General features: G+C 40.9%; 1 protein-coding gene across 1 annotated transcript; it reads left to right on the top strand.

Annotated features, from left to right (window-relative positions):
- The first annotated feature begins 13,167 nt into the window (after window positions 1–13,167).
- Window positions 13,168–31,223, top strand: hint2 (histidine triad nucleotide binding protein 2). Its single transcript, XM_036527264.1, has 5 exons — window positions 13,168–13,326; window positions 13,743–13,892; window positions 14,388–14,492; window positions 21,389–21,461; window positions 30,307–31,223. The coding sequence occupies exons 1-5, from the start codon at window positions 13,225–13,227 to the stop codon at window positions 30,396–30,398; spliced, it is 522 nt and encodes a 173-aa protein (XP_036383157.1). The 5' UTR covers window positions 13,168–13,224; the 3' UTR covers window positions 30,399–31,223.
- The last annotated feature ends 21,833 nt before the right edge of the window (window positions 31,224–53,056 follow it).

Genomic DNA, 53,056 nt, shown 5'->3' with positions numbered 1-53,056 from the left:
TGTTCAGGGTAAATATGCTAACTGATTTAATAATGAAACCAATACATGCTTAATAATTCTTACATTCTCTGAAGGTTTAAAAACTGTTCTGTGTGACTTCCATCATGAATAGGCCTGGGGAGAGTAACTCTTCAGAAGTTGGCTCTGTTAGGTTCTACTTTGTGGAGCAGACAGTGTGATGGATGACAGTTGTTGATTGGGTTTAGACAGAGGAAGTGGACTGCAGGCATTGATGTGTTAATGATGCTTTGTTCTAATACAGTTCCCGTAAACAATTTGGCGTTATCTGTCCCAATATGGTGGTGACACATTGCCAGTTCCCGCAGACGATCTGGTGTCACCTGCCTTGGTATGGTAGTGACATTTTGCCCTGTGGTGACACTTTGCCCTGGGACAGTTCCTGTGTATAATTAGATGAATACAATATAGATCCTAACAGCTCTGATAATTGGTTGTCAGATGCAATCATAAGGATTGCTTTTAAGATTTTACTGTGTTCCTAATTTGATTACACTTGTGAAAAACAACCCCAAAATTGTGCCCTGCAGTTACTTGTTCAGTTGTTTCAGATGCATTGACCAATAGAGATTTAAATGCATCTGCAGTAGGTTTCCCTGAGAGGGACATTATTTTGACCCTACCTCAATAATAATGAATTAACCCTGATACAATCTTAAATTGTGTGGGTTGAGGTTTTGGTTTTGATTAAATTTTAAATTGCATAAAATTGGGGTGAGGGTCAGGGTTAAACTGTCTTAGTAGAAATGCACAATTGTTATTAGTATGTTTTGTTGTGTTTTTTTTTTACAATTTTAAAATTCAGAAAAAGAAATCATCATGTGGTGATGTTAATTTGATGCTCTTGTGGACAATGGACTGCATTGTGATACACTGCCCATCAGCGGTTTACACACCGTTTGCATTTTCATACATTTTGTCATGTTAAGTCTAAAATGTAATTTGATTGGGTTTTTTTGTCAATGAGCACAGTCACCATGAACTACATTTAACCCCACTTTACCTCCCATAACAGGTGACTGTGAACCATAGACCACCTCATGTGTGACAATATGGACATTATATGCAATGTAAGCTACCTTATGTGCATTGTAATGTGCAATAATATAGACATCATGTGCACTGCATTTTAATGCAATGCAATTTAATGTAATAATATGGGCATGTGTAATATCTCGGATGTGTGCAAGAGAGAGCTCCACATCATCCCAGCCAGCCCATCCATTCAGCATAACATCACCATTCAGCTTGTCTCAACAACACTAACTCTGTCTAGGTCTGCAAGGAACCTGGGGGTAGTGTTTGATGACCAGTTCAACTTTAAGGACCACATTGCAATGACAGCCAGATCATGCTAGATCTGTGCTCTACAACATCAGGAAAATCAGGCAGTACCTAACTAGAGTATGCTGCACAACTCCTTGTCCAGGGTTGTGTCATCTCAAGACTGGACTACTGCAATGCTCTCTTGGCTGCACCCTCCATTAAGCCTCTGCAGTTGATACAAAATGCAGCTGTCGATCTGGTTTTCAACCAACCTAAGAGGGCCATGTTACACTTCTCTTTTTCTCACTCCACTGGCTTCTGTAGCTGCCCACATCAAGTTAAAGGCCTATGTCGCTTGCATTCAGAACAACCAACAAAACTGCACCTACCTATCTGAACGCTCTGCTACAAGCATATGTTCCCTCCCAACCGCTGCGCTCTGCTACCTAATGGCGTCTGGTAGTCCTGACACATTGCGGCACAAAATCACTATCCAGAACTTTCTCTGCTGTTGTCCCCCGATGGTGGAATGACCTTCCACACGTTATCTGTTCTGCCATGGTGCTCACTAATTTTAAGAAACATCTGAAGATGCAGCTCTTCCATTTTCACCTGATCACCTGAATCACCACCAAATAAAGCAGTTTCTTATGTCCTAAATTCTGGTATCCTTAAAAAAAAAATTTAATAGTTCAGTGCACTTGTGTCTCTCCCAGCTAGCTTGTACTTTGTCTGTCCAACTATTGAATCTTGGTCATTCAGCACTCCTATTATTGTGACTCCTTGTGTCGCTTTTGCTTGTATTGTACTCTGCCTCACTTGTGAGTCGCTTTGGATAAAAGTGTCTGCCAAATGAATGAGAGCAAATGTATGCAACAGAGATTTTTGGGTAATAGTTGTGGAGTAATGTATTATATTCCCACATACTCTGGCTGGTTCCTGTCTTTTTTATGAACACTACATGGACATTCCCCTTTTTATACACTCCTCATATTTTATACATTTACATGCTATGCATTTTGTACATATTCTTGTTGATTTTAAGTCTAGATGTTAATTCAATTTCAGATGTGTAATCTAAATTCTCATTACTCATGTTGCATGTTGTCCTGGCACTGACCTGAGGTAGCAACTGTAATTTCATTGTCCTAGACAATGACAATAAAGCTCTCTTATCTTTTCCTATCTTATCTCATGGTATGTACAGCATTGTACTTTGGCAGGCCTTTTCCGGCTACAGCTAAGCTAGTTTTACAAACACTGTAGATGGTAATGCATACAGATGACAGTCAGTTGCTAATTTTTACAGATTAAGACAGATACACAAATCCGTACCACAATCCTTTCTTGCCGGCATGATGTCATTGTAGATTGTCTGACATGCTTGTGTAGTACCAGTGTTTTAAGTCCTGGCATGGCTTCAGCCCGTGACATCTATTTTTCTAAAAGAATGGTTCACATTCTGTGGCGAAGCTGTGACATCAAACCAGTATGCCACCATCTTAACGCAGGTTTCTTATTAGACTCATAAGTAAACATACTGTGTGATGTGCACCCCCCAAAAATTTAGGTGGGTGGTTCTACTGTATTTGTCAGGGCACAGGCAAGGACTCAGGCGTGGACCACGAGAACTCCAGAATCCAGGCGTTTATTAACAGAATCGCAGAACATGCAGGCAGTCCAAAACAGGCAGGGTCAAAATACCAGGAAGGCAGTCCAAACACAGTCAGGACTCAAAGCCGGGGACAGGCAGGGTCAAACCAGGTAGTCAGGAAGATCAGGTGAACAAGGCAGGACAGCAGGCAGGAGCAAGGTCGAAGAGCAGGCAGGGTTGATTCGGGGAACAGCGATCAGGCAGAAAACACACTGCGACAAACTGGCAACAAGACAGAGACAAGCAGGGTAGATATAGGGCTGGGCTGACGAGGAGATGGGAAGCAGGTGTGTAAGCAGGCAGGAGGGGATGATCGGGTGGGCGGAGACAGGGCGGAGAGTAGGGCAGTGCTAGAACACAAGGAAAACAAAAGCACATGGACAGGGAAAAACAAAACACAATAGCTAGGGGGCGGAAGCACTGACAGTATTAGGCTATACCATCTCCCTGTCCTGTTTTGTACAGTATGTAAGATTAGCCTACATGGCAACAATGTACAACTGACTTTGTTTTTTACACCAGTTGTTATTTATAGGAGTTTTGCCCTCATCTCTGCTGTTTGAAGTAGGAAACTGTTGTTGGGAAACCTGCGGAGGTGAATGATGGCAGCCTGGTGCTTGTAGGGGCCTCCTATACTCTCTGCTGGACAGCTGGATATCTTCAAGTCCGAGTCCATGTCCACACTGTAGACCACACTGGGTGAGCTGGTGCTTTCCAGAGTAAAATGTGTGTCACCAATCTGCAACAATGTGAACACAAAGGGAAAAATAAATAAAAGCGAAGAAGGCAGAAATGGTGCAAAATCTCTCAATGAGTGAGGTATTACTTGTGTGAAATTGTGTAATGGTGTTCATGAAAGTGTTCATTTCTAACCTGCCGTGTGTCATCTGGCCTCACACTACTGTCTTTCACCAGGAATCTAGACATTTGAAATCTCTTCCACTGACCTACAGTAACATCAGTGCTCTTTGCATCATAATATGCTGTCAGTCAGGTAGCAAGGAAGTAGAGCAACTGTGGCATCTTGTAGTCTTTAATTTGGTGGAAAATCTTGTCCTTCCATATCCTTATTACAGATTCATTGCAGAGAATTCCTGAAAGGCAGGGCCCAATGCTCCCCCCGACTGTAGTCTCTAAGTACATTCTGAAGTTCTGGACCCTCATTTATCAATGTTGTGTTGAATGTGTTGAAAAAGTTCTAAATTGTCTTATGAATGAAACCAGAAAATTGGGATTTATCAAACACACATTTTGTACACACACCAGAAAGTATTCAATGTTTGTTGTTCTTTAACCTCAATGCATGTGTATGGTCCTGTTATTTGCATATAGAAACACCCCCAATTAACCATATATGGCAAATAAACACCCCTTCAAAGGTCACATGGAAACATGCTATAACACCAAAATGTGAGAATAGCTCAAACAATTTTAAGGGAAAATTTTCAGTAACAGAAATACAAGGTGTAAGTTACTGAGGTTACTGAAGTTCTGATCTCTCTGTGGAGTACCTAATGTTGACAATCTTTATAGGTAGCAGGGCCCTCATTTAACATAGGCAGTGAGTTAAATTCAGTCAGCTTCAGGTAATTTGAACAGTTAAGTACTTCCACACATTAAGAAACAATTCTAGTTTGCAAATTTTAGATGCATGATCAAATGGATGTCTTTCACAAGTACCAGAATAGTCTGTCTGACATGACTAAGATATTCTCCCTGCTCCACAACCACATAGCCTACAGGAAATGGAATCCACAGAGGAGGAATATGGCTCACTCTGCTGTACTGTCATCAATAGAAAGACATGAGAACCTTTTTTGCCTTGACCTTAAAATGCCTCCTCATTCAGCAAGAACTTGAGAAGCTCCTGGAAAAATCACTCTCCTGCTCTTACTGGGTGATGATGATACCCAAAGGAGGAACACATGCATAGCTGTGTGTCAGCATCAAGAAAACACAGCAGTAATGGTGAGCCACATTTGTGTTGAAGAAGCATATTTCCTCACTGTGCTTGTGAGCAGCATGCACCCCCTTCATGAGTGGTGAGCAGATGGCCACGAGGTTCTTGCCATCACCTGTGGTTGACATTTTGTCTCCATGCTCTAGCTGAAGGCCACTTTTCAGAGCATCAAGTGCTAAAGTTGGGCAGCCTCAAATAATTTTATCAGTGTCAGGTTTTCGGGTAGAAGGACCCAGGTGCAGACCAGGATGTCAAACCAAGGAGTTTGAGGAAAATTCAAAAATCAGTAGTAACAAACAAGTCAAAACCGGAAAATCCACATGCAGTAAATCCAAATCCAAAAAAACAGGCAGGAAGTCTAAACCAGAGCAAGCACAAAAAAAACAGGCAGGAACAAAACAGACTAATACACTGTGACAAACTGGCAGAGAAACAGAGCAGATAGAGGGGTATATATACGCAGACTGATGATGAGAAAACAGGGAATAGGCGTGCATACAAGCAGGACATCACACGGAAGTACTGACAGTCAGCTTCTCAATGGCCTCCTTTCCCACATCCCTATGCTACATGGCATCAGCAACATTCAAAATGCAGGTTGGTTCAAAATGCAGCTGCTCGTATTCTAACCAGAACAAAGCGCTCTGAGCACATCACCCCAGTATTAGCCTCTCTCCATTGGCTACCTATCGAATACCGCATTGATTTCAAAATACTTCTCCTTACATTTAAAGCTTTAAATGGGCTTACCCTTCCCTACCTTAAGGACCTTCTTCGCCAATATACTCCAAAACGAACTCTTCCCAAAGCGCGGGACTTCTCATTGTTCCAAGAGTGGGTAAAAGTACTATAGGCGGTAGAGCCTTTTCGTACCGAGCCCCTCTTTTGTGGAACAATTTACCCACCGAAGTTCGGGGAGCATACTCTCTCCCCGCCTTTAAGTCTAGGCTAAAAACTTATCTTTGTTTCAAATCCTTTAGTTGAGGGACAAGGCGCGGTGCTGACATTGATCGTAGAGTATCTGGTGGAATAAGTGGTCATTGCTGTCACTACATCATGGCCTGGGTACTCTGTGTTCAGCTGATCCGGCTGCGGTCTGGTGTTGACTACCTTAGGCTGGCCCCTTGCCTCTCATCCCCTAGGTATGCTGCCATAGTGCTTATGTGCCGGGATTTTGCCTTATTACACACATGCATCCCTCTTCCCCCTCTGTTTCCCCCTTTGCCTTTATGTTTCCATTCCTGCACTTAACATCCACTAATCGCTGTTTTCTATTTGTTTCCTATCCCTGCTCCGGGCTCCTGCCTGAAGCTGTAGCCCAAGCGTCACATCCCGACTTCCAGTCCTGCTACCTCACTGCCCTGCCCATCAAGCCAACTGCGTGCCCAGAACCGGACATTCTAGGATAGATTTTATAATTACTATGTCGTTAATTATTGCTGTCTATCAAACTCAAATGTCTTAAAGTACATTGTACAACTTTAAGACTCTCTCTAATTCTATCTGCCCAGTGCCGGCCAGAAGCAGATGGACTCCCCCTCTGAGCTGGGCTCTGCTCAAGGTTTCCTTGTCATTGTTGCCTTAGGCTTGCTCTCAGGGGGTCTCAGGCCTGGGAACAATGTAAAGCTGCTTTGTGACAACTTGTGTTGTAAAAAGCGCTATACAAATAATATTGAAGTGAATTGAATTGAATTGATTGTGCATGTTGGAAATGCACAATGGTGGGGAAATTTGGCACATGAGGATCCTCCTGAAAACTGTAACAAGTAAGGATTTTGACTGTCACCCAGTGAACAGGAGTAAGACCTCAACGATCACACTCTAATAATCTATAACTGTCTTGATGACAGTTTTACATGCTCTGATGTCTGTGGTAGACTTCTGTATGCACAAAGGTGATGCTCATTTTTGTGGTCCTACCAGCAATAAACGTATTCCATTTGCCTGCTGTTGTGCTAGCAGCTGTAATCTACCTATAAGTGTGAAGGTGTTAAATACAGAGAGAGAGAGAGAGAGGAGAGAGAGTGAGAGAGCGAGAGAGAGAGACAGAGAGAGAGAGAAAATATGCAGCACATTATTTTCTCTAAATATATGTTTAGAGACAACTTAAAGAACTAATACACCTTTATAGGTCTTTGCCACTCTGACTATGCAGCTTGTTTCCACTCCAAAAAATTGACGAGAACAAGCTCATTCAACCATCATCCACTCACAGCACTTAACAGTGGAAAGTGGCTATTGCTGGCTGTGACGGGACGGCAAGCGGCAAACAGGTGACGACAACAGAGATTGGGGTGAACGAAGACAAGACATTTAATTGTGCTATACAATAAACAAAAGATATAACTATTTACAATAATAAACAAACAACACTGGGCAATTATTCCCAGGTGCCTCCTTCCTTCACTGGCTCACAGAGTTTATACTCTCCTACAGCCTTCTCTCCCAAATGACAGAACTTGGGTGCTTAAATAGCCTGAGCCCCGCCCTGTACTAACCCATTACCTGGGTCAAAATATTAAAATCAATTTACAGGAATAAAACAACAAAGTTATAACAACAATTCATCCCACAATGAAATACACACGTTCCATTGACAAACCCACATGTTTTGTTCCAAATAAACAGATTGCTGCATAAAATTTACATTGGCAGCACAATCTCCCCCTTCCACGTTTCAACACATGGGAACTACGCTACCCATAATACTATATAATTCCCCTGATCCGTGTACGCACACCTTTTGCCTGTTCCCGGTAGCAGCTCTAACCCACAGATGAGTCATTTCAAACTTAATTGCAATTATCACATTTGTTTCAAAGTAACAATTATAATTGCTGTCTGTTAAATTAGCAAACCCGATCGCTTGTTTTCGTGTGCACCTGAAACAAACGCTTGTGTTCGCTACCTTAAAGTTTTAACAAATCCAAACAACAAACAAACAATCCAAACATATATGGCTGTAGCAATCCTATACATAGTGGTAACAGTCTTCTTTCCTCTTGCAGGACTGAACACATCACACTAGCTGAAGAAATAAACCGAAGCCATTTAAACCGAGTCTGTTCATATTTAAACATTGCACAAAACACATGTATTGTCGCACCTCGCCACCCCAACCCGGCTCCTCATAGCGAGGCGGACGCGCCCGTTTGTGCGGAGAATTCTTTCTCCGTCACACTGGCCCCACACTAGAGGATAATTGGCCCGATTTTGGGTCCGATTCGCCCCTCCCGACGATAAAGGGGGGGGGGGGGGCGTTCCCGAGTAGGAGCTGGTCGGAACCAATTGTCTGCCCTAATGATCCTGTAGTGTGAGGGGTTTACAGACTTAATCTTAACATGTTTGATATTTACGATTTGAAATCCTGTAGTGTGAAAGGAACAGTGATGGAACCTTGAGCAGAAACCTGCAATAGCTAATGACAGCAAGCTGACCGGGAGGCATCACCGTCCCTTCCTTTTTTCTCTAATGTGGAAATTTGAGTTGTGTTGTTAACACATGCCTGGATAGCCAAATTTATGCAACGCATGTGAGGTTCACTCTTACGGTCCACCTGAAACGTTGTGGAATCCTTCCTCTATAATGAGACAAGGTCAGACTTGCTTACTCCTGCAGCAGCTGACACATCTTTGTCACTGTCGACATGTTATCGCTACTTTCTCATAAATAATGTCACTTTCTGGACTACGTTACCATGATAAATTGCTCCCACAAACCCATGTATCCCATGGCAACATGCAAACTATGTTCTTACATCAACATGGCAAGCAGTGACAGAAGTAACGCCACCCATTACAATTATTTACATGACTTTTACAAATTGGTCACCACAGATCCCAACTTGTGTCCACCAGCACTAAAAAAACAAATGAGAACGTCAGCCTCTTCAACTTCGAATTTGAAAAGACACGTGGAGCTAAAACATCCAGCCAGTGTTGGAAAGTACCAACAAGTTATTGACTATCAAAAACAGACAGGCAAAGGCAAGACCAGCCAACCACCTCAAAATGTAACCATCCAATCCAAACTACCTGCAGCATTTAAAGGAATGGTTTCCCAACAAGTAGATAGACTTGTAATGGACTACATTGTAGGAGACCTGCAGCCTTTAAGCAAGGTTGAAAAGCCATCTTTCATCAGGCTGGTAACTGGTTTGCAGCCAAGTGGGCGTGTGCCTTCAAGACGGCAGGTACAGACACTGCTGAATAAAGAATTCAGTGAAGTACTTAGTAATCTAAAGGCTGAACTTGCGGGTGTCGATGTTGTTTGCACTACAGCAGATTGCTGGTCAGTGGTCAACAAAGCTTTTATGGGCATAACAATTCATAACAATTGGATAGACAAACATGATATTTCTAACAGAAGATCTGCAGTTCTTGCTTGCCAACGCATAAAGGGAGCACACACACATGATCAGCTGGCAAAAATACTGATCGATGTGTATAAAGAATTTAAAATCCAAAACAAGATTGTGTGCACTGTGACTGACAATGCTGTAAATTTTGTTAAAGCATTCAACTGTTTTGGGGAAGGTGTTGCTATTGATAATACAGAACCAGCTCTTAGCACTGACGAAGCAACTGAAGAAAATAATGAATCAGGATCTGCCTCAATGCTTACCGCTGAAAATGAGAGAGCTCTGGTGAAGATGAGGGAATGGAACCTGCACCTGTCTCAGATTTGGAGGATCCTTGTCTTCCCCCTCACAGAAGGTGTGTGGCTCACACCTTAATTCTAGTTGCCAAAGACACAGAGAAGGTAACCGATAGACAATACAAAACACTATCAAGGCCTGTTTTTTCCAAGGCATCTGCTCTGTGGAACCGGGTAAAACGAAGTCCAAAAGCATCAGATTTCGTGGAGGAAAAGCTTGGGATTGGCTTTGTAACACCAAATGACACACGATGGAACTCTATGTTCCTCTCCATGAAGAGACTATCACATAGCAACCTTAACTCCCAAGGCCAGTAAGGCTATGGACCATGCCATTCCTGCATATGACAGACTTATACTGCACACTGTGGTGTGATGAGTTTGGCTTTCGTCGATTCTCTCCTGAGGAAATTGACTTCATACACAAATTTGTGGATGTGATGAGCCCCTTAGCATCTGCATTGAACATCCTCCAGGGGAAGAAAAACACCTTCCTTGGGTACTTGGCTCCTACCATTGTCCAACTGAAAAGTGATTTGAATGGCCTGTTAGATGAGTGTACAAAGCCTGCTGCTACACAAGGTCTGATTGCATGCCGTCCCCTCATACAGAGCATGTTAAGACTGGACACAATAAGACTGGAAGGCATGCTTGACAAGAAGGAACACATATTGGCTGCTATACTACTGCCAGCATTCAAGCTGGACTGGGTGGAAGATGAGGTGAAACGCCTGCAATACAGAGCAATGTTAAAACAGGAGTTTCAAGCTGTTGACTTTGCTGATGAGTCTGATCAGTCCCAGTCCTGTGGTGACCGTGACAAGAAAAGCAGTGCAACATCATTTTTTAAATTCAACCAAATCCCATCAAACTCCAGAAAATCTGAAGTGGACACCTATTTGGATGCACAAACCTCTGATGAGTTTACTGAGTACATGCTGCTACCCCAGCTCGAGAAGCTGTTCATCAAATACAACACTGCGCTCCCCTCAAGTGCTCCAGTGGAGAGGCTTTTCAGCATCAGTGGTCAAATATTTAGGCCCAGGAGGAACCGGCTTGGAGATGCCAACTTTGAGAAGCAACTGCTTTTGAATGCTAATAAAAAGGTTTAAATGTCTGTTAAATCAGACTTTTTTAGTGGAATGGACTGGCTGTACAATGTATCACTGTGATTTTTTTGTGGGACTTAGATTTCCGTTGACAGTTGTGGTACAACATTAGTGTATGGGTGAACATAGCTATGGCAGAATAATAGCAGAGAATGGTTTTGTTTTGTATTTGTTTACTGAGAGTTTACTTTAAATGGAAAATAGTGTTCACAGCCCCATGTTCTACATAATGGAACCCAGTTCTACAGGGGTGATGCTGATACAGAGCAAAAAAAAACATGTTGGAGACTCTTCTCAAGAGGTTTCATGTATCAACCTATAGGGGTTGATTTCGGTTGTTAAGCATTTACATACAATGTGAGAGCAATTTATTTGTTAAAAGCTGTATAGGCAGCATTTCAGCGCCTGAGACAGCAATGCTTTTTTTTTGTTTTCCTTGAAGATGTGAACCTCCCATTTCAACATTTAAAAAGAAGTCAAGAGGTCATCTGTAATGTTAATAATACCTCTGGTTGTTAATGTTTAAGCAAAAAAGGGCACTTATTACACTAAAAGAATTTCTTATGGTTTCATGATAAGGTTCAGAAATAAAGCCCTTTTCTAGAGGAGCAGCACTGGAGCAACAGAACAATAAAAGAAAAATAAAACAATTTCAGTCTCATTTGTGCCCTCTGTCCACATAGGATATCTTTTCCATATATGGTGCAAACTATTTTCTTGAATAGTCTCATTTCCATTTCATATGAATTAATTGCTGTAGTATAATTTATTCCATTGCAAGGCAGAATATGTGTAATTAGTTGTTGCTTTTGTTTGAAGGGAATTATGCATTTTTGGTTGGTGAGTCGTAGCTTACTTGAGCTGATGGTCATATTTATGCATATAAGAACAAAGAAAATGGCGAAGAAAATGACTTCTTTTACACTTACACTACATATGGATAACTGTACATATATATAAGATCGGAGTCACTCATTCTCAGGATCATTTTTTTCTCACTCTTTGGAAAAATATTAAATGAACTGACCGTGAACTATTGAAATGGTGAACTATGAACGTGAATTTATTCATTTTAATTCGTGTGAACTGAACTTTGAGCTAGTTCTTGTGAAGTGCGAACTTGCACAACACTGTACATATCTAATGGTCACAGGTTTCACTCTCCCCTCCCCCTGCGTACAAATAACAAATAGCTTGTAGCAGTAGCTTGCACAAGCCCAGTTTGAGACTAACAATAAAACTTTATTTCCAACTCAACTCCAGCTCGCGCTGCAAAATGTGTAGCCGTGCTGGTTCCGTCTTCTCAGCCATGACTTCATCCACAGTTTTTTTCTCCTATTTTTTTTTCGGTGCAAAACATACCACACACAAGCGCAAGAAGCTGAAGACGACAGTCTGCCTCCGTGTTGGTTCTGCTCTGAAGTCACGTTTGATCGCGAGTTTCTGTGAGATCCCAAGTCCCTTATAACCACTCTAAAATCGTTTAGTGTGGTCCTGCGTCTTGACTGAATCGTCTGGTGTTTGCGCTCTTACGATTAAAATATTAAAAATCGGTCAAATCTGTCGTTATGTCTGTGGGCTCCCACGTTTTGAAAATTTGAAAATCGTCTAGTGTGCACCAGGCCTAAGGGTGTAGAGCAGTGGTAGAGAGGGTAAAGCAAAAGAAGATGCAGTGCTAGCAATGTTTTGCTAGTAGCAGAGGTCATTCTAAATAAATCACGTGAGTCTGAACCAAAAGCTCTGAAGAGTCAAAATCCAAAATAAATTAAAACAAAAATATTCAGGACAAATCAGGTGTGATAATTGTAAGGGCTATTAGCACTGCAATTGGAAGTTCCATTAAAAATGTCACAGTCCTCAATTGGCTTTTAATTCTTGCATTCCAGAGGTAAAGCACCACTTAATGATATTGCGATTATACAAGAGCAGAAGAGTTGTGGAATGAGCATCCGGTATGGTACTAGAACATGTTAGTTTCACTGCTAATTAGTGTTAACAAGGTATTGCTGGTGTTATTATTTGAGCTATTTTAGGCGGCTGCTGGCAGTGCTTAACGGTAACGTTTTAATGTCATTTTACCACCAAAATTAAAACCAATTACTAGTATTCAGAGCAAATCTCCGTGGTCCGTGATTGCCTGTTACTCTGGTTGTTGTTAGAGTGCTTTCCTTGAAGTCATCCAGTATATCATTAAAAAATACAATGATCTCCATAGCAAATGAAGCGCAACCAGGTGGCAGGTCACACAAGTGAATAACAGCCTCCTTGGCGCCACGTAATGCAAACCTCGTCTATTTCACTGTTATTGTCAGTACTCTTCCTGAGTACATTTAACCCCCCTTCATTAACATACTTTCTTTTTTGGCTATAACTCAGTGTGTTCCAATAAGTCATATAGAATTTTATAAATATATATATTTGAAGCATTTATTATCGTGTAAGTGATGACTTGTTCACGTTCAGTAGTCCTAAAATTGTAACCCGGAAGTGCTACTTACTGGTTTAGCCTGGTACAGCCCATTTCTGCGTCCAACTTCACAAGTGGAGCAGGGAAGACAAAAATGAACGCGTTTTCGTTTCGAAGTCTGCGTTCGCGGTGTAGTGAAAGTTCTTTTCATTTCACCACCTTGCTCCTTACAAATAGAGCTCACTGTTGTGCAGTGGTAAGATATTACTCTTCAACAATCTAGTTCGTTAGCCAGTTAGGAAAGCACTAGTACTGGACATGTGACTAAGTGATATATTATGACACATTTAGATTTACATTTACATTTATTCATTTAGCAGACGCTTTTATCCAAAGCGACGTACAAAAGTGCATACAGTAAGTATAGCCATAGTACGGGGACAGGATGTGTACAGTTCCACGATGAGACAGTAGTTCTCAGCTGACAGCAAGGTCTGTTTGAGGACACAGTACTGTATCTACTGTACACAATCTGATTTGTACAATTACAGCGCATAGGGCAACTAATACGATACACCTTCAAACATCAACACATGATGCAGCAATGGTGTATCAACGGTAGTTATCTGCAGTTACTTAGACTTGTTACCACTTTGCATGTGTTTGTTACAGAGAGGATTTTGCACGGGAAGAAACGATGAGGTGATAAAATCACGTCTGGTTCACGAAGCCAGGAAGAAATACGGGAACCCTGCTCCAACTGTCTTTTCGAAAATAATAGACAAAACCACACCTGCAGATATAATCTATGAGGACGACAAGGTAACACGGTAACATCGTTCATAATTTCATAATTTCCCAACAGCTATGTAAGGTCCCATATTATAGCTGTTGTCTACCTTAGCAGCGTTTTACACAACGTTTTACACATCACTGCGGAGCCAGGTTAGCAATAAAGTTTATGTGAATGTATGCCACGACACTGCCTGTTACAAGTTAATCAGCTTGCTAACCAGTCTCTTAATATAATGTACGAAGGAAGTAGAATACATGTTGCCTGATGTGATGAACGTTATAGTTGGAGCAGGCAGGTACATGCATGCACACAATGCGTGATGGTATTAAGTTTCACCTGGAAGGGAAAAAAAAACAATCAATGTTAGAACTGTTCACTTTCACAGTTTCAGTACAAATGAATTGTATCTGGGTATATTATTTGAAATGTAATTTGAGTCATTTACATTATGAAAAATGTTTTCTTCCTTGCACGGAATGTTCATAACATGGACATAATGTCTGTGTTTTTACATTGGTCAGTGCATGGCATTTCGTGATGTCAATCCTCAAGCTCCAGTGCACTTCCTTGTTATTCCTAGAAGACCTATCCCAAGAATCAGTGAGGTCAAGGATGATGACACACAGGTACTGTATGTTTTTTGAGAGAGATATATTTTGTTGGTAATATGAGTGAGCATAATCTCTCTGTCAGTCAAAATCTGATTATTTAATTAAAATTACTTGGAGGATCTTTGCAATTGTAGCAATCAATCGAGAGTTTCCATGTAATAACTACAAAGACATATACTGTAGAAAAACGAAATTGTATGAACAGGGCTCCAGACTAACTTTTCCACTGGTAGCACTGGTGCTACCAACTTTCTCAGTTGGTCGCACCAGCACATGATTTGGCCACACCCTTTTTTTGTACAGCACGGTATTAATCAATGACCTTGCATGCTGATGAATAGTTGTCTTAATTTGCATACCATACTTTTGCATTGATGTAAAGATTGACAGTGACTCAAGACTTGATATTTGCAAAATATTTTAATCTGAACATTAAGTTTCCCTCGGACCACAACCACGGGTACTACGTTAGCCATTGTGGTTGAAAGTAGTAGGCTACTTTTTCTTCTTCATTGGCTCAGTCTCTCCCTGCCTGCACCTGCACTCTCATCATCAGTTGTGTCTGAGTCGGGACCTCTCGTTGGCTCTCCCTCTCCACCAGCCTCCTCCTCTCTCTAATTTTGTTTTTTATCCCTTTTGCGCATACGGTCACACCGGTGTGATTAGCCGTTTAGCACATAGGCGATGCTAAAACCAGTGCGATTAGAACACTTTCAGGTGGCCCACATACTGCAAAGAATTACGGTCCTTTAGTGGGCTACCTCCGGTAGCCACTATGTGACCCACATGTGGCCCACGACTGGGCCATATCATCTGACCAGAGCTTGCCCACTAGTGGGCCACATCCGGTAGCCACCATAGCCGCAAACCCACTGTCGAGCCAGGCTGAGCCAGTGCTTAAGCCGAGCTTTCATGTGCTAAATGGCCCGCGCTTCAAATCCTGGGCCGAAAATAAGTTTGTGTTCCCATTGGCTGATTAGCCCAATCTGTGTTGCCCCTCAGACCCACCCATAACATTTTGCAGCGGGAAAAACATCACACGTCTGACTACAGTGGGCCAATGGCAGGCCACACACATTTTATAACTGGTTCTAGATTTCAGCCTAGACTAGCCTCATCCAAGCAATACCATTCCCTTGATGAAAAATGTCTCAACAACCTCATTATCTACAATAGTTTATTCAATTCCAATTAGCAAACAATTTTTTTTTAACCTCGAACTGTCAGTCCGGTTCAAGACACATTAAGACAATCAACTGTCAGTCAACCAACCAACTTCACTTGAACAGTAATTCCAGGCAACAAAACAATCAACAATCAGGAGAGACAACAAAAACAATCAACAACCACAGTCCATGTATTCAGAACAATCAACCAACGTCTTCCTGTGTATCATACTGAACAGTAACATCAGGCAGGACACACAAATACAATCAAAAGTCAGGTTTTATACAACCAACCAGTTAGCTTCTTGACTTAACATCAGGCAGGACACACAAATGCAATGAAAAGTCAGCTTTTAAAACAACCAACCAATTAGCTTCTTCACTTGTGTCATACTGAACCATCATTTCAGGCAAGACAAGAACAAACAACAAAGAACACACACACACACACAGACTTCACTGTTTTAGTCTATTAATTTCCAGTAGATTCCTTCCTCCTCATTCGGTTTTTCCGGCCACCGTCCCAATCTGGGGTCAGATGTAGCCATCTTCTTACAATTGCTTCTATTTCTTGGTCTGTGGCCCCAGAAGTAAGGCTGTTACGTCTCACAGCAGCTACAACATACAAGGACAAAGGTTTTTCAAATTTTATGGTTTTTATTCTGCAGTCTTGGAGATTAACCAGAAATCACATTTCAGTATTAATTTTAAACTGCTTAAACTGTTTATAACTTTCACGTGACATAATTTTGCACTGGGTTTCATATGAATGACTCTACTGGCATCAAGGTCAACTTACCAATCACAACATCTCTTATCTGTAGGCGTGGAAACTGATTTTCCCATTTATTCCCCTTATGTTAATTTTCTTAGCCAAGGAGTTTGTGATCATTGTGTGCATAATCCTCCAAACACTTTCACGAATGTCCATCCCACCTTTGAGAGACAGTGTGTTCACCTGAAATTATATCTTTGCATTAGTTTTTTGTCAGGATTAATTTAGTTTTTTTCACAATTGTTAGCAAGCATCAACCTATACTAAAATACATTTTCCAAACTCTTAATACAGCAGCACACTTACATCACACAATTGGCAAAATAGTTAATTTGTGAAATGTTAGTGTTTTGAGAGCTAATGTGACGTGATGTGTGATGACTGTATGTTTCTCTTGTATGGAAAACGTGCTAGTTTTGAAACACTTATGTGATTTTGAATCACTTTTACCAAGCTTTGGTAATGTTAGTGCTTTTTGAGAGTGTTTGTTTTGAAATGTATGTTTCATATTTATTTAACAATATGTGTTTTTGAGCAGAAAATTAACTATTTGACCAATTGTGTGATGTAGGTGTGCTGCTGAGTTTTGAAAATGTATTTTAAGTATAGGTAGACGCTTGCTAACAATTGTAAAAAACTAATGGTATGGTCCACAAAAGCTTGTTAACATTGAAAAAATTATAATAAATAACTATATAATAAATAACTTAGAAACTGAAAGGACTGATTTAACATGGTTTCTGCAGGTTACACCAAATCAAATTCAAGACCTTAACTTAAGACCTCTTTAAGACTATTATTAATGAAATTTAAGAGCTATATCACGACATTTGAAAAAAAGCTGAAGAAACCTAAAGAGACTCACGCCAATAACGAAAGCTGATTGACTGCAATATAAGTAGCATGTTGGGCTGGTGATTGTAGACATAATACAGTGAATTATAATTGGACTAGCAAAAGAACTATAACACGGAATCCAAAAAAAATTCTGAAACGCTATGGGAGCATTTCAACGAGCATTTGAGGTAGCGTTACATTGACATAGGAAAATTAAGACCTGTTTAAAATTATGTATATTAAAATTAAGACCTAGAACACAATATTTCAGCAAATTTAAGACATTTTAAGGCCTAAAATTTGAAAATCAAATCAAAATTTTAGACTTTTTTAGACTTTTTAAGACCCCGTGGAAACTCCTTAAAAAAAAGAGCTGTTTACGTGGGGAATCATCAGAGAAAACATGTTGAGTAAACATCTTCACAATATGGTATTCCAACTTACCAACTGTTTCTGGAGGTCAGGGTTGCTTTTCAGTTGTTTCTCCAAGTTGGTAAGAGAGCTCGGATCCTTCAGTGGCAACAAATTTGGATTGAGGCCAATCTCCACCTCATCAGCCGCTTTCATTCCCTGCAAGGTCTTGTAGATGATTCTGAGCTGCTCCATCATCATTTCCTGCCTGTTAATATATTGTGCAGGAGGGCTGAGAAGAAAAAAAACACCTCAATTAGAAATGGAACAAAAACTAATTAAGCCAACTTCAAATGTAATGTTACAACCTGAACTATCATATATAAGGTATATGTATATGACCATTTGAGGTTCTGCTAGTGGTTTGGTACAGCCACAACTAGTATTTGTTATTACTACAATTTCCATACAACCACCTTCTAAGAGGGTTGCAGGAGCAGAAAACTCATTTTCAATCAATTCCCTGACTTTCTTTAATGCCTAAATGTGTGCATTGCACTCATTTCAGCATAGTGACACTAAATTGACACTGCATCTCTAAGCTGTGACAAATGTTTCCTGTTTGGTACATAAAAAAGATAACCTAACTACTTGAAAGGCTGCCCTAGTTGACCTGTGGTAAGCAATGTAGCCTAGTTTGCCCATAGACAGTAGAAGAAGTTCGCCCAGTAGCTCGGTGTCGTTGGCTGTAGCCAACATTGCGCGCCAAATTGCTCAGAATGTTGCCCTGTAACGGTCGCCTCATAAAGGATGCATTGCATTATGCATTTTGCGGGAGGCATTACACGACAAATGCCTATATCTTACTTTTATGGTCGAATTTACCTGCCATTACAAGGATAGAAGCTGTGAAATGTTTTCCCCCACGCTACCTGACATTTATACCATTGCACATGTTATGCTAGCATTAATTAATGTTGATACCCACAAATGGCTACCAGTCATTAAAAAAAAAAGTCAGTCTAGATAATCTGTGTCAACACGTGTGACTTGTTTCAAATGACTAATGTGCACTTGTGCTGTTCATATGAACAAAAATCTACTTAGCGAGTATTAAGATATTTTAATAATACATATGAGGAACCTTTTTCAGCAATGCATCCAGTCAAGCCTGCCCTAAACTGTCTCAAGTTGCCCGTAGCCAGAAAGAGTGCCAATTTTACACGAAAATGCCTGCTGTAACAGTCGCCTTTTTCATGAATTAAGGATACAGCACATTATTTAAAAGTTAGTCTAGCTTGTCTGTCAAGGCGTGCGACTTTAAAATGATTAATGCTTGCTGGTGCCCTTCATATTTAACAAAAAAAATTAGCTTAACGTGCTTACAATAAGATTGCTAGCTTGCTGCTGTTAGCCAACTACCTCAGGTTGTGAAAAATAACATGGAGTCCCACAACTGATTCAATAATTCCCGACTAAAAGGTAACAATTACCAATAGTGTCTAAAAAGAGTAAAAGTGTTCCTGACATTAATTTATTTCAGTTACCCCTGGTTTGCTGCTACCTCATCCAGAGTGCATTAGCGTGTCACACAGTGCAGCAGTAGCTTCTGGAAGATTCAGCAGTGTAGTGTTCGAGGGCCCTCGTCCTCCCTCTGGTGACACACAGCAGCATTTACGCGGACTGATGTAGACAGTTTACTGCGAAGCCACGAGAAGATATAGAGTCTATTTAAAATTAACGTGTTGTAGTAATTTTGGCTGTAAATTTCAAATCACTGCTATTGTGTTGATTGCTAATTATGTTAATGTACAATGTCGCTATTTCACTATTCGGCGCAGGCCTATGGCAGATTGGGGAGGCTGAATTCCATGAAAAGAGTGGCGTGGAAGGAACTGGAACAGATTAATGATGTTATTGTTAAACAACAGTATGAAAATGATGGCATTCACCCAAAATAATACCTGAAATAACACTGTGAATGTGGGGTGACACTGGCAATACACCTGTGGCCCGGAGGTCTGTTTTGACATTTGGGCCAAATACGTTGGTCAGTAACTGGTCCACATGCTGTTTGCCACATTAAGACCAGTGCCACCTCTGCCACATCTGGCCCATGTTAGGCTCACATGCCGTATGCCAGTGCCGAACGAGTGCCACTTGTGCCAGGTTTGTGGGGTGTTTTCTGAAATTACACATTTACGCCTATTTGCTCTCTTGGTTATGACTCGCATACGATAATCTTCCTCAACATTTCCCATCTGGCAACGCTGGTGAGAGACCGACTGAGCCAGTGAAGAAGAAAAAGTACTTTCAATCACAATGGCAGTACCCATGCCGGAGGGGCACCAAAACAGCCTAGGCCTAATGATCATCATGCAGTCGCACGAATGCCACCACGTGAAATTTTAACTCGCACACTCTCAAAATGGTCGCAGTTTGGAGCCCTGTGAATCACACTGGTGCCCTAGTTATAAGATTTAGTCGCACTGTCTCCAAAAATGATCACAAAATGCGACTAATGGTCGCAGTCTGGAGCCCTGATAAATGATGTCAATGGCTATAAATTAACTTAAACATTTTCAGGATAAAGAATAACCTACCCTATCAATAATATAGCACACGTACAACACCTGCAGTGTCATCCTTAAAAACACATTTCATTAATATGTATATCAGACATCCCACCTCTCCCGGAAGTTCCGGGAGTCTCCCGCATATTGATAGCGGCTCCGTGACACCCGAATATTAAATACAGTATTCCGGAAATCGATTTTTTTGAGAGCGAGAGGGCGAGAGAGAGAGTGTGACAGACGTAGCGAGAGAGTGACAGAGAGAGCATGCTGATAGGTCTACTTAGCACAAAGAGTCCAATCTCCAATCTCTCCAATTCTCTGTGGGAGGGCTTTACAGTCGGCCTCTCTTTCATTGTCCATCAGTTCAGTTTAGTGTCCTGCAGTGCCATGGCAGAGTGTTCCAAAAAAAGAAAATATAAAACGCACTTCACCCCAGACTACAGTGTAAAGTGTACCCCTGCCTAATAGGGGTCAAAAATAATGACAGTGTTTTTCGCTGCACTGTTTGCAACAGTGACTTTTCTATTGCCCATGGTGGGTTAAATGACCGTAAAAGACATGTTGAGGTGAGTTTAAGTGGTGTCATTTGTTCATTGGCATAGGTAACGTTATTTAAACTAGTTGGCTAGCTGCTAAGGAGCTACTCTATTGATGTCCTGCGTGATGAGGCCAAACTCCCTGTAGACTTGCTTAAAGTTGTAATAGAATAAAAAAAAATGACTCCATGAGTTGAATAATATGATATAATATAATATAATATAACTGCAAATTTTAATGTCACATTTTATGCATATACCCAACTTGGTTTACAGATTAGACAAAATCACTAAAATACAAATATAAAATATATAAATAAAATATAAAAATACACCCTTGGAGGTTGACCTAGGGGAGATGGGGTTGCAGGGGGCTGGGGTGGTGGTGCTACCTCCCTGAAATGAGTTTTTGCAGGGTGGGATGTCTAGTATATTGTTAAGGGCCGTAAGCAGAAGTTACATTAGTCATGTATACCTAAAGCAACAGGAACCTTGCCAGTATGAAATTAAAGGTAATCATGAGAATGCAGAATTTTTTTCCACACACAAAAATAAGTGTCTGTTCCTTTATAAGCATTTTTGGGTTATGTATTTTCAACAAAACAATAAGTATATATTGTTAATTCTGTGGTATTGTTTACACTTTTGTCCTGTATCCCTTTTTACACAGCTGTTAGGCCATCTCTTGGTGGTGGCAAAAGTTGTGGCAAAGCAGGAGGGGCTGGAAGAAGGTTACAGAGTGGGTAAGTGATTACACAATGTGTGTATGTTATGAGTTGCATGTAATACTTCAGAATATAGGGGTTATAATATATATTACATTTTTCAGGTTTCATTTTTGTCTCTTATCATTTTCTTTTTGGTCCTTTTTATTGTGTACTAATCAGGGGTCCAAGTGTTACGCAGATGGAGTGTGAGATGACTCCACAGGTGGCATATTTTTAATAGGTGGATTCTGAAAGAATGAATGAACAAATATTTGTGGGTCGGCTGATTTTTTACTTCAGTTCATGTCAACTGCCAGCTTAAATACCCACAGGTGGTCTCGTGCGTTCTACACTCAAACAGAACAGTTAAAATACAGTACAGGAAAAAAATGAAATGGGGTGGTGTCTATAGACATTCAAGATGACCTGTATAATCCTGCAGGACCACACATGTATGGCTTATGTTTATTAAACATATTAAATATTACATGACATGAAATATCCTGTATCTCCCCCCACTTTTTTTCAAAATGTCTCCTGACATTTGACACACCAAGAGGTGCAGAAATCAATAAATATACACAAAAAGGAAGCATACGCATAGTAGCAGGCACATAAAACAGTAGCGTCCATAAACTACCAAGGTCTCCAAGGCAGTGAGAAAGCTGGGCTGTTGTGCGAGTGGGGCATAATGTTTATGTCCACCACATTAATATCCCCATAAGCAGGCATACCTGGTGCAGCATAAGTCAGTCTCTGAGGTTGGCTCCTGTTCCTTTGTGGGTACAGGTGGGGCAGGGCTGGTATGGCACTGTGTTCAACTTCAGCGGAAGTCAAGTGGTGTTGGACCTGTGCCTCCCCTGTACACCCCTCCAACCCCACACCGTCCACACCAGTGTAGTGTGGCACAGGGATGTTATTCTCAGGAACATGGCAGACAGTGGAGACTGGGTGTGGGGTGTTAGGGACAGGTGAGTGAGTCAGGGGTCCAGGGGCAGGGGGCTCAGATGAACCCCATGTCACCCCATGAGTCTGTGTCACTGTGCTCCGCCGGCCTTGTTGTGAGGGGAGAATATGTTTGTCTCTCCCTGTTTGGTTGTCCCTTTTTAGGGCGTGTTTTGGGGACTACAGACTCAACTGGTTCCTCCACAGGCAAGTGGTCACAGGGTAAGAGGAGGTTACGATGGAGCACTCTCATGCCACCTCTCCCATCCTCAGCCACCACCTCATAGACAGGGCCATCAGGAGTCTTTCTCTGGGTTACTACATGCGCCTTGTCTTCCCAGTAGGACCTGAGCTTTCCAGTTCCTCCACACTCAGACAAGTTCCTGACCAGGACTCTGTCTCCAGGTTGCAATTCATGACCGTAGGTTTTTTGTCATAGTGCACTTTCCCTCGAGCCACCTCCTTTGTTGCTGTGTGACTGGCAATGGAGTAGGCCTCTCTCATTCTTTCTAGCCAGTTTGCTACATAGTCCTTATGCCCACTATGTTTCTCATCGACCTCAAGGTTGAACAGTAGGTCAATGGGGAGTCTGGGTGATCTGCTGAACAGGAGAAAATAGGGAGAATAGCCAGTCGCCTCTGAGCGTGTGCAGTTGTAGCCATGGACAATTTTGGGCACAGAGGCCTTCTCTTCCTCTGTCAGGGTCCTCAACATGCCCAGCAAGGTCCTGTTAAACCTTTCTACTTGGCCATTCCCTTCTAGATGATATGGGCTGGTATGAGATCCCAGGATACCACTCAGCTCCTTCAACCTCTTGAGGAGTTGGTTGTCAAACTCCTTTCCCAGGTCATGGTGGATTTTACACGGGAAGCCAAATCGGAGGATGAAGTCATTGAACAGTTTGTCTGCAACAGTCTTGGCCTCTTTGTTCTTAGTGGGGTAGGCTTGTGCGAATTGGGTGAAGTGGTCCATCACCACCAGGATGTACTGAAATCCATGTTTACAGGTGTCCAGGCAGAGGAAATCAATGGACACCATTTCAAACGGGCAGGTGGTCTTAATGGGTTCAAGTGGGGCTCTTGTGTGTCTTATTGGCTTTTTCTTCCTGAGGCACTCACATTTCTTGGTGACAAACTCTTCAACATCGACATGCATCCTCGGCCAGAAAAATCTGTCTCTGACGAGGCTCAGTGTTCTTTCCTCTCCCAGGTGTCCCATTTTCTGATGTAGCTCATGAAATACGAGGGGATGGAAAACTCGGGGCAGGACAAGCTGATCTCTCTCCAATGTCCTCCTGTGCAATACTCCCTCACCACTGACATAGAGCTTCGGCCACTGCTTTAACAGGATGCGGACCTCAGGGTCTCCACCCTTTAGCTCATGTCTCGCAGCCTCTGATTGCAGCGGAGGTACAAAAGGGCTCTGCCTGTGGGGTCTTGTTCCTGGGCTTCCCTGAGCTCCTTGGGGGTGAGAGGAGGACCAAGGCATGGGAGGTGGCCTCATGGGCAAGAGTCAGTGCCCGAATGCACACACTCGCTCAGGTAGGTTCCTCTCTCCCCAGAGTGACTCCAGTCATGGTGGCGCTGATAGTTTCAGGGTGAATCTCCTCTGTGCATTGGCCCATGAAGCTGTCAATATCCAAAGGCATGCGTGACAGACCATCTGCATCTGCATTGGACTTGCCAGGCCGGTACTTGATGGTGAAGTTGAAGTCAGCCAGCTCTGCTACCCAGCGATGACCAGTAGCATTAAGCTTTGCAGAGGTGAGAATGTAGGTGAGGGGATTGTTGTCTGTGTACACAACAAAGGATGGGGCATGATACAGATAATCTCTGAATCTCTCACAGATAGCCCACTTCAAGGCCAGGAACTCTAGCTTGCCTGAGTGCATATGGTAGTTTTTCTCAGGAGGTGTAAGAGTCCTGGAGCCATAGGCGATGACAGCCATTTTACCACCTTGTCTCTGATAGAGGACAGCTCCGAGACCATCTTGTGAGGCATCATAATGCAGGACAAACGGCTGTGTCATGTCTGGGTAACCTAGAACTGGAGGGGACAGCAGACAGTCTATCAGCTGGTTCAAGATGGACTAGTGGAGTGGGGTCCAGTTGATAGGGGTGTGAGAGGGCTTCTGGCTGGAGTTCTTTGCTGGTCTCTTTCCCCTTTCCTGTGTGGCTGCTGATGGGTTGGGTGTATCTGGGCCCAATGTGTCTGCGGAGATGAGTGCATACAAGGGCTTTGCATTCTTTGAGAAGCCCTTTATGTATGGCCTGTAGTATGAGACAAAACTGAGGATCTGTCTCAGCTCTCCTACAGTAGCTGGCCTCCTCTCCTTGAGTGCCTGAACAGGGGCTATGTCCTTTGGGTACATGGTGTAACCCTCGCCACTGACCATTCTCTCCAGAAACCTGACATTTCTCTTGAAAAGCTCACATTTGCAGGCGGTGAGCTTAACACCATGCTGCTTGTACCTCTGCATCATCATCTTCACGTGCCCCAGGTGGTCTTCAAATGTGGGGCTATGTACAAGGTTGTCATCAAGGTACGGCTGGCATATGGTATCTCTGAGACCCAACAAGCACTCCTCCATGCTCCTCTGGAACTCAGCAGGGGCGGAACTAAGGTCAAACGGGATTCTTGTCCACTCATAGAGGCCCCACGGGGTGATGAAGGCAGTCAGCGGGCGACTCTCAGGATCCAGGAACCCCTGATGATAGGCTTTTCCCTGATCCAGAACAGAGAACCAGGAACTGCCACTCAGGGAGTCCAGCATGTCCTGTATATGTGGAATGGGGTGGCGGTCTGGCACTGATTTGCTGTGCAACTCCCTGTAGTCACAACACAGGTGTAGACTTCCATCCTTCTTTCTCACACACACCACAAGAGAGGAGTTTGGGGACCAAGAGGGGGTAATCCACCCTTTGTTCAGCAGGTCCTGGATATACTCCTTCACCTCTGCATGGAGTGGCTTAGGGATGGACATGTATGTCTTCTGTACAGGAGTAGGATCACGGAGTGTGATGTGCATGTTCAGTGTTGGTATACAACCAATGTCATTCTCATCATAGGAGAATGCCTCACACTCCTCATACAATATTGCCCGCACTGCTTCCCTCTGCTGCTCCAACAGGTGTTCCAGGTCAACAGGAGGGTGCCACTTAGGTCTATGTGTTTTGCCAGGGCTGATGTTTTCTCCCTCTCTACATGTTCCTGTGCTCACAGGGTTCATGCTGACTGCAGAACAAATGATGTTTTGGTTGGCAGTTGAGGCTGAGTTTACCTGACTGAATTACTAAAAGGCGTGGCAAACGCAGATGTGCTGAACGGCAAATTTTGTTTATTATTTATTATTATTAACTCATCAATCCATGTCTTTATAGTCCTTGCTTTGTGCACTGGGGCACAGTCATGTTGGAATAGAAAAGGGCCTTCCCCAAATTGTTGCCACAAAGTTGGAAGCATAGCATTGTCCAAAATGTCTTGGTATGCTGAAGCATTAAGATTGCCCTTCCCTGGAGATAAGTGGCCTAGCCCAAACCCTGAAAAACAGGTGTGGCCAAATACTTTTGTCCATATAGTGTAGCTAAAGTACAAACATTTATAAATCAAAAAGATGCTGAAAATCTGATTCATGCAAGAAGTTACACGCACCGAGTGCTTCACATCGAATGAACATAGAAACAGGGATAGAATGCCGTAATTAATGTAAGGTAAGATGGAAAATAAAAATAGTAACAAAAAGATAAATAAAAGTGAAAGTAGAATACATAGTTGCATAATAAAATAAAAATAAAGTTAAAAGAATACATAGAATGCATAAAGTCAATTAAATTACATCATTTTAAAAGAAGTACAGTATTGCATAAAAAAATTTTCAGGCCTGTATCAGGAAAGTCATAGCTAGAATTTCAGGCCTGTATTAGGGAAGTCATCACTAGTTAAAGGCTAAAGTGAAGAGATAAGTTTTTAGCTTCCTTTTAAAAATATTTAGCGAGCTGGCTTCCCTGATATCTATAGGTAGTGTGTTCCATAGCTTTGGGGTGTAATTGACAAAGTCTGCATCCCAGATTTTCTGTTGGCTGTTGCTGAAAACTTTCAGTAAACAAGCAGCAGATGATCGCAGCATTCTTGATGGCAAATAGTTGACAAGGGAGTTAGCAGTGTAGCTTGGTCCTAGCCCATTAAAGGCTTTGTATATAAGGAGGAGGTCCTTGAAATCAATCCTAAATGTTACAGGAAGCCAGTGCAGAGCAGCTAGAGCTGGACTAATGTGCTCTCTCCTCTTGGTTCTGGTTAATAGTCGAGCTGGAGTTTTGAATGAGCTGAAGTCTCTCAGTGGTTTCTTTTGGGAGGCCGGTAAAAAGTGCATTTCAGTAATCGAGTCATCTTGAAATAAAAGCATGAATCAGTTTTTCAGCGTCTTTATGATTTATAAATGGTCATACTTTAGCTATGTTCCTAAGGTGGAAAAATGATGCTTTCATCACCTTGTTAATGTGGGATTTGAATCTTAGATCAGAATCTAAAATAACACCAAGACTTGTAACCTCAGATTTAATCCAGGGAGTTAATTTCCACAGATTATTAAACAGAATTTCCCTTTTTGTTTTCGGGCCGACTAGTAGGATTTCAGTTTTGTCCTCGTTTTAACATTAAGAAATTATTGCTCATCCATTTATTTATTGCCAAAAGACAGGCAGTAATGGAGTTTATAGCTGCAGCATCATTTGGTTCAGCGGAGATGTACAGTTGTGTGTCATCCGCATAACTGTGGAAACATATATTGTGCTCTCTAATGATGTCACCACGTGGCAGCATGTATAGTGAGAATAATAATGGACCAAGGCAGCTCCCTTGTGCAACCCCAAAACAGATGTCATGTTCCTCAGACGCATGATCTCCAAGACTGACATAAAACTTTCTCCCTTTGATGTATTTTTTAACCAGTTTAACACACGGTCAGAAAGACCAACCAACTTTTCAAGACGATTGATTAGGATATCGTGATTAATCGTGTCAAATGCTGTGCTTAGGTCTAAGAGGACAAGAATTGAGACCTTATTTTCATCAGAGTTTAGTCTGAGATTGCTGATTATTTTAGTGAGAGCAGTTTCAGTGCTCTGGTATGTTGTAAATCCTGATTGAAATTCCTCCAGGATATTGTTTTCCTTAAGAAAGGAGTTTATTTGCACTGAAACGATCTTTTCAAGTATCTTACTAATGAATGGAAGGTTGGATATCGGCCTATAGCTGGTCAGTGCATTACTGTCTAGGTTTGGTTTCTTTAGTAAGGGTTTTACAACAGTTGTTCTGAAGGCATCTGGGAAGAGACCTGTTTGAAGAGATGTTTTTATAATCTTCAGGACATGACATGAAACACTTAAAAAATGCTGCAGGTACAGGGTCAATACATGAGTTGGAGGAGTTACACTCAGTGACAGTCTTACAAAACTCAGTTAATGTAATACAGGTAAATTTTTCCATGGTTACATCTTTTTTTAAAGGGTTTGCTGAGGTCATCTGTGTTTGCATTAGCAGCAATACTGGCTCTCATTGAAGTTATCTTGTCATTGAAGAACAAATCAAGTTCTTCACATTTTGATGCAGAGAACTGCAGATGGGTGGGGGCAGTGTTAAGTAGCTGGTCAATAGTGGAAAACAATACTCTAGAGTTTCCAGCATTCTCTGTAATAATCTTGGAGAAGTAATCCTTTCTTGCCAGACATATTGCTTTGTTATAGGCAGTCATGGCTTCTTTGTATATATTATAGTGAACTGTGAGTCTAGTTTTCCTCCATTTTCTTTCAATTGCCTGACAGATTCTCTTAATTTCATTAACACTGTTATTGTTTAACCATGGGGAGCTTCTGTCAGTCGACCTCTTTTTAACCTTTAGTGGAGCAGCAGTGTTTAGAGCAGACGACAAGGCATTGTTGAAATTTTCAACCATGTTATTTAAAGAGCAGTCGTAACTGTATGGCTCAAATGATCTCATAAAATTAGAGAACTGACATGATTGCATCACGCGATTTCTGCAGAATGGTCAGCTGCACATTCATGCTGCGAATCTCCCGTTCTACCACATCCCAAAGGTGTTCTATTGGATTCAGATCCAGTGACTGGGAAGGCCACTGAAGAACATTGAACTCATTGTCATGTTCATGAAACCAGTTTGAGATGACTTTTGCTTTGTGACATGGTGCATTATCATGCTGGAAGTAGCCATTAGAAGATGGGTAAATTGTGGCCATGAAGGGATGCACATGGTCAGCAACAATACTCAAAAAGGCTGTGGCATTCAAGTGATGATTGATTGGTATTAACGGGCTCAAAGTGTTCCAAGAAAACATTCCCCACACCATTACACCACCGCCACCAGCCTGGACTGTTGACACAAGGCAGGTTGGGTCCATGGATTCCTGCTGCTGGCGCCAAATTCTGTCCCTACCATCTGTGTGCCTCAGCAGAAGTTGAGATTCATCAGACCAGGCAAGGTTTTCCAGTCTTCAACTGTCCAGTTTTGGTGAGCCTGTGCCCACTGCAGCCTCAGCTTTCTGTTCTTGGCTGACAGAAGTGGAACCCGACATGGTCTTCTGCTGTTGTAGCCCATCCGCCTCAAGGTTCAACATGTTGTGCATTCTGAGATGTTTTTCTGCTCACCACAATTGTACAGAGTAGTCATCTGAGTTACTGTAGCCTTTCTGTCAGCTCAAACCAGTCTGGCCATTTTCCATTGACCTCTCTCATCAACAAGGTGTCTCCGTCTGCAAAACTGCCGCTCACTGGATGTTTTTTGTTTTTGGCACCATTCTGAGTAAACTCTAAAGACTGTTGTACGTGAAAATCCCAGGAGATCAGCAGTTACAGAAATACTCAAACCAGCCCGTCTGGCACCAACAATCATGCCACGGTTCAAATCACTGAGATCACATTTTTTCCCCCATTCTGATGGTTGATGTTAACATTAACTGAAGGTCCTGACCCGTATCTGCATGATTTCATGCATTGCATTGCTGCCACATGATTGGCTGATTAGATAATTGCATGAATAAGTAGGTGTACAGGTGTTCCTCAGTGAGTGTATATTTACAAATGAAATGAAGTTGACCAGACAAAACATGAAATATCTTGTGTACATAGTAAAGTTCAAAGTAAATTTAGAAATCACTGCTTTCTTTATTTATTTGCATTCTCCATACCAACTTTTTCCGAGTTGGTTTTGTATAAAAACACATTTAAATTTGTTAAAACACTTTTTTGATTATTGAAACTCATTCTGATACCACAATATCTGATTTTTTCCAGTGATCAGTCTGACTCAATACCACTTTTTATTTGTATGGCAGTGTATCATTTGTTTAGGTAAAGTACAAACATATTTCTGGTTGAAAAGCAAAGGTTATATATCTGCTGTTTTTTATTAGATGTTGTAGTCAGTGTGCATCAGAAGTGGAAGATTTATCTAAGATAGTGTAATGGAGTGCATTTTTGTATGTGAAGTGAATTTGTACTTTGAAACAACTCCATCATCATTTTCCTCCTTACTTTGCAGATCATTTTGTTATAAAGCAATAAGCAATAAGGAGACACTTTCTTTACTCTACCATAATCAATATTTTGATATTATTCAGCTAATAACAGCAGCTGTTGTCTTTATTAGTTAGATTTTTGTGAAAACAGTGCCTGAGTAGTGGTACATTCAGCTGCAGTTAGCTATGGAATATAACTTGAGCTCATCAATGAACTGAAGATTTTTCACTTCAGCAGTACACTACCTGCAGTACTATTTATGGGCAGAAAACCAAAATATATGTACAATATTTCGGTATAATGCACATACAGAAATGATGTCTGCATAGAGCCTTACCGTCTTGTGTATTTTGAGTAGTTGCATATGGTATTTTACTGTATGCACTTATGTGCTTATGTATTGCAGTGATTAATGATGGAAAACATGGAGCACAGTCAGTCTATCACCTTCATATCCACATTCTGGGAGGAAGACAGATGAAATGGCCCCCTGGCTAGAAGAGGATCTTCCTGGAATCAACTAGCAATTGTGGCCCAGTCTTGTCATTAACAGATGTGTATAAAGTATGAAGAAGTATGAAGAGCTATGGAAGCATGTCTTTATTCAGAATAACATTAATTATAATATCCTCATTTCTTTAGCACTTATATAGTACTCAAGCATACAGTACAAAATGCTTCACAATAACAGGGATAGTTAAAAGAAGGAATGTAGAAAATCCTTTTTTCAGCATACATCTAGGCATTAGTGTAAGCAAACCTGTAAAAGTGCATCTTGAGACAGTATTTAAAAGAGGACTTGAAGCCAGACCAAGGTTGTATTGATTAAAACAACCAGACCTGTTGCCTGTATGACAATGAAATCAGAACACTGTGTTTGAGTAAGTCAGGATACCATTTGTTTGAGATGGTTCTCAATTGCCAACTCCTGGTCCCATTCTATAATTGATTGCCGTCGCGCTTGACCCAATTGTAATGGCGTTGGCAGAGGTGTGGACCATCCTGTCAGTGTCTCTATGATAATCTAGCCATTTGGGGTGACGTGGCTATTCAAATTAGATCATGTCTGGTGGAATACACATTCTGGGGCAGAATGTTGTAATTTCTTAAAGCTCCGATCTTGGGTTTTAGTTTTTCCTATTTTAAATGCCCAAAAAGCCGACATGTTTGTCATGAAATTGACAAACAATTTTGTCTGCACATGAGCAAAGCAGTGTAGTATGATCACATGTTATGACCACCAGCTTGGAAATTGTTTGTAATTTACGAATATGTCTTTAAAAATCCCTAGTAAGTATCAGAGGTAAGAATCTGTTGGCATGATTTTTAGTCACATTTTTGTTGGACTTGACATCTTATATCCTTTCATAGACCATTAGACCTATTGAAAAGAGGCTTTGAATATATCCTTTGGTCTTCATTTTGTGAAAGAAAATTTCAACATGAAACAATATGCTGCAACAAGCCAAACAAATGGAAGCTTTTCTCAATTTCCTGTCCTTGCCTTTCATAAAATGCCGAAAAACCTTGACATTGTTAAAAGTCCTCAAATTTGGAGAGATTTCAGATACCCATAGGATAACGTGTATCTTTGGGAAAATTAGTGTTCGTGTGGTATGGGCACCTTATTGGATTTCAGATGATATTTGGAAAGTTACAAGAGGTTAATTACTCACAAATGGTACAAATATTGCAATATTGGTTTGTATGAGGAGTAATTTTTATAATTACACAAGTACATTAGCATCAGTCAAAAAATCAAAATTAGTCCCAGAGTTTTTATTTATTTTATTTATTTATGTTTTTATAACATGGAAATTTGTTTCAGTCAGATAGAAAGTATGTGGGAGTAGACTTGACCTAACAGAGATGAAACCAAAAGGTGCACAGTTATATGTAATTCACACCATGACTGAAAGATGCTCAGTTAATTCTATGCAGGTCTGAATCCTAACCCTGTTCTTTGGGGGAATATGGGGTTTAGGGTCTGCTTTTGCTGTTCATCAGATGGAGAGTGAATGCCTTGTTTCATAGCTATATTGTGGAAGACACAGCAGGCCAACCTCATCTTGCACACCTTCTCTGCATGGTGTCTGCTGTGTCTAAACACATCCGTCGGTCTTTTAGCTCACCAATAGTGCTTTCCATCACAGAGTGAGTACATGTATGTGGTTGCATGCAGCCCCCAGCTGTGGTGTCTGTGGGTTGATCAGCAGTGTCATCAGCCAGGGGTTCAGCAACTATGTACCACTGATGAAGGTCGTTTGACCTAAACATTTGCTAATTTACACTTAAACCTCTGCATTTGGACACCTGATCTGCATTTACCTAGTTTCAAAATCAGATGAGACCAAGACAGAACTTTTTGCCAAACCTAACACTGCCCATGCCTCAAGAAAGACCATTCCAACAGTGTAGTATGGGAGTGGCAGCATCATGATATGGGGATGCTTTTCATCATTAGGGAGTGGGCTTCCTGTTAATATTTAAGGAAGAATGGATGGAGCAAAATACAGGGAAATACTGCAAGAGAGTTCACCTTTCAACAGGACAGTGATCTGAAGCACAAGGTCAAAGCAACATCGGAGTGGCTCAACAACAAAAAGGTGAATGTCCCACAGTGACCCAGTCCAGATCTCAATTCCATTGAGAATCTGTGGCCCTGTTTGAAAATTGCATTCCACAAGTGTCATACACCCAACCTGAAGAACCTGGAGCAAATCTGATGAGAAGAATGGAAAACATCACTCCCAAACTGTGCAAAGCTAGCAGCTACTTGCCCCAAAGACTTAAGGCAGTTATTGCAGTAAAAGGTGGCTCTACCAAATGTTAATGTGTGGGGGTTGAGTACTTATGCAAAGATCCTCTTTCATTTTTCTTTTATATTTTATTTATATTTTCTGCATTTTCTGTTTATATTCCATTTATTCTATAATGAATGTTGAGTTTCACAATGATCATACAGAATGAACACGCAACATCAAAGTAAAAAGAAAAGGCAACGTTTCTGAATATTAGTTTAAAATAGAAAAATTGAAAGTTATGTTGAAACTTGGTGAATAAGAATAAGAATAAGAAATACTTTATTAATCCCGAAGGAAATTTGAGTGTCACAACTGCACAGTCCGGCACACATCAAAACAACATAAGAATAAATTGAATAAAATAAATAAAGAGGTATAAAATACAACAAAATTGCTTCAATCTTGATATATTTGCAAACTAACCAATAAAACTTAACACAAAGAACTTTAGTCTGGACCTCGGTTGAAGGAGAGAGAAAAGAGTTTATTTATGGTCTTTCGATGCAGCAAGGCTTCACAGGCAATGGTCAGCTCAGCAGAGTTTCAGATGTTACACTCACAAAGTCTTGTGCTTACAGTATCACACCTTACACACTCCTCAACCCTCTTGTGGTACCATTTCTGTCTCGTCTCCCTCTGCACACGAGGGCAACCCAACAGCAACCTAAATAGAATTGTTTACATAAGCCTTGTAGGATATTTAATTTTGCTCGACCTTGCATGGCCTGTGGCACCTAATGGAAAAACATTGCTCCAGAAGGTGTCCTTGGATTGATAGTGAGCACACACTGACCCGGCTCCTCTCTGTCACAAACCTTGACAGGGGAGGCAGAGTGGGAGAGTAGGTTATGGGGTACAACTGAATGGTACCACTGAATGGTATGCACCTATATCACCCAGGATAATAATGTGAAGCTTCAAAGGTATGAAGTATTGTGGTTGTGAAATACGAAGTGATTGAACTGATAACAACTACATGAGTGTATGAAATCATGGGCCTCTCAGTTAGTCGGCCTGCACCACGTACACACAATCACAGTGTGTATGGGCGTGATTAGTTCAACAGCAGCATCACAGTGGTAACCTGGACTGTATCACATAACCTGATCACGTGATCACCCTAAAAGCTACATAAACACATGTCCAACATATATGGACAAAAGTATTCGGACGCCTGACCATTTCACCAACAGGGACTGTAATGACATTGTATTCAAATACATATACACCTTACCTTAGTGAAGTCATATGCCCAAACGTTGACAGTATAAGGGATGCCATACACATTAAATTCATCAGTGGTCAGGCTAAACTAAAAAAGAACCGCAAGTACTTCTGGCAGGTCCAAGGGCAGTTGGCCATAACTGGTTTGCCCTGGTGTGATTTTATCACATCTACCAAAAGTGACCTCACAGTTGAGAGAATTTGGCAAGATGACTGCCTGATCATTTACATTTGGAAATGAAGAATAAGCTTAACCTGTTCTTTTTTAACACATATATGGAAACCTACCTGAAAATGCAATAATTTGCCAGTGAATATATTTTTGTACAAGCTGACAACTTGAACACTCCAAAAAATGCTAATCTTAAATCTAGTCATAAATATCTAGCATCTCATGTTGAGATTAATGTAAGAATATTATTTAACTTATTGACCCCAAGATAAGGTATAAATAGTTGGCCCATGTGATGATGACTCTGCTTACAGTTGTGGTGCTGATGCCAAAGATATCTGCTGTGACCTTCTCTTTCAGGCCGACTTCAACACAGCAGCAGTATATGAACAGCTCATACACAAGTGCCAGTCTACGGTTTAGACTTGGTTTCTCAATTTCCATTGCATCGTCCATCCTCGATGCTCTACTCCACTACAATAACTTGGATGCTGAGGGGGCATCTGACTCCTAAAATGTCCAAAATACCTTCTCCGGTGGAAAACGAGTGTAGAATCTAAACTCTTCATCAGTTGCATAGTATCTGTTGATTTGTAGTTTTGTGGCAGATAGGTCCCTGAGCTGAGATTCTAATTCTCCTCCGCAGGAGCATCCAATTCACCTGAAGTATAGATAAAAGCATTAGGAATTATCCTGTTCTTTAAACTGAGACGTTTCATCAGCCTTGTAAAGCAGTGTTTTTTCATCTTTCTCTCCTGGGAACGCACAGCACTATGTATTAAAACAGAGTGGAGAGAGGAGAAGTTGTGTTGGAACAGGAAAAACATCAAAACATGCAAAGCAGGGGTATTGCAGGACCAAAGTTGGGTGCTAGTGTTGTCCCTGCTGCAAAACACCCAAATCAAATGATCAGCTTTTTTTCCATTTTTCCATTTTCTCCCCAATTTGGAATGGCCAATTCCCTGAGTTTTTGGAATGCCCAGTTTGTCATCGATGTTCGGTCCCATTGCACAACCCCCCACTGTCAATCCGGGAGAGCATGGACAAGCACGTGCCCTCCTCCGAGACACGTGATATCAGCCGCTGCTTCTTTTTGCAATGCAGTACACAAGCTAAGCTAGCACAGAGATGAGTCGAGGAAGACATTTCATATTTAGCTTTGGCACGTGGACCACAGGCGCCCAATCGACCAGCAGGGGTTGCTGTTGCTAATGGGACCAAAGCCCCTGCCGACGTACCCACCCCTATGTTCCGCCTGTGAGCTCCCAGTCACTGTCGGCTAGTGACACGGTTGGGGTCGAACCGGGGCCGTAGTGTTCAGTCTACACTCGGAAGGAATGATCAGCTTTTTATCCTGCATTTTATTAGCTGAATCGGGGGCATAGTAGGGAGCAACCTGACCCAAAAATGAAATGTACACAATCCCCTCCTTTACCTAAATGTTGCCAAATTATGTTTAGTGGCCAAAGTGTGTCTTGTTAGTTTTGAACTGTAGCTATGTAGTTTAACAAGTAAGTAAAGCTTATAGCTTAGCATCGATCTGTTTTGAGTTAGAGCAGCCAGGTACACTGCAATAACACCGGCGAGAGGATTTGGCCTTTGCCTCTCGATAAACTGGAAGTACAGATACATTGCTTCACAGGAAGTGTGATAAAGGCCTTCCAAAGTCCCATGATGTGTTGCGCAGAATATGTGCAGAACTTCCAGTTTAGTGTAAACAAACGTTACGTTAAATGCTATGGTAAAATGGCAGAAATTTGGGGACATATCCACCTTATTCCTAGCAGGGGGGCTAAATGGCGGACTGAGCGGTTGTACTAGAGAAGTCCTCTTGTGCAAAATTCCTCTAAACACGTTTATTGGTTTCACATCCCCACTAAAGTTTTATCTTTGATGCTATAAGTATTTCTAGTAGAGAGAACAACAATAAAATGTCCCGGTCAGAGTCTAGACAAGGCGCTTCTTCACTTTCCCTAGAAGTGGATCATGACTATGCCGAGTCAGACTCGATGGACACTGATTACACCAGCAGTGATAAACGAAGGTTGGAGGATATGTGTGAGTCAGTTTCACCTCCACCCCATCTAAAGGGGCTCATGTTCGAAAGGTGGCCAAACCAAACAAGGATGAAGTATCAAATTCCACTATACTTGCAGCGATTAACACACTAGCTGCGAGATTTGACATTCAGGAAAAGAAGTTAGAATATTTCAGCACGTAGCTAAACCAAAACTGTGCTGTGATTGCTAGCCTAACCAAAGCACCTGAGTTCAATGCAGTGGAGGTGAAAGATTGCAAAATGAGAGTGTCAGAGTTGGAAAAAGAAGTGGAGCGCTTAAGGTCAGAGAATGTTGAATTAAAGGAGAGGTCAGGAGAACAAGATCGTTATAAACAGAGATGGAATCTAAGCATAAAAGGGGTGAAGGAGAAAATGAACGAGGAAACCAGGGGTGATGTAATTCAACTTCTCAGCAAGATAGCACCCCACTGGGAGACGAAAATGGATGATATCGTGGACACAGTCCATCGGGTCGGTCGGAAAGTTGAGAACAGGATGCGCTACATCATTGTCCAGTTCACAAGACGACAACACAGAGAAGCATTTTGGAAGCTGACGAAGGAGTTGAGGAGTTGTTTACCAAGAAATGGGGATCAAGTTTGTGGAGGATCTCACAAAGGAGGACAAGTTGGCAAGAGAAGCCTTGTGGCCTCGTATTAGCCAGGCAAAGAAGGCTGGGGAAAAGGCATTTGGCGGGCCATTTGGATTGATAAATGGACACCTCATCCAGGTTGGAGACAAATAATTAGAAACATTTTAAAAGATGGGCTATACAAGTTAACCGTGAAGTTATATGGGGAAATATTGTTTAAAGAGGAAAGATCCTGCTCGTTTTACAACTAAAGCAAGCTTCTTTTTGCTTGTTTAATTGCTTTACGGTTACTGCTGCTGCGAGGTTAACCAGCAGATGGTTTGTTTGAAAACCAAGTTATCTTTTGTTTCATTGAATACGAGGGGTCTCAAGGACAATGTGAAACAGAAAGCTGTTTTTTTTATTCTGTAAGGGGAAGAAAACACAACGCGTTTTTCTACAAGAAACTCATTCATGCACTTCGGACTCCACGTTTTGGTCGACTCAGGGGGGAGACCAGATACTGTTCAGTCATAGCTCTAATAGATCCGCGGGTGTTGCTATTTGTTTTAATAGATGTCCTGGTAATGTAGTTACATACAAGGCAGATGAAGATGGACATTGGTTGGCAGTTGTTTTGAACATAGAAGGATCTTTTGTTATTTTAATGAATATTTATGGCTATAATAATACCAATCAAAATAGGCTTTTGCTGTCAGAGATCTCTGAAGTTGTTATTCTGTATAAGAACCTTTACAGTACAAACTTGATTTTATTTAGGGGAGACCTTAATATGACACCTGATGATAGGTGCCCACCTAAGTTTACCAATCACCATTACAATTCAATGTTATTTGATTTTTGTAATATTCACTCACTCATTGATATTTGGAGGAACAAGAATCCGAATGTTAGACAGTTTTCATAGGTAAAGCCTAATGGGAGTTAAAAGTCTAGAATTGATTTATGGTGATCAACTCCTGAAGTTGCAGAATATGTATCAGAGATATCCATATCAAGTGCACCTTTAACAGATCACTGTTTTTTACACCTTGACCTGAAACCAAAAACAAGGATTAATAAGAGGAATGTTCATTGTAAATTTAATGCTGATCTGCTGAAGTGTGAAGAATACTGTAACATAATCAAGGATTTAATGTTAGAAATCGAATTTGATTCAACAATTGGGAGCTACAGTAGTAGATGGGAATTTTTTAAAGTTTAAGGTCAGACAAATTTCGATTCATTCTGGGAAAAAAAGAAGTAAAGAAATAAGGGAACGTGAACTCAAATTGGTACAAGGCATTGATGATTGCTGTAAGAATGTCAGAGACAGATAGGGCTACATTCATAAGTCTTCAATCTAAATTGGATGAGCTGTATCTGAGACCTCGTGGAGCTTTTAGAAGGTCCAGAGACAAATGGGTAGAAGAAGGGGATAAAAATACTGCTTATTTCTGCGGTTTGGAAAAATGAAGACAAGAGAGGAATGTGGTTTATGCACTCATGATTAATAATGTGGAATGTACAGACCCTAAACTAATATCTGAAAAAGTTTATAGGTTTTATGCAGATTTATATTCCTCCTCTTACTCCAGGGAGGATTCTGTTGCCCTTTTTGAGAACATAAAAACCCACATTCCTACTATTAATACAGATTTTATAACGCTGTGTGACTCTGAGATTAAAATGAAGGAACTAGACAGAGCTGTCAAAGGAATTTCATCAGGAAAGGCTCCAGGACAAGATGGATTATCCTCAAAGTTCTGTAAATTCTTTTGGGAAGATGTAAAGGAACTGTTGTTTTATGCCATTCGGGAATGTTTTACTAATACGATTTTGATGCCTACTATGAAACAAGGGTTAACAACTCTTATCCTCAAATCTGAAAAGGATAAAAAATATATAGAGAACCTGAGACCCATAACATTACTTAATATGGATTATAAATTATTTGCCCACATCATTGCCAATAGATTAAAAGAGGGCATGACACAAGTTATCAGTGAATCTCAAACTGGCTCCCTCAAAGGTCGTTCTTCTCATTACAACATCAGTTTGGTATTAGATTTATTAGATTATGGAGATAGATTTGAGGATGATGGTTTCATTTTGTTTTTAGATTTTTGTAAAGCATTTGATCGAGTTGAACATCCTTTTATTTTGAAAACGCTGGAACACTTAGGCTTTGGTGAATGTTTTCAGAAGGTGACTGGGATGTTATATAGAGATATAAATAGTTCTGTGTCGTTACCTTTGGGCACATGCAAAAGGTTCGAAGTGAAGAGGGGTATCCCTCAAGGTTGCCCAGCTTCACCCCTGCTCTTCATTATGGTTGCAAAGGTGCTAGCAATTATGATTAAGCACTGTGATGATGTACAACAATAGAATGTCATGAGACGTCCATTGGTTATAAATCAAATGGCAGACAATGCAACCCTATTCTTAAAGAATGCGGCACAAATACCAAAAGCTTTAAAGGTTGTCTCCTTCTCTAAAGCCTAAGGGCTATATTTGAACGTGAACAAATGTGAATTGATGGGAATCCATGATCACCCTTTAATATCTGTTCAAGGCATACCAGTTAAGAATGAAGTCAAATATCTGGGGATTACTATCTCTAAGGATTTAAGTTATAGAGAGAAAGCTAATATTGAAAATATTTTGAAGAAGACTAAAATGATTGTTACAGAGGGATTTATCTATATCTGGAAGGATCCTACTATCTAAAATGGAAGCTCAAGATTTATTTACCCAGCATATTCTTTGGCTATCCCTGATAATATGATTAAAACGATTAACAAGATTATTTTTTAATTTTATTTGGAAAAATAGACATCATTATATTAGAAAGGGAGACATTGTTAAATCTCTGGAAGAAGGGGGATTGAATGCCATTGATTTTGATCCTATGAATGGTACCTTAAAGTTGAAGTGGTTACAAAGCTTTATAAATCAGTATGAAAGTTTTTGGTTTAACTTTTCGAATTTTTTTATGGATTTTGGAGGTGTAGAATTCCTGTTGAAATGTGATTTTGAGATTAGTAAACTGCCAATCAAGTTATCTACATTTCACCAACAAGTCCCCCATTATTGGAAACAGATCTATAAACATAATTTTTCTCCCCATAACACACCAATGTGGAGTAATAGATGTATATTGATAAAGAAGAAATAATTTTATTTTAAAGAATGGATGGAACAAGGGATATGGTCTATCCAACATCTAATGGATGACAGAGGCAATATGTTGAACTACAATGAGTTCAGTTGTAAATACAATCTAACATGTTCCAGTAGAGAATATTGTGCTGTGATTAGGGCAATTCCACAAGCCCTTATTGGTGCGATTAAGGGGGCCTTAATGTATACGTCGGTTATACCTAGACTGTCCCCATTGTCCATGAAAGGTTGCCCTTTCTTAGACAAGAAATGTAATCAATTTTTAAGATCATCCCTCACCAAGGAATGTTTTCCCTCGCCTCTAAAAAGGAAGCACATATTGCAGGAATACTCCACTATGAGAGAATTAGATGTAGATATCTCTGTTTCCCTATACCACCTAAAGCTAAAGAAGTATATTTTAAAACAATGATGGATATTTATCCCTGCAGTGAATTTTTACGACTTAATATGGATTCAAATGAATGTGTTTTTTGCAAAACTGAAACAGAAACAATTCAACATCTGATGTTCTCTTGTAATATGTCTAATTTATTTTGGGAGGATTTTCACATTTGGATACTAAATAATAATTTAATTATGCCAGCCCTTACGTATAGCAACATTAGATTTGGTTTTGGATCTTTGCGACCCATCTGGCCATTTCTGCTTTGCTTCTTCAAAAGGTAGATACAGACACACGTCAAATTTTTGATCCACTTTGCCATAGATGACAGACTCGCTTTCATTATTAGAAACATTGTTTTTATTGTACTATGAATGAGACATATCATGTATTATTAAATATATTTATATCAACCTGGTGGTCGTTCGTAGCCCAACCACAAAGTAGGATATGCGATTGCCTCCGTCGGTTTCTTGTCAACATGACATGAACATACATAGAGTGTTTTCGGTGCTCTCTTTAAGTTTAGGCTCTTCAGCCAATATTGTCTCGATTCATCATCTTTTGGCAGGCGATGAAAACTACAACTGATGACAGCTAGAGTCCCTCTTTGTTTTTGGCGCATGATCAAAGTATTGTTGTTGAAGCCTCGTTTAGCTTAGCCTGGTTATTAGTACAGCAGCGAACGACGCAACATGTACCTGAGCTAATGCCATTTCAAGCAACGCTAATGACACAGAAAGAAATATATTCCCCCAAAAAGCAATATATGTAACACTATATAATGTTAGATGCGTTTGAACGGACCGCTGTGGGTGCCTAGCCACTCGGAAGCATAATAAGTTTTTGCCGCTTACGGCTACTTCTGCTGCTTCACTGGAAGTTACACCCATAATCCTCAGTAATGCCCCCAGGAATAAGGTAGATAAAGACAACAATAAAACGACTTTATATTGTCCTACCCCCACCCCCCTTTACCGTAAAAGGATGGGAGGATGATATGAAAAAGTGGGCAAGAATTACGTATGGTAGTATTTTTAGTTACTTTATCGAGCCTTTAGCAAGCGACAGAGAAGCTATGAACAACCTGAAAAGCTCAGAAGCATTACAGTATCTTCACAGCAATAAGGTTGGACGGGTTCTGGTGAAGACTGTAGACAAACACATTTATTTAAAAGCGGACATTAAGCCTAGCCAGAGCCTGAAGAGTCCGTACCACCAAGTTAGATGTTACTTGGGTCGGCGAGCGAGCGAATTTCGAACCGAGGTTCTCACTTGCTCGCTCGCCGACCACGTAACATCTAATACACAACGCAGCAAGATACCACCTGTTACACAAGCATGGGTGGTTACTACAGAGACAGGGGAGATCCAGACAGCAGGGTGCTCATGCATCGCAGGACTCATGCAGTCATGTAGCAGCTGTTTTATGAAAGGTTAGCTGACAGCAAGCATAGGTCGATAGATAGTTCATGAAGTAAGATTAAATCAATTTAGACACGTTTACGAATGTTGACACTCATTGAGTGCACAGGAAACTAGTGGCAACCAGCTCAAGACTGGCCCACTCGCTGAAAAATGACAACAAATTTGCTCTGGCCCACACACAATAAAATGAGTCTAATTGTTTCTGTTCGACCCAGGTCTGGCCCACATACTGTAAGATGACTCTCATTGTTTCTGTTGGCCCAGGTCTGGCCCACCTGCAGTAAAATGACACCAGTTGTTTCTGTTGGCCGCTGCGAGCTGTAGCCACTTTTTCATGATTCCCTCTACCTCCACTTCAGCAGCCGCCTCCACCAGTGGGTTTCTCCGAACTGCAGCTGGATGGATATGGGAAATGGTAATGGAATGGATACATGAATACATACAGCCTTTATGTGGTATTAAACATTATTTAGTCATGGCCTCTGATACTGCAAATCTGTATGTGCCCAAATATACTTACCGATTATCACCTCCCTCAGTTGAAGGCCGGCCAGTGATGTTTTCCCATTAATGCCCCTCCAGTTTAACTTCCTGGCCAGTGCATTACTTATGGTTTTCTTTAGGACCTGCCACGTTATATTCCTCAAATCTGCACCCCCAATTACTCCCAGATAGTTGACCTACAACAGATTTTAAAAGAAAAGCAATCATTTATAAACTGTGATAAAAATTGTTTCACTGTTTGTCCAGCCACAGTTGTTGTGCATGTTGTTTGTATGTGTGTTGTTATGAAAAAATGGAAATTAAGTGCAATCCATTGCTTTAAAATGAATAAAAATCAGAAAAATCAAATCAATGCTCACCATTTTCTCTTTGTAATCTGGGATCTGGAGCCTCTGCTCAAGACTCAGAAGCTGTGAAAGGTCTTGGAGGGGCAGGCCTTCTATATGCTCCACCACAGGTCCCCGTGCCTCCCGATGCTGGAGCAGCCTTAGAATTGTGGTCTGCTGGTCCAGCACCATTTCCAGTTTTGTCAGGACCTCTTTTAGTAGTGCTATAGAAAAAGAGGTTCACAATGTGTTAAAATGAAATACAAATATTTATACACCACAAAACCCTATAATGTTAGGGTACAGTCAAAATGGCAATATCTAGTGCAGCAAAACTGCAACAAAAGGTACACAATGCTTACATTGTGTGTCCCCTTGGTTGATATTTGTCTGTAGTTCTGCTGAAAAGAATTTAACAGTGTTAAAATGAAACACACACATACACACCACAACACATTCCCTATGGCAAAATTTAAATAAAATACAACTTTAGCTTTTTATAGGGGCAATCCTAGAACTTTGTGCAATTTCCCAGTGTACTCAACAAAATATCTCTTAAAATCTCTTAAAATGTCTGTTTCACTATGTAGTACATCACTAGTGATCAAGGCAGAGCACAGAGACAAGGCCCAGATTTAGTGGTGTGACTATAGCTGTATCATGGAAAAATATCAGAGAGATGGTTGAGCAGAAATCACTTGACCTTACCAGGTTCTGTGTTCAGTGTAAGTTGGTGGGGGGGTTAGGAGGTTGGGTTACAGGGACAGTGGAGGGGAGTTGTAAGATGGGGGCAGGGGCGAGTTTCTTGGAGGGTGGTGAGGGCCTGTCCTTCTCTGAGTCCACCCCTTCCAGACTTCCCAGGGGGCCAAGTCGGACACTCTATTTTCAGACATAAACATACAGTTGATCAAAATTAAATGGAAACTTGTGTATTATGGCACTTATACTGATTCTGTTAAATAATGTTTAATACAAGACATATATTAAATGGGGCTTGAAAGGGTATAAGGTGAAGAAATAGTACTGATATGCTGAGCAAACCAACATACTTTTTACGCCTAATTGTCCTTTGGCCACATGCCTCCGCCTCAGAGTGGAAGTCTGAGGTCATCTCCACCTCCTTTGCTTTTAGGCGACCTTCTTCATACCTGTCTGTAAAATAAAGATGCACTACACATTAGTAATTATGTCAGCTATATCCAACCCAATGGTTAAACATAATAATACAATAAAAATTTAAGGTGGAATTTGGATTCAGATGCTAATACTTGAGCATTAACAGAACAAACAGCTAGAAGCAATTTACATTTACTTGTTTAGCTGATGCTTTTACCCAAAGTGGCTTACAAGTGAGGACTAACATTCAAGCTATGTCACAAAAGGAGACATTACTGTAGCAATAAATACTTTGCAAAAATCACAGGACAATCAGGATGAGAGTGCAGAAGTCAGAAGGTAGTCAAAAGAGACAGTATGTCAGTGCTCCGCCTCCTTAGCTGTTGTGTTTTTTGTTTTCCTTGTGTTCCAGCCCGCCCCGCTCCCAGCCTGGTCCCCGCCCACCTGATTTCCTCATTACCTTCACCTGCCTGCCTGCTCACCTGCATCCCATCTCCCCATCACCCCAGCCCTATATCTTCCTGCGTGTCTCTGTCTTGTTGCTAGTTCGTTTCAGTGTGTTTCACCTGTTTCGTCCCTGCCGGTTTTCCTGCCTGTTCATTTTTCTGGTTTCCGATTCTATCTGCGCCCGACCGGGTTCTCTGCCTGCTGTTTTTGCCCTGATTGCCTGCTTGCCTGGTTCCTGACTCTGCCTGACTCCACGATCGCCTTCCCCGGAATTGCCCTCGGACTGCCTGCCTGGTTTAGACCCTGCCTGTTATCGTTTTCACTACGCTGTCATCTTCCTCAAATAAAGTCGCACAGAATCTGAAACTTGTGTGGTCCCCTCCTGAGTCCTTGCCTGAGTCGTGACACAGTGGACAGAAAAGGAAGTGCATGGTAAATGCATGATAATCACGTTGGATTTGCTAGAATTTGCAGAATTTGGCAAAAATATACTGTTTTCAGAATAGTGGAAGCACAAAAATTTCAAACTTACCAGTTGTAAACATAGTGCGGACCTCCCACTGGTCCCAGCTGTGGTCTGGTTCTGTTCCATTTTTGATGGCCTGGTGGAGGGCCATGCCTCTCAGTGAACTGGGCCAGTAGCAGGGGCCACCACTCACCCAAAGGGTCGGCACTAGCTCCACCTCCTGGGTTTGTAGGAATTCAACCATTGAATACATTTCTGGAAAAAAGAAAAAGCATAGAACAGGTTAACGTGCAAGATGCATACCGTAGTTTACAAAATAGCCTAAATGTCAGTGTCAAATGATAGAGAAATAAAAAGGTGTGTTAAACAATGTGTACCACTGCTATATAAGGCAGCTAAACTGATTATTTGTGAGAAAGTGAGACCCGTTTAGTTAATGAAAAACTAATTTTTGTTAGATGAATTATTAACGAAGACATACAGACTTCACATGGACATACACAAAAAAGTAAAAGCAAATAAGTTACATTCATTTTAATACTGACACACAATAATACTTAACAGGGCTGGTGACAGTCGCAACCTGCGCTGCATGTTGTACCAGGAATTCATAAGGTAAGCCCATCCTTCACAGCACAGCTGCTGAACACAACTTGGCTGCCCGACCATAAAGTGACTACAATAACTTACTATAATATCTAAATGTAACAGGGTATATTATAGTACATACACTGTAATGACTGTAAAACCAAAAGCTAATACATAACAATACTGTATGTGTCCATCCCAGAGACAACAACAGATACACCTCTCCACATGATCAAATGTCAGTCCAAAGTTCTGCAGCCATACTTATACCCCATAGATTAAGGTGGCTCTAAATAAGACCTCTTCAGATAAACCCATGCAGGCTCTATGGTGCCACAATCCAGAAGGTTTTGCAAGTCAAATAATATAAGAATGGTACAAAATAGTCAAAATTGAATCAAATGGTCTGCTAAAGAAAATGGGACAAAATTGCATCATTGTCTCATGTGCAGAAGTGGCACTGCAACAAAGTTGTCATAATGTGGTAGCCTCACATATTTCTCAATGTGTCCATGCAACTCAATGACTTTGAGTTGTGATAAGATTTTGCCAACCACATATATACCCAACCTCTGAATTCAGAGGATACTCAAAAAAGGCTCCATCAATTCATATTCTCTAAAGACAATGTAAATCTTGCCCAGAGACTGAAGAATGTTTTCAATCAAAGCGATGTGGTCACCAGTCTTTACACATCTGTCCCCCACACTTGATATTTTGATTGTGGTACCACTCATAACAAGCTCCTCAAACTGAACTACATTTAAGTCCACCAGAGAGGATGGAACTGGTCCATGGCTATGCTGCTTTTGCAACTCTCTCTTTCCCTGTAAAGCCTCATTTTCTGTAAAACGATCCATCTCAGAGATTCGGCGAATAACCTGAGCCAGTGGATGGTGTGAAGTTCTAACCATCTTTTTCATCTTACCCAAATAATCTTCAAATGGAAATCCAGATATTAAGTCCAGATGTCCATGACGTTTAACATTGTCAGAAAGGTGGATTAGACCATGAACATTGTACGTAACAAATTCAGGACCATACAATTCACTGAAGTGTGTTACAAAAGAGACAAGTAATGTGTCTGCAAAATCATTAAGAGCTGATAATAACAACAGATAATAACATAAAGTTGTTATAGACAGAAGCTGACAACTCGTTGAGAAGAAACACTGGCGCTGTGTACAACAAAAACTGACGCAACTCTGTTGCTTTCTGCTTCAGCCTCTCTGAAAGCCCCCTAGGTTTGCGAGCAAAATCCATCGGAATGAAATATCTTGAGCCTATGAGCTTCCTTGATATTTGTTCCATCTGACGTCAGGACAAGCGGTAAGACAAGGGCCCTGCTGTAAACCATAAATCCAACAGTCTACATACTACCCCAAGACAGACAAGGTGCACGTAGTCAAGAGGAAAGCCTGACACCATGCCAATGCCTACATCCTTTAATGGAGAACTTATGAGGTGATGTTCCTCATTAGACATCAGTTCAAAAGAAAGATCAGAGCAGAATGGGCTGTTGATCTAAGGAAAGTCATCCTATGTTTAAGATAAATGCCTGTTTGGACACACTTATCACAATCAGAGTAACCAGTGTGAGTTTTCGTTCCTTTAATGAAAGCTCTGGCTGGAGTACCACAGATTACAGATGTCAATTTTATGAAGCACTGTTTCTCATGGAGAACAAATCCTTTGCTCAGCTCTTGTAATTCACAGACCAAATCTCTTAGATAGTCAGTGAGACAATTTGGCTTTGAGTTGCCACAAAACAGAGCAATAACAACAGGCTTTCTCACAACACCTTGTAGCAAGCCAAGGATTGGCCAAAACTGTAAGGAGGAACTCTTAAACAAAGGCAATCCATCTACATTCAGCTGCAATCTGAACACATGCGTGTTTGGAATACAAGACCACATCTGTTCCAAGCTTTTCTCAAAGGCCTTCAAAATGCCAAAGTAGTGGTAAGTACCACCAGCAAGATCTTGGATGGTGTAGGAGGTTGTGGTTTTTAGGAGAGTTCTAGCATCCTTTGGTAGTGAGGGATGATGTATTCTCAAGATGGAAAGAAGGGCAGTCAAAGCTACCAAAGGCACCCTGAAATGAACTGCCCAATCACACAAAGACTCATCCAAAGGCGTGACATTTCCCATGTCATCATTCTGGGATTCATCGTCACTGTCCCATACTTGTCCCTGATCCTCCTGATCCTGGTTTTCTACTTTCTCACCACAATTCACTGCAGCAGTCTCAGGACCACAGGCAGTGAAGTCATCCTCCTCATTGTGAAAGGAGGCAAGGAAAGAACTCACCTTTTTCACTCCTCTCTTTCTAAGAGTACGTCTATCCATATGTTCACCAGTGTGCATCGTACCTTAAATGTGTTTCCGTCTTCAGCCTAGGAGAAAGACACATTAGAAATCAACATCAAACACAAATAGCACACAAGTAACAATAGTAACAAACTGTTTATTTTAATAACATTATTTATAACTGATTTGCATCTTTCCTTTATATAGTATATGGTTTAGTATTTCTTTGCTAGACAATATCTTTGAAATAAACTTAGTTTCTAATTTGATATGTTAGTACGTTTCCAGGCTAGCCATCTCCAAGAGCTCATCACTGTAACCAGACACTGGATGACTTGCAGATGTTTGTCAAGGTGCTCATGTAGCCTATATGTTGCTGTTGCTGGTTTAGATTAAATAACAAGTGAGGACTATTAGGCTATTAAATAACATTGACAATTGGTATTTGATGGTTTGGCAGTATTTTCTATTTGAGAGTCATCTGATCTGTGGATGAATGCTGAGAACCTGTCTATAGACACAGATGTTAGTTTTTTTTTACTCTCGCTTTGTCCCATCTGTATGGTCTCTGGGATAACGCGATAAGGTGCACTTATAAAGAATTCTGCATTCGAACCTAGCCTACATTCGACAGGGCGGGTGTAATCGATGTGTAGCCCGCTGCACTAGCCTGTAAAAAGCTTGCAATGACGTTCTCTCACGGCAGTTCTGTACAGCTTACACAATGCAGACATAACACTTGGTTTAGCACTGTTTACTGGATTTAAAAAGGTCAAACAAAGTCCCATTTAAAGATTATCAATATTACACGCAATCACCCCTCCAGAAAACCACCTGAAAGCTGATTCTGAACGTGAATAGAAAGGGCAAGTGCGTGCACTTAGAAAGCAGAGTAGCTGTCAAATGCCCGAGTTAGAAGTTGAAGCTACTCGTTTCTGGCGAGTAAAATTATAACTTAAGCAGGGGAAGGACCCATGTATCTAAGTTAACTTACTGTGCTTACCATCAACACTAACCAGCTAGCTGCTCGACGCTACCGATAAAGTTACACCCAACTGTTGAAGAATAGGCTACGATGTTTTAACCATTAGTCAAGATCAACTACTAGGCTACTTGTTTGTGCCATGCAAAGTTTTGTTACACTCTGGTTGATTATTCCGGCACTTTCTGTGACCATTTAGGCTACATTAATGACTGATAATGATGAATTACAAGTAAAATATCAGAGTGTTGGCCTAGCCTACTTACCAGACAGAATCCAATAAAATTCGCTGATGAAAAAACTTCATGAGCTGATGACAGTCGGCCAGTGTTCGGTCCACAGGCAGTGAACCGATAGCCGTCGATGGCTGTTCATTTGCGCCGCGATGACAGTCTGCTTGTGTTCATTACTCAGGCAGTGAGCCGATAGCTGCCGATTTTTGCCGCGAACATGACCAGTTCTGGTGACTTATCCATATGTAATCGCTTTAAGATTCAGATAGTGTTGCTCGCCTATTCTGCCATTGTTTATGTTGTGCTTCATTTAACCGCATACTGTGTAATTAAAACCCTGACCCTGGACATGGTCTTCTAGCCTACGACATTAACATCAGTGAATGAAATGTGTGATAAATAGGCCTAGGGCTACTTCGTATAATTACGTGATAGCCCATCCAAGTTTCCTGGGGTAGTTACTGGATAAGCGATTGTGGGGAGAACTTGTAAATAGATAGTTGTAGGTAAATGAGCCACCTCCTCACTTTAATTCATTTTTAATCACAAACACCAGATAGTAATCCAGTGTTGGTAACCGCTCAGTAGTGATAGAATAGCCCACCACACCATTTAATTGTGATGTTTAAATGGGTCGGAAAAAAAAAATCTTCGAACAATGCTAGGAAGCTGTGGATAGGCCTACGTTTAACACCGGCAGTACACATGTGGGCCAAGTAAAAAATGTAGCCTAAGCTCTACTACAGCATGTCAGACTCAGGCAATTCAAAGAGACAGCACGTCAGCTGACGTAAATCTCTGCTGGTGGTGCCAACTAGTGATGTGCAGTTCGTGAATGAACGAATCCTTTTGAACGAATCTTTGAGGTGAACTGAGTGTACTGAATCCTTAGTCTAAAAGATTCGTTCCTTCCTCTTTGTAAACATGGGTGCTAATTAGCTGGCATAGCAGCTATAACTCTCCTTCCAGTGGATATTAGATATGTGGTCTGTCCACGAAGCAGCCTATCACAAAACTGTATCAGCAGTACGATCATGACAACAACTAGCCAATGGCTGAAATGCTAAAATACTCGAAGCTGCCCCCCACCGGCCATCTCGACACAGCTGACGACGTGGGACAATGCAAGTTCACCAGTTCGTTCGGACTCAAAGGAACTGTGATCGAGTCCTCAGTTCACCAGTTCGTTCAGACTCCAAAGATTCACTGACTATGAAGACCTGGTGACTACGTGTTGCCAGAGTCGCTAGTTCGCAGTATAGCAGGCTTGGGCTACATCCGCTATTGACTGTGGCGATGCAAAAGGAATCAGAGCGCTTCCGTGACATTATTATAGGAATTAAAAATAATATTAAATAGTATTTTGCTCATCTACCTGGAATATAATTTTATATTTACATTTTTAACAGTAGCATATTTTAAGTGCGCACAATGTATCGCAGTTCTTATCACAACTGCAATTTTACGTAGGCTGTGATTTATTTAATGTTGGCATCACATTTCCTTTTAACGTGAATAAAGTCCTTATTAATAAATACTGACAAATCAACATAGCAGGCTACAAAACAAAACAAATGTGATGCATAAGCCTATGGAATTCCCAGCTCAAAATGATTCTCTCTGTTCTTGAGGCTCATGAAACAAAGTCAAACCAGTTTTCAGTCAACAAGCTATCTATTCATCAGAGGAATGTGCTTAGTGAAACTGTGGTTGTCCTTACTCCCTTCAAGATAGCCACAGATTGGATGCAAGGTTCTAATACTTAATAATGTTACATTCAGCTACATCATTCCATGCAGTAAAGCGTCTGTTTAACCAAGGTACAAGGCTTCAGTTTTAGACCCACACTTCAGATTAGTTTGGTGTAAATAACACTGGGAAGGCTACTTTCACTACTCATGTCAGTGACCTCACTACAAAGTTCACTAACACAGCAGAGGGTGAGCAACCCAATGATCTACCAGTCAAGAAAATAGAATTGGTAGTGATGCTGTCCATGGGGAGCCAGAATATACAATATGATATAGATATGCTAGAGTTATGCTACTTTTTAATTATAGTTTCAAAATTTTGAAATATTTCAGCGGAAATTTCAAAAATAAATATATAATCAAATCCAAATACATCAAATCATCAAATACTTGCACTTGTCAGTGTTTTTTTTTAATACATCAAATCAAAGCATAAGAAATATGAAATGTGATAAAATATCTGAAATACATATTTGATCCAGGTCTGGTATCCGATTGCTGGCTACATCATGCATGCAGTAAAACTGAGTTAAGAAACAATATCAACAAATATATAACAAAAGTCAAAGCAGGAAAATATCTGATTTTACATATGAGTTTCTAAAACACTTAGATAAACACTTAGATACAGTAGAGTGTCACTTAAAGCTGCTTTGTGCCTTACATGTAGGGCCCCATACCAAACAGGGCTCATAATGTCAAAGAGTATCATCATAAACCCTGTCATGGTGTTAGTTATGTTCTGTTCTGCTGGGTTCTCTGGATAAGGGTGTCTGTGAAATGCAGGCCATGTAATGGAATATCCTACATCTTGAGCCAAAATGGTTTGATTGGTATTGCAGTTCTTTAAGTATAGCAAACTAAAAAAAATATTCTAAAATGCAACACTGCTGCTTTTATCTGAATGTAAAGTCTGTCTGAAACCATACCTCCTGCAGACACACTTGTCTTCCATACCTCCATGATTTGATTTGTATTCTTAGTGGGTGTGTATTAAAATGTATTAAAGGTTAAGACCACATCTGCTGATATTTCATTTATGTGCATACCCTCAGCTCTAAATTTCGTCACGTTTGTCTTGTCATAAGTCACACTGAAGCAACCCTTGGCAGTAATGTTTGTTGAAATAGTCATGTTGTAATACCCTGTGAATGGGGTTTATATAAGGACCCAGCAAGACCATCTTGTTTCAAAATCAATAGCACTGCACAAGTGGAAACCATTAACAAGTGAACACTTCTAAATTGGAAGGCTTTTGGAATTGGTCTATGCATTTAATTTAGACAGTGAGAGGATTCAAGGATCATTTGTGTCTCTAATAGGATTTTCAGTATTTCAAGGTATTTATGATGAACAGCTGTCTTGTTCAACATTTGATTGGTGTTTCACTTCTTTTAAAGGCATTTGAGAAATTATTTCAGTTGTCATTTTGCAATAGCTTGAAAACGTAATTTCTAGAAGTATTTATCCTTCTGCAGTTAATGCATGTTCCTAACATAATTTTGGTTGAAAAATGATATCAGTGTCAGTGAAATAGTTCCTCTTTACTGCTGTTAAGCATTAAGAAGACATTGATTAGCACAAGCGCCGATGTGCTTTCATTTAACCTCATATTGAGCTTTGAGTGTTCCCTCTGTGTAGTGACTGCAAGATGTCTATGAATAGAGTTGAGATTCCTACTGAAGAAGCAATCTCTCACAATGGATTGCATGTCATGGAGGAAATTTCAGACAGGTACTGTGCATGCACTTCAACTCTGTCAAACTTTCCTATTCATGTTTCCCTGTCAGGAGAGAAGTACAACTGTGAAAGATTTGTACTGTGGTCTTTTTTGTGAGTTTTACAGTTTTATCAATAGGGCTGTGTTTTTGGAATTTTTTTGATGCATTTAAGATTAATTACAACATATACAGACTGTTTTACATGATAGAAAATTATCTGGCAGAAAAACATTATGTGAATACTATTTACATATTATCCTCATTCAGTGTATGCATTTTGACAAGTGCTAAAAGAATTCATAAGCTGTCATCCAAGAGTTGTTTCTTTTCTGTTTCACAAAAGTTTCATGCGCGTCTCTCCTCCTGGAAAAGAAATCCAAGGAAAGTCTCAGATCACAGAATCATTCCAAGATTCAAAAGGCAAGAAGAATGACAATTCATACCCCTTTATCAATGTTGGAGATTACATCTCCCTTGAAGAGGGTCAGAGCGGTTGCATAGGGCTGAGAGTGAATGATGAAAACACATTCATGGAAAAGAATGGGCACACTAGAGAAGGTAACTCTGGCCTTGAGAGATGGGCAAACACTTTGGAAGTGCAGTGCCCACAGAAAGAGTTCAGTCTACCCAACCAAACCAGGCCGAACCTAACTAACTTCAGACCATCTTCTAACCTCCAACTACATAACACAGAGAAAAAAAACATTGTTGTGCCAGAACTAAAAGCAAAAAGGAATGTCAACCAGATGTCATCAAAATGTTCTGTCAAGGAAAGTGCTTCAGATACATCCAAGGCCCCACAAAAGCCACCCAGATCACCGGGAGCAAGTGGACTGAAAGGTAAAGCAACTGCTTACTGCAGAGCTCTCACATATACCCACAGCATT

This window comes from Megalops cyprinoides, chromosome 4 (genome assembly GCF_013368585.1).
Source record: "Megalops cyprinoides isolate fMegCyp1 chromosome 4, fMegCyp1.pri, whole genome shotgun sequence".
Taxonomy (NCBI): Eukaryota; Metazoa; Chordata; class Actinopteri; order Elopiformes; family Megalopidae; genus Megalops; species Megalops cyprinoides.
The sequence above is the reverse complement of the archived record's forward strand: the minus strand, read 5'-3'. Positions and strand labels throughout refer to the sequence as shown.

Coding starts and splice junctions, on each gene's coding strand:
- hint2 (XM_036527264.1), top strand. CDS start 13,225: ATGAACGCGTTTTCGTTTCGAAGTCTGCGTTCGCGGTGTAGTGAAAGT. Junction 13,327..13,742: donor GAGCTCACTGTTGTGCAGTG/GTAAGATATTAC, acceptor TGTTTGTTACAG/AGAGGATTTTGCACGGGAAG. Junction 21,462..30,306: donor GGAAGAAGGTTACAGAGTGG/GTAAGTGATTAC, acceptor TATGTATTGCAG/TGATTAATGATGGAAAACAT.